General features: G+C 37.2%; 4 protein-coding genes and 1 pseudogene across 5 annotated transcripts; 3 read left to right on the top strand and 2 right to left on the bottom strand.

Moving 5' to 3' along the window:
- Positions 1 to 7,248: 7,248 nt before the first annotated feature.
- On the top strand, positions 7,249 to 8,208 carry LOC110286083 (olfactory receptor 10Q1-like). Its single transcript, XM_021152542.2, has one exon. It carries the CDS (start codon positions 7,249 to 7,251, stop codon positions 8,206 to 8,208), a length of 960 nt encoding a protein of 319 aa, XP_021008201.1.
- A 4,820-nt stretch (positions 8,209 to 13,028) lies between these two features.
- LOC110285976 (olfactory receptor 1S1-like) lies at positions 13,029 to 13,982 on the top strand. The gene has a single exon (XM_021152449.2). The coding sequence runs from the start codon at positions 13,029 to 13,031 to the stop codon at positions 13,980 to 13,982; it is 954 nt and encodes a 317-aa protein (XP_021008108.1).
- A 10,683-nt stretch (positions 13,983 to 24,665) lies between these two features.
- Positions 24,666 to 28,344, top strand: LOC147000163 (COP9 signalosome complex subunit 8 pseudogene; annotated as a pseudogene).
- A 1,109-nt stretch (positions 28,345 to 29,453) lies between these two features.
- Positions 29,454 to 30,398, bottom strand: Or9q2 (olfactory receptor family 9 subfamily Q member 2). Its single transcript, XM_021152400.1, has one exon. It carries the CDS (start codon positions 30,396 to 30,398, stop codon positions 29,454 to 29,456), a length of 945 nt encoding a protein of 314 aa, XP_021008059.1.
- Positions 30,399 to 42,727: 12,329 nt separating this feature from the next.
- On the bottom strand, positions 42,728 to 51,912 carry LOC110285879 (olfactory receptor 9I1-like). Of its 2 annotated transcripts, XM_085833995.1 has the most exons (2): positions 51,019 to 51,912; positions 42,728 to 42,784 (listed from the first exon to the last, which is right to left on the bottom strand). In XM_085833995.1, the coding sequence occupies exons 1-2, from the start codon at positions 51,910 to 51,912 to the stop codon at positions 42,728 to 42,730; spliced, it is 951 nt and encodes a 316-aa protein (XP_085690121.1). The 2 variants fall into 2 exon arrangements, with proteins under 2 accessions (XP_085690121.1, XP_021008005.1); XM_021152346.2 differs by lacking the exon at positions 42,728 to 42,784 and having other exon boundaries at positions 50,968 to 51,912.
- Between the last annotated feature and the right edge of the window lie 12,328 nt (positions 51,913 to 64,240).

Raw genomic sequence — 64,240 nt, 5'->3', positions numbered from 1 at the left:
CTGTTTTGTTCTACTGACAGTGTCCTTTGCCTTACAGAAGCTTTTCAATTTTGTGAGATACCATTTGTCTATAGTTGATATTAGAGTCTGAGCCATTGGTATTCTGTTCAGGAAATTTTTCCCTGTGTTGATGTGTACAAGTTTCTTTCCCACTTTCTCTTCTATTAGATTCAGTGTATCTGATTTTATGTGGAGGTCCTTGATCCAGTTGGACTTGAACTTTGTGCAGGTTGATAAATATGGATCAATTTCCATTCTTCTGCATGAAGAGTGCCAGTTAAACTAGCAGCATTCATTGAAGATGATTTCTTTTTTCCGTTTTATGGTTTTGGCTTTGTTGTCAAAAATCAAATGTCCTTATGTATAGTTTATTTCTGGGTCTTTGATTCTCTTTCATTGATCAAACTGCCTGTGTCTGTATGCAGTTTTTTATCACTCCTATCGGTATTACAATTTGAGATCAGGGATAGTGATTCATCCAGAAGTTATATTATGGTTGAGAATTATTTTGACTATCCTGTTTTGTTTTGTTTTTTAATATGTGAGGCTAAAAATTGCTCTTTCAATGTCTATAAGATCAAAACCTCAAGCTATAGCACATGATGGTGAGAATGTAGAGAAAGGGGAACACTCCTCTATAGCTGGTGGGACTACAAACTTGTACAACCAATTTGCAAATCAATATGGTGCTTCTTCAGAGAATTGGAAATAGTTCTACTTGAAGACTTTGATATACTACTCCTGGGCATATACCTAAAAGAAACTCTATCATATCACAAGAACATGCGCTCCACTATGTACATAGCAGATTTAATTATAGTAGCAAGAAATTAGAGCTTCCAGATGTCCCTTAACTGAGGAATGGATACAGATAATTTGACTCATTTGCTCAATGTAATACTATCCAGATATTAAAAAGAAAGACCATGAATTTTGCAGGCAAATGGATGGAACTAGAAAATATCATCCTGAGTGAGGTAACCAAGACCCAAAAGAATAGGAGCTTAGCATGGCTGTCTTCTGAGAAGTTTACCAGCACTTGACTGAGATAGATGCCTATAATTACAGGAGAGCATAGGACTGAGGTCAGGGACCCCAATGGAAGGCTTAGGGGAAGGATTGAAAGGATTGAATGGGGTGATAACCCCATAGGAAGACCAAGAATAACCAAGTAACCCAGACCTTTGGAAGCTCCCAGAGACTGAGCCACGAACCAAAGTGCATACACAGGCTGATCTGAGGCTCCCAGTGCATATTTAGCAGAGGTCTCTGCCTTGTCTGGTCTCACCTCAGTGAGAGAGGATGCACCTAATCCTCTAGAAACTTGACACCCCAGGTGTCAGAATACCCATTGAGCACCCTGTTGGAAGTGAAGAGGTGAGTTGATGGGAGAAGACCTCTGTGAGGGAGGGGTGGGAGTGAGGCAACATTTGACATGTAAATAAATAAAATAATTAATCACAGTTAATAATAAAAATCTGACTACATTCTCCACCCTTATATTGTGCTTACATCTGTTTTCCCCATTGTATCATTGTAATTCATTGATAGTACATTCTTAAATACATTCAAAAATGCATTTGTAACTGATAAAGTTCTAACATTTAGAAATTTGTTTTTATCTCCAAGAACAATCAAAGTTGGCAAAAAAAAATTGATTTTGTGGAAGACACAGTAGAAAGAACCAATGCTAGTTGTGTTTAAGGCAGTGTTGAATAATAATGAGTAGCTGACATTCAGACCATGTGTCAACTTACACAAAATATGCACTACTATGAGACTCAAAGAAAGAATCATGTAGAATATGGTTCCTGGTTTCCAATGCAAGAGAACCTGGAAATTCAAAAAGGTTTTCATGAAGTATACCTTGGCAAATGGAAAAAAAGAAATTAGAAAGAGTAGAACACATGATAGAAATATAAACAGACAGACAGACAGGCAGACAGACAAACAGTTTCCCCTGGATGAGCTGCTACCAGCTTTGAATCTTCCTGTCACACTAATCATGCATTAAGTAAATAGATCTCTTGAGAAACAGTCTTGTGAAGAATGTCTCACAAAACAATGCATTATATTACATTTTAGAAATATCTTTTCTTGCCTTTCTTTGATATATTCATCTACTTCTCCTTCCTAGTATTTTTCTTTCTAAATAACACACCAAAACTTAACCTTTTGCCCTGGGCTATGATTCCAAAGGTTTTTCTTAAGACTGTAAATTAAGTAACAATTCTGAATTGTCCCTTATGGATGAATTATGAAATAAAGTAAAGTGTTCTATTCCCACTTTATTCCTTTTGTAGCTCAGTCCAGATAGGGAAACAAATAAAGGGATGAGATAGAAATATAGGACAGAGACAGAAAGAAGGCAGGTAGAGGACAGATTATAGATACTAAAGAACAGATGATTGATAGATACCAATATACCATAGCTAAAGATAGAGGGATACAAGTGTTTAGTTCATGAGAGCTGATATGGGACAGATAGATGATTGATGATTGATTAATAGATATTAGATACATAAGTAGATGAGGCAGATGATATAAATAGATAGATAGATGATTGATAAATAGATAGATAGATAAATGATACTAGCAGAATACATTATTATTGTTCAGCAACACATAATTTGTTTTCTATATTAAATGTGAACACATGTGATTTAATATACATAATGTTTGTTGTTAAACTATAGGATTGATACACGTATTGAAAAAAATAGAATGAATTTTCTTGAATTAGGTGAGAAAGAACTCCAAAATTGTTTGAAGGATGTTAGAAGACAGGGCATATTAATGTGCATGTGTATATACAGTTTTCCTAAGTTTTGTCTATTTCAGAGTCTGTTATTCCATATTTACTAGTGATAAAAGAAACAATTCAATATTATTTAGTAATTATTCCTCATTATTATAAGTATAGATAAATTTGGTTTCCATATAGAAGTCCTGTGTAATAAATCATTGGTTTTATAGACTGTTTTCTACTCTGGCAGCTAATGAAAAGTATAGTGGTCAACATCTGTGTTCTTCTACAGGTGGAATCTTTTTCGTTTGGTGCCAGGGAAGTTCATCTCAATATTCTACAAATTTACCACATACTCTAATCAGCATAAGAAGAAAATAGAGAAGTTTAACTCTCTATGTTCCTCCACTTCCCAGGAATGTAACACACACACATACACACACACACACACACACACACACACACACATACACACACACAGCAAATAGTCCACTTTCTTGGAACAGTAATAACAAACTAAGTCACAAGAAAAAGGTCACAGAGTAGGAACAGTGCCGAAGAAAATGCAAAGAAAAGACAGTTACCTCTCTATTCCTTGTTGCCACCCAGACAACAATGTAAACATAACTGTTTCTCTTGAGAAAAGCACCGTGGGGATATTGTCTCTAAGGAGCTGGGAAGAGGAAGATGTCCCATGTGAGCCACTGTGAGTCCATGACTACATTAACTCTGAGTCTAGTTCTAAGCAGCCGAGGATAGATGCTTTCATTTCTACCTCTGCACTGGTAAGTGCAAAAGCTTTAAGGTCTAGACCCCAGTAAGTTCTATGTTTTATAATAAGTCAGAGTTGTGGAATTTTTAAATTTGACACTTGATTTTAACCAGCTAGAGGATCACCTTAAAGACTCAAAACAGGTTACACAACAGTCCTAGTAGCTTTGAGAAGTAGAACAAGAAAACTAGATTTTATATCTTCAATTGAAAGTATACATGTCTGGAAATTTCATGATGTATGTTTTTTAACAGGTGAATAATACCTCATGGTGTAAATGTAGCACATTTTCTTTATCTATTTTTTGTTTGTGGAATTGCCTAGTCTTACAAAACTTGAATTGTAATATTTGGTTGATATTCATGGGAGGTATTCCCTTTTCTGAAGAGAAACAGAGAAGGAGTGGATGGGAAAGGCAGAGGTGGGGAGGAGGTACTGGGAGGAAAAGAGACAGAAGACACTGATCTGGAAGAAAAACCTTTTAAAGAAGAAGAACAAATGAAAGAAAGTAAATACCCACGTTTCTGTTGTGGCTAATCCAAAAAAAAAAAAAAAAAAATCCAGAACTTAAACACCAAAAAAAAAAAAAACCCTGTGAAGGTATTCTATGACTCAGTTATAATCCCTACATACATGTTATCTTTTTTTGTTTTTGTTTTTGTTTTTGTTTTTTCAGAAAGTCTAAGCATTCACCAAATATTCTCTTCTAATCAGCATAAGGAGAAAAAAAAAAGTAACTCTCAACATATTTCCACACTACAGAAATATACTTCCTCCTCAAATCTGAAAGCCAAGCACCTCAGGAGAGACAGGTGAACCACTACTCCAGAATAGCCCTTCCTTCATTTATCTAGTTTCAAATGTACTATCAGTGATTTTTCAAATCCTCCACAGAAACAAAAAACCCTTAAGAGACAGTGATATTCTTAATGCTAAAATAGAGAAAGGGAAAAATAACAAAATCCAAATACTACTTGACTTTCATACTGGTGTTTCTTCAATAAATCTCAATAAAAACCATCCTATTGCATATCCCTCCCTATCTCTAGGTGACAACCTGGAATGAATCAGTATTGTTCTGTCCATCTGTAGTTAGAAAACATCTTTTGTTTTAGTAATTAAGACCCTTCTCCTGTAATAAAATGTGAATCTCAGTAAATGTGAGAAATCCAGTTTCCCAACCAGTTCATTACATGCCTTCCTTGCATGCACTGAGGCTCAGGTCTCCTACATGTACGGTCTCTCCATTGGGAACCATTCAATTATATTCCACTGGGCTTTAGTTCTACATTTTCCATAACATTTTGTCTATCCTTCATCACTGTTATTTTGGTTAGGCATTCTAACCGTTTCATATTTCACAAACATGGAAAAAGTGTAGGAGAGAAGCCAAAGCATTCAGTTCTCTTGTCAGTTGTTATCACTTGGTTCCTTACAAACAGCAGACAAATTTTCTCGTGTGACCATTTTGGAGTTGTTAAGACTCTGCCTGTGAACAATGTGCAATTATATTGTTCCCTGACAAGGATAATAAAGTTTCTCCCTTTGCTCTTAAAAGATTCTTCTTTCATTTGACAGACATCATATTACTATTTTCTGTCAGTTTCATCTACCTTAGCAACCTGTGTTTTTAATTAGTGTCCTATCAATTGTGCCCTGAGCTTAAGTGTTTGTTTTGGCTGAACTATCAGAATCATACTGAATGTTTTTTTTTTTACTTGTACTGTACACTTTCATAATTGTGTTTTAAATTTCCTAAGGTAAATGAGGAGATAATATACTTAAGGGGTGTCCAAGAGCTCAGCTCTAAACTAATCTAGTAACATGTAAATTGTGGTATTAGGCATTCTAATAGCAATCATCCATTTGCAATGAACTTAATCTCTAGATACCTCAGTTGTGGAAGACAGGTAGGATTACATATTTCTTATACTCCTTAGGCATTCAATTTTATGTGTATTTTGGTAAGTGAGCATACATAAGACCTATAGTTAGAGAATTCTGTGGTTTCCTGATTCTCTCATGTTTAGAAGAACATTTTGTTTTTTATATACAGTGTTTCTGGATTGGTACTATCAATCTGCAACAAAGGAGTAGTTATAAAATCAATGACTTTCTCATCATTAATCCATCATGCCAGTTCAAGAGGACATTAATAGTTTAATTGTTATGCTGTCTACTATCTATTGATTGGCTAAATTCATCTCAACAAAGTTCTTTAGTGTTGCATGTTGGATATGATAAGCATATATAAATAGATAGCCATTAGGCAAAGAAAAGCCACAATCTATGTGAGTTTTAAGTGATTATTTTATAATATATGGAAGAAGTCATTGAATATTGTCTGGCTTTGAAGGAAATTTAAAGGTCCTGAAATTTTACAACCTAATTCAGTTTATCTTCAATAAAATCTATTTGAGAGTGCATATGAGAGTCAAAACCTGGACATTCGTGACTGTACATGTACCACTAATATAAATGGTAGTTAAACTACTAAGTCCAGAGCTGAGTATTTCACACATTCTCTTTCAAATGAAGTTAACTGAACACACAGATATCATCATATACAAAGGGTTAATGTGATCTCTGAGAATAGATATGGAGAAAACTATAGAATATTGGAAGTAATAGATGTAGTCTGTGAGTTTGTATGCATTACTAGATAACAAAAAATTGAAAAGTTGAATGTCTTTAACCTAGCAAGCCATGAAGTTTTGGGCCACTTAATGGAATCCAGCCAGGGAGTTTTTAAATAAGTTTTTTCTACCAGACACCACATTCTCCTCCAGTTGAGTACATCTTAAATCCAAGTATAATGTGGCAAGTTACTCCTATAGCATTAAGGTCACTATTGCACTAGTAAGCAGATCATGCCAGGCCACTGGTTATTGTTGTAGCTCATAGGGTCCACAGCGGGGAAGACTTAATTACATTTTGCCCTAACAACAGGCTCCTTCAAGCACTATAATTGATGCAAAGCATATTATTTTTACATTACCACTTCTCTTCTGTGAGTCACACATTCTGATTAGTCATTCAGCAACTCAGAACCTTTGTTTTGGATTTGTTTCAATTCCATTTAGACAGGAACAATAAATTACATGCCTTATAATTACATTCATAAATTGAAACACAGTTAAGCTAATTTGCATTGATAAAGGTCAAGAGTAGTTAGTTACTCATGAAAAATAAAGACTTAGGAAAATATAAAGGATATTTTTAAGTTATTGAAATTGTTTCATTTCTTAATATTGACAATTTTGATACTGGAATATTCATTGTCCATCTCAAAAATTACTTCTTACTTGGATTTTTTAGAAATTCTCCATATATATGTTGTATTCCAATAGTAATGCTTAGCCAAAAAGTTGGCCAGAGTTTTCACTGACTTAATTTTAAAATATCTACAATTATACCTATTTAATTAAATACAATAAAATACAAGCAAAGTATTAGCTCATGTCAATGGAATTTAAATGACCACATGATAGGTTGTATCAAAAGGAAAACTGATTGTCATAGCTTGCAATGAGAATTTCTAGGCCACTGCCCAATTAATGAAGGCATCCAGAGAAAACCATGTGAGGCTTTTATTATGAATGTATTTTCACCATTGTACTTGAAAACAGAATACTAAATAGGCAATCCCTAATCAAAACTCAGAATTGGCCTCTCTACCCTTAATATAAGCCATCAATCATTGGCTTTTTTTTTTTTTTTTTCAGAAGACATGGTGGATAGAAACCCTTTCTTCAACAAATCTGGTCCACCAGAGTTCGTGTTCCGTGTCTTAACCAATGTTCCGGAATTTCAAGCAATCCTCTTCACCTTCTTCTTCCTCCTCTATTTGATGATCCTCTGTGGCAATACCACCATTATTTGGGTGGTGTGCAACCACAGCTCCCTGCACACTCCCATGTACTTTTTCCTGGGCAGTCTGTCATTTGTGGAAATCTGCTACATCACAGATGTGGTGCCCATGATTCTTTCCAACATATTTGGAGACCAGAAACCCATATCACTGGCTGGTTGTGGAACACAAATGTTCTTTTTCTCTGTCTTTGGCTGTACAGATTGTTTTCTCTTGACAGTCATGGCTTATGACAGATATGTGGCCATCTGCCACCCACTACACTACAACCTCATCATGACCCAGAAACTGTGTGTTCAGATGGTAATAGGCTCTTTGAGCTTGGCACTTCTTCTCTCCTTGGAGCTTACTGCCTTTACCTTCACATTGCCGTTCTGTAGACACCGCCTTGAAATCAACCACTTCCTCTGCGATGTGGCTCCTATTATGCGCCTGGCCTGTGCTGACATCCATGTGAACCAGGCAGTCCTCTATGTAGTTAGTATCCTAGTTCTGACAGTCCCATTCTTGCTAATTTTCATCTCTTATGTGTTCATTGCTTCTACCATTCTACGAATGCATTCTGCAGAGGGACGCCAGAGGGCATTCTCCACCTGTTCCTCCCATCTCACTGTGGTTTTGCTACAATATGGCTGTTGTAGTCTAGTGTACCTGAGACCCCGCTCCAGCACCTCAGAGGATGAGGATCGCCAAATTGCCCTGGTTTATATCTTCGGTACTCCATTACTAAACCCTCTGATTTACACCCTTAGGAATAAAGATATCAAAGATGCTCTGAGGAACTCTTTCTTCCATGTACCAGCTTCTGACACTAGTTGATATCTTGGGTGTGGAGTAGAGTATCTATGACAATCAGCTCTAAATGAAAAACAATTAAGAAAACTTATTTTCCTTTTAAGTTGGGCTCTTGATTATTTTTTTCTATGTTTACCATGTGTTCATCTGCCCTAATTTTTCAAAGTGCTGTGAATATAATTTAAGTTTAAATTTTCTTTTTTTTTTAAAGTTTTATTTATTTATTTATTATATGTAAGTACACTGTAGCTGTCTTCAGACACTCCAGAAGAGGGCGCCAGATCTCGTTACGGATGGTTGTGAGCCACCATGTGGTTGCTGGGATTTGAACTCTGGACCTTCGGAAGAGCAGTCGGGTGCTCTTACCCACTGAGCCATCTCACCAGCCCCAAGTTTAAATTTTCTATGTTCACCTATAGCAATTGCATCAGACACATGTAATACTTTCTTGATGATAGATCAATGTCTTTGTAAATACTGCCTGCTGAGGAGGTATCTTCAGTAAGGAAAATTCATAAAGCTATATATTATTCTATATAAAGAGAATAATATATTATACTCTATATATTATTGTCTCTTAGACACCTTGACATGAAGAAGCATAATTTAGATAATTCATCAATTGTCTTCATTTTTTCATTTCAATAAATGCATTTCTTTCTTTCCATCATTTTTCATTTTCTTTCTTTCTATAATCTTGGTATAGGACATGAATTTCTGCAAGAGTAGCAAGTGCTATTAACCACTAAGCCAACTCTCCAAAAATCAGAAGAAATTAGTTTTAAGTGTACATGCTAAGTAACTATATAAAAGTGAATTAGGACATTAAAATTTTTTATTTCTGTTGTTTCCTCCATTTTGTATATATTTCCTGGTAATGGTTTTATTTATTTATCTATTTATCTCTAATGCAATGCATCCCAATCTCTTTTTTCCTTCTCTCCACTCCTTTCTGACACCACTCTTACCTTCCCCAGATCTAATCTTCCTCCTGTTCACCTCCAACTACATATGGATCAAAGGGTGGCCTTATCTGGTATCAGAGGGAGGGGAGGCCCTTGGTTTTGTGGAGGCTGGATACTGCAGTGTAAGTGCATGCTAGAGTGGTGAGGGAGGAATGGGTTGGGTGGGGTGCCTTATAGAGGCAAAGGGGAAATTTAATTGGAATGAGGATTTTGCAGAGGAGAAACCAGGAAATGGGACATTTGAGATGTAAATAAATAAAATAAACAAATAAACAAATAAATAAATAAATAAATAAATAAGAATTCATGTTGACTCTGTTTTCAAATTATACTTCATGACTCAGTACCATGGCACATGGTTATACCTTAGATTATAAGAGGAGGCTTCATTTTTCTTTCTCAGTTACTTAAAATTAAAGCTTACGTGCTCTCAATAAAGCCTCACATCAACATAGAACATTGTTATAGAAAATACACATTTATATATGCATACAAAAATTAATGAGAGAGATCATGAATTTTAAAGAAAGCAAGGACAAAAATATGGGAGGGTTTAGGGGGAGGGAAAAAGACAGGAAAGTGGTGTAATTTTATTATCATCTCAAAAATAAAATGTCATAAAAATTAAAGAATATTGTAATCATATGCTTTATTTCTTTTCTTTATAATTAAGAGTTTAGCTGTCTGAATTACTTTTTTCAAACTCTATTCCAACGCCAATATTCTTTCAATGCTACAGGGATCATGAACTTTCAATAAAGATGTAATCTCAATAAAATCGTAACCACTGGAAAAAGAATGTAAGACAATTCTCAGGATATTGACTATGTTCTTATTTAGCAAGGAGCATGAAGGAATTAAGAAGAGAATCTCAACATATTCCTATGCTAATGGAAACAAAACCAAACAGCAACCAACAATTCATTTACTCTAAATAGTAGTAAGTGATTCAGTTAAGGAAGAACTTCTCAGCATAAAAAGAGGACTTAAAGACAAACAAACCAAAGAGCAGTTGTGTGTTTATTACCCCATTCACCTATGCAAACTATTATGTCAAAATTAGTTTGCCTTGAGGAAAACACTTGAAGAGATGCTTTCCCTGAGGATTTTGGAGGAGCTAAATGTCCCATGTGAGTTCAGCATCATGAAAACATTATCAGAGAAGCCCACTAGGACTGATTGCAGTCTTCACCTCTGTAGTCAAAGATACAACAACAACAACACAAAACATTTGAGTTTGGATTTTTTAAACTATCATTGAGAGGTGAGAATTTTAGAATTTAACTTGTGTCTTAACCATCTTGTCAGCTACCTCAGAGATTCAGAAAAACTTAGAAAGATTGTTGATAGTTTGAGGAGGTAAGTTGGAAAGCTAAGGTTAAAGTGAGATATTCAAAATCATAAAATTTCCCTTTCTTGGTCAAGATCTACAACGGCAACATCTTCAGCATTGTCTATATGTTAGGTTCAGATCCCTGCCAGCACTTTAGCCCATTTGAGTTTTCTTACTAATTCTCCATTTTGCATGTTTCCCCCCTCTAGTTTACAAGCTGAGCTTCTAAGTAATCCTCATAAATTCTCCTTTCTCCCTACCATTCAGGTTTCCAGAATCTCAGTGGTAATGAGTGACTGTCCTCTCCCCTTCAAAAGAACCATTTGAGAGACAATGACTTGAAGAAGGACAAGAAAGGGAGAGAGGGAAGAGACAAAGGGAGAAAGGGCAGTGGTAGTCCTCAAGTTCTAGTAGGAGAGAAAAAAAGACAAAGACAAACATCTCAAGAAAAATCACCTAGTCTAATTTTCCCTGTTTCTAAGTGACAACTTTTTAGATGAAAATAGATTTATGACCATCTGTAGTCCAAAATTTTTAGTGCTAAAGACCTATTTCCAGATTTTTAATGTCCCATCTTAAGATTTCACTTTTAATTTAGTTCAAAATACATGTTTTCTTTCTTGATCTCAGGTCCTACATGTACTAGGGGAAAATGGTTAGTGATCACGCAGCGAGTAGTCAGGGTTTGCATTAGGGTATGGTTAGGGTATGTATGATGGGTAGTTAATGGATTTGCCACAAGTAGTCAGAAGCTGTGCATTGTGTGGTCATGGAGTGTGCAGTGAGTGTTCAGGGTTTAGGAAATGTGTAGACAGAGGTTTCACCTTGTGTTAGTTAGTCAAGACTCTGAAGGAGGTATTAGGGGTTAAGTGGGCAGTGGGACTTTGCTCTCATTCTTTAACCTCATCTCCCTGAAAACAAATTGTATTGTTGTTATTTTAATTGTTGTTTATTACTCAGTCTTCATTACTGTTTTATAGAGGTAAAGACATGTAACAAAATAGAAGATAAAAAAATACTGAACACAGTTGCCAGAAAGAACTAGCAGTTGGTTCTTTTTGTTGAACAGTCCTGAGATTTCAGGGATTCTTTCAAAACCCAACTCTAGACACTGACCAGCAATAACATTTTTGACAAGTAAAATACCCTTTCCCAGTGTGCCTTTCACTAGACAACTAACCCATTATGTTATAACATTAGCATCCTTCATAACACTAGTATGCCTCTTGATTGAAGACATAAGGAGGTGATCTGAATACAGCCACATCCTGAAGTCCTCCTTAACCAACACAAAGTTCACATTATATCTGTCCTGCAATGAGCAGAAATAAAAGCTTTTTCCTCTACTATTCACCTTTCCTGAACCCTTCAATAGTGGAGTAATTATCTTTCAACCTTCAGAAGTGAGAGACAAACCCATGACTTTAGCTTCATATGTGTACTTAAGTTTCTTGGATCACCAAAGAGTGCTGAATTTCTCCTCTTTCAGTCAATCTTCAGTTAAAAAATTTTGAAGTCTTCCTCCTCTAACTTTTGTAGAATGGAGCACCCATACAATAGTACTTTCTAATAAGGATCCCTAAATTTTAATTAGCTATGCCTCTGTAGACACTTCACTTCAAAGACTTCAAATATCCATCTTGTCAGGTTTAAAGGAGGAAAATGAAAGTCTTGGGACCATTTTCTATCCTTTGTATTTTTGTTAATATGAGAAGGGTACGTATCTGTGTGCAGATGCATGTGTGTCAAATCGGTTTGTGTGGAAGTTTGATGTCTACTTTGGCATCATTCTTCAGGAGATATCCAGAGTTTCTTACAGTGATCTGGAGTTTACTGATTCTGCAAGACTAGTTAATCAGTAAGTCACAAGATCTTCCTATATTAACACATGCATGAGCTCACACAGAGAGAGAGAGAAAGAGAGCTAGACAGAAAGACACAAGAGAGAGAGAGAAAGAGAGAGAGAGAGAAGGAGCAGGATGACAAAGAAAAGGAGAATGTAGAGAGTTGGTAAGTGAAGAAAAGGGAAATGAAGAGACATAAAAAAAGAGATAAGCAAGAAAGAGGGGGGAATGAAACACGCATTACCACTATGGCTGGGTTTTTTTTAAACTCACATCCACTAGTTTTTCACAGAAAAACACTTTAACAACTGATCTACCTCCATAGCTTTTCCTTGTGTATTTTAGGTAAATAATTTTATGGTATATTGCATCTTTACAATATGGGTCACATATCTGTGTTCTTAGTTTAGAGATTTAAATTTTAGAGCCATCTATAAAACTTATGGTCAGAATATGCTCACTGAGAAGAAGTAATTATCTCTTTATTGTTAAGGAATTTTCTTAGCCACTGCACTGCTAAGATAATTCTTTAGTAAGTAGTCCTTCTACCTAAACATAGAAGGAATTTCTCCTTCAGCATCAAAGAAGTGTCACCCAAAATCTTGCTGCAGAAAAAATAATACTATTCAGGGGTTGTTTTGTTTTCTTTTGTTTTGGAGAGTTTGAAGAGCTTGTGTTTTGTTTTGTTTTCTGCAGATTACAATGAATATGGATCAAGGAAACCAAACCACCATCTCTGAATTCATCCTCCTGGGTCTCTCCAACCAGGTTGAGAAGCAAAAACTCATCTTTGTGATTTTCTTGAGTATGTACCTGGTCACTGTGGTTGGAAACAGTCTCATAATTCTGGCCATTGGTTTGGATATACATCTTCATACCCCGATGTATCTTTTCCTTGCCAACCTATCTTTTGCTGATATTTCCTCCTCTTCGACCTCAGTCCCGAAAATGCTGATGAATATTCAGACCAATAGTCAATCCATTTCCTATGAGGGCTGCATTACACAGATGTACTTTTCTATTGTGTTTGTTGTGATTGACAATTTTCTTTTGGGGGTAATGGCTTATGATCGATATGTGGCTATCTGCCACCCTCTGAATTATACAAACATCATGCACCCCAGGTTCTGTCTTTTACTCTCTTTCTGTCCGTGGGCTCTAAGCAATATTGTTGCCCTGACACATACTCTTCTGGCCAATCAATTGATTTTTTGCAACCATAACACTATCCAACACTTCTTCTGTGACTTGGCCCCTCTGATCAAACTTTCCTGCTCAGATGCAATGATCAATGAACTTGTAAAATTTATTGTGGGGTTATCAGTCATCACCTTTCCCTTTGCCCTCATTCTCTTCTCCTATGTCTGCATCATCAGGGATGTACTCAGAATTTCATCCACGGAAGGAAAGTGGAAAGCCTTCTCTACCTGTGGCTCTCACCTGACAATTGTATTCCTTTTCTATGGTACCATTGTAGGAGTTTACTTTTTCCCTTCTTCCACTCACCCTGAGGACACAGACAAGATTGGTGCAGTACTCTTCACAGTGGTGACACCCATGTTGAACCCTTTCATCTATAGCCTGAGAAATAAGGACATGAAAGGTGCCCTTAGGAAGCTCATCAATAAAAGTCATTTGCTCCCTTTGATGTCATGATTGTCTGAGTTTGATCCACATAACTAGATGATTTAGTTCAGCATGTGTAGAATAGTTTTGAGAATCTAACCTTTAATGAACTACTTTGTATATGGCAATTCTCTCCTACTTCCACCTCTGAGTGATAAGTGCTTTTACACTTTGTTCTGATATTGGAAATAAGATGCACTATTTCCTTCCATGGTAAGTAACAAAAAACAAAATTAATTGCATTGTATACTACTGTAAGCCTTGCTTCAAACTGTTTACGATTCCATTTGTTGATTTACATTGCAAGTTTCATACCTACATGTTTATCTTTTTTAATAGCTTACAGTTCCAGAGCTCTGGTACACATGACTAGGAGAGGATATTGAATAGAGTTGGTTGAATAGAGACGGTAGAAAATCTGGGAAGAGTTGGGAATGGGGAAGAAATATCATTAAACTATATAGAATGAAAATTTAAAACTAAAAATAAGTAAATAAATTTAAAAGAAGGAGAGTGTGTGTTAAAACCAGATCAAAACAAAGACATTATGGGTCAGGTTTTTTGTATTTCCTGGCCCCTGCTAGTCACATACCTACTTTAGACTATTTATTTTTTTATTATATATATTCTCAGAAAAAGTATGTTTCTCATCAGCTATGTTTGTCATCAATTGAAACTAATTAGAATAGGTCATTGATCAAAATATTAAACATTTAGTACGCTGGAAAAGATTTCAAACAAGATTTTATCATTATCTTCCAAACCTCACCTGGATCAACAATTCAACCTCTCTAAAATAGAGGTACATGTATTTGAAAATATTCTTGATTTTCTAGGAAATATGACTTAAGTTGGTTTACATCTATGTGGGCCTTGCCTACTATTCTATATGCTTTGGTTTAGAGATTCTGTATAATTTTAAATACTATACCTCATTTTCAGTGAGTCCCAAGAAGACCTGTAATAGAGTTGTGATAAGTTTCAAGTTTCGCTGTGAATGTACAATTGATAGAAATAGTGTTATAAATTCCCATAATTACCTTCATAAACTCTCATGATAAAAAGGCACAGATTTGTATCTAATTGTTTATACTTTCCTGACTCATTCTTCAGCTTGTCATTTTCAACAAACATCCATTAACAATTTTCTATTTACCAGTCTCTAGATGTCCTCCAAAAGACTAAATGAATGAATAACATACAGTCTCATTATGTTTCCAAACCAAACAGAAAATGTACATAAATTTTGCATATTTTTTAAATCAGTAAGCAAAGGCAATATTGGGTAATATTGGTCCATTACTAAAGTCATTAATTATGGAATATAAGTAAAGAGTCTGTGAAGTTTACACTTGATCCTATTCCTAGTTGATTGTTCTAGGCAATATATATATATATATATATATATATATATATATATATATGTGTGTGTGTGTGTGTGTGTGTGTGTATTTTATATATATCAAACATATCACTAGTAGCCTTTGTTATCTAACTATAATTAATACAAATGTAAAATAAGTTACCCACCAAAATATTACAGAACAATCTCACCATGGTGAGAAATGATCCCTAAAACTGAATGTGTTAAAAGACAGCAATACTTATTTTCACTAAAAAAAACAAAAAACAAAACATTTTCCGTACCTTAATGAGAATCAACAAAAGAATGAAATGTTGGGTTCTTGGCTCTTATGTCACAATACATGAAACAAATCATAAACATGTAAATTAATCAATTAAATAAATTATGAGCATAAAATAAGGTAATACAGCTTGTACTTAAATGAAACGTAGGAGGAGTGACTAGATAATAGATATGATGGCATTTTAGATAATGTGCTTCAGGAGAGAAGAAATTGCCTATCTGAGTTTTTGGAACAGTAAAATGAATAAAACCAGGAAGTGAACCAGGAGAAAGCATGGGAAAAGAATTCAAAGAAAGAAAAGAGTGATTTGAAGGTGGTTGCATAAGAATAGGTTTATGATACCCAAAGAACAGGATGTAGATGGGCAAGAACAGAATGGGTGAGGAGAGGTGAAGCAGATACAGCAAAGGAGAGATGAAAGAAATGATCCATGTTCAGTCTTATTTTGACTACAGCAAAGAATTTGTTATATTCAAGCATCTTAATTATTCAGGCCATGAGAGTAAGTGTAATTACTCACAGGATAACTATAGAGAAAGAACGTGACACAGGTCCAAAGACCCTAACATTTATAAACAGAATAAAGAGTATTGAAAAGCTGAGTGAAGCAGGCTGAGTTTAAGACCTCTTTGAGCTTCCCAGTAAAACAGTCTCAAAAAGTTAAAAAAAAAAAAAAAAAAAAAGTAATGTTGTACAAAGAAAGACAAGGGAAACATATTGTTTGTGGTTAGGTAAAAAATAGTTTCAAAGTCCACAAAAGTCAAACAAGATTTTTGAAATCAACCTTTAGCTGACTGTAAAAATTCCCACACTTTCCCATGTTAGCTTACATGGAGACATAAAAAAATTTACAGGCTGCTGAGGGAGAAAATAAGCTGATGGAATTTTCCAGGACTACATGCTAAAATACTAACATGCCAGCAAGACTTGCCTACTGAGGCAATAGTGACATAAACATTATGTAGGTAACCAACTGCTTTCTGGTGAAATATGAGGCCTGATCCACAGGAGAGATTTTATATGTAACAGCATAAACCTGAAGAAAAAAATCCCATTATGGGAAAGATCATAGGTGCTGTAGTGAATGGAATTATTGTTTTGTTTAATTTTCATGTTGTCAAACTACCTTCCCAATATTTATTTTATATACTGTGGTGTTCTCTGAGCCTTGGTCTGAGAAGTATATTTTGGCAGTTGCTATTGGTAACACAGTGTTTCATTCTTGATCAAAGTGCTGAGAACAAATAACTCATTCTCAGCTTACCATGAGTCCATCTATCTAACTGTGCCTCCCACTACCCAAGGTTTAGTATGATGAGGAGAAGAGCTGTGAAGTTCTGACTTCTACATGTGACATGCATGACTATTATACATGTGAATTTACTGCATCTATGATTACCTACACAAGTCCTTCACAAAATCAAGCCAATCAAAATTCCAGCATGTATCAAGCAGTAGCTTTCAAGGGACTATTCTTGAAAATAGAGAAATTGATACTTTATAGCTGTAGAAGGAAAGTGAGTCTCTCTCATTTGGTGATGTGGCCATCAGTAGTTTGTTCATTGTCTAGTTCATGGCAACACACCAATGGGTATATGGATAGCACAAATTTGATTCAGTGGGTTATTATTAGCAAATAAATAAAATGAAGACATGAGCTGGAAGAGAGATCAAAGTTAGTAGCATATAATCAATGGGTATGGTCAAAATACATTATATAAATGTACACAACTTACAAATAATAAAAAAATTTAAATAGAAGTGAACCTTTTGATTTGCTAGTTTTTCAGCTTTCTGCCAAGGAGTTCTCTATTTTAATATTGAAATCAAGTAAAAATTACTCCAGAATAGACTTAGAGAAGATGTAAACATCTCACCTATTTTTCCCCCGCTTACCTCCTTCCATTTGCTTATGTCTCTGTATTTCAATTCATAGATGCACACAATATGCCATAGTCAATTCCCTCTATTATCTAATTCGAACACTCCCCCCTCCAACACATCTTCATCCAAATTGTATGCACTTTTTAATAGTCCTTGAATACTACTAGTGATGCTCATCTGGACATGAGTGTTGGGTGATCTAAGGGAGCATGGGTAGGATACCAGTGGGCACTGCTGAAACAAAGGGGACACTTTATCCCTTAGAAGCCGTTAATTGCAAATATATCCTAATTTTCTAATAAGGTTGCCTTAAGCTTCCTCTTTCTGTGAAGGACATTTTAACCAATTTGACCTTGTGTGGAACTAGTATAGGTATCCGAATTTGCTGTGAGTTTGTTTATGTGACAGCAATGTCATGTCCAGAAGACAGCATTTTATGGCATTATTCCTCATTCTCTAGATTCTCTAGCTCCTAAATTCTTTTCGAATCTTCTTCAAAGATAGCCATGACCCCTGAGGAAGAAGCTGATATCAGAGTATAAAACTACCTAAATACACATAGGAAGATAAGGAGAGAGAGAGAGACAATTTGGTTTCTGATATCCTAGTCAGCCCTGTTTTATATACAACACGAATAAAATGAATATGTGAAGTGAAATAAGGAAGTCACAGAAAGAAAAATGTGCTAATATAAATATAAAAACGCATAGAAGCACAGAATAGAATTGTTGTTGCTAGGTGATGAGACACAGGTAAAATAAAGAATTGATGTGTACATTGTTTTAAGTACACAAGTTCAACAAATTCTACTTAACCATTGGACATCTCGCTAATGGTTAACAATAGCACAACATAGTTTTAAAGATGAAGTAAGAGGAGTATACCATTGTGTTCTCATCATTATTTAAAAAGCAAAATCTAGCTATGCCATGTGTTGATAAAATATGGGATAAAATGGAATACTCATGAACTGCTAGCAAAAGCTATCTTATAAGCCAGCCATTTAACCCTTGGTGTTGGTCTAACAGAACATAAAATATATAATTTTCAAGGTTCCACACAGATGTATGTCACAGCTTTATTTATAAAAGTAGAAACTATGAAGATTTTTTCCAATCTATAAGTTGTCAACTTGCCTGTGTCCTTTTCTTGCAGAAGCTTTCCAGTTTCCTGAGGTCCTATTTATCAATTCTTGATCTTAGAGCATGAGCTAGTGGAGTCCTGTTTAAGAAATTCCAGTACAGGGGAACACCAGGGCCAAGAAGTGGGAGTGAGTGGGTAGGGGAGTGGGCAGGGGGGGAGGGTATGGGGGACTTTTGGGATAGCATTTGAAATGTAAATAAAGAAAATATCTAATAAAAAATTGGAAAATAAAAATAAAAAAATAAAAACAACTTGGTAACCTCTAAAAAAAAAAAAAAAAAAGAAATCCCCCCGCCCCTCCACCCCGTGCCAATGAGTTCAAGGCTCTTTCCCTCTTTCTCTTCTATTAGATTCAGTGTATCTGGTTTTAGATTGAGGTCCTTGATCCACTTGGACTTGAGCTTTGTACAAAGTGACAAATGTGGCTCTATTTTCATTCTTCTACATACAGACAACCAGTTAGACCAGCACAATTTATTGAACATGCTTTCTTTTGTCCATTGTATATTGTTGGCATCTTTGTCAAAGATCAAGTGACCGTATGTGTGGTTTTATTTCTGGGTTGTGAGGAGCCGCCCTCACATTCGCCATTATAAGATGGCGCTGACACCCGTATTCTAAGTAGTAAACAAGCAAGCTGCGCATGTGCCGGGGTAGTTTTCTACTCCATGTGCTCTGCCTTCCCCGTGACGACAACTCTGGTCAATGGGCTGCAGCCAATCAGGGAGCGACACGTTTGAGGCGGAGGACAATCCTCCATAAAAGGGATGGGGCTCCTCCATTTTCCTCTCTCTTCTCCACTGACTCCTGAAGAAGTGAGCAATAAAGCTTTTGCCACAGAAGATTCCGGTTGTCCTGAGTGTGTTCTTGCCGGTGGGGACAAAAGCACAGGATAAGTGGCGCCGAGAAACCCGGGAACTACCATCACACTGGTGCAAGGAAGATCCCTCGTTCACAGGGCGGAACCAGAACTGTGGGGACGGGACGCGCGTTACAGCTTTACAAGGTATGTCTGGTCTTGAACTTTCTCTAGTGTTAAAAGCCCTTTTGTTCCTTTTCACATGTCAACAAGTAGTTAAGGCAGGGTGGAGAATTCTGGACAAAATTCAAGACAGTCTATCAGAAGTAAAGCGGGGAGAGAGAACAGGAGCAAAGAGGAAACATGGTGCACCAAATAAGTATACAGGCCTTTCCACGGGTCTTGAACCCCAGGAAAAGTTAATGTCAGGGAAGAATACCTGGGGAGAGATTGGAAGGAAAGAGGAGAAAAAAGATGAGTTTAAGGAGCCAGCTCTTAGTAGCTGTGAATCAGATGAAGAAATTAGCACCTCTGAGGAAACAGACTTGGAGGAGGAAGCAGCTCATTATGAGAGAGAAAAGTACCAGCCAGATAAAATGCGAGCTTATAAGTCAAGAAAAAAGCCAAAAGCGGCTGGCAAAGGCCAGCTTGCGGCTCAGCCTCCAGGCAGTCAGCTTCAAGGTCATAGTGCACCTCTGCCCTATGCGGAGCCCCCGCCCTGCGTAGTGCGTCAGCCCTGCACAGAGAGGCAGTGCGCAGAGGGGCAGTGCGCAGACTCGTTCATTCCAAGAGAGAAACAAAAAAAGATGCAACAGGCATTTCCAGTCTTTGAAGGAGCCGAGGGTGGGCGTGTTCATGCTCTGGTAGAGTACAGGCTTGCTGGCATGGCACTAACTCCTGCCAACTGGCAAATGATTGCAAAAGCCACTCTCCCCAATATGGGCAAATATATGGAATGGAGAGCTCTATGGCAAGAGGCTGCACAAACGCAGGCCCGATCAAACGCTGCTGCTTTGACTCCAGAGCAGAGAGATTGGACTTTTGAGAGGTTCAAACCTTGGCAGCCACATCTAATGATTGGACAGTTTTAGTTACCTCCTTTTCAGGACAAATAGATAACCATTATCCAAAACATCCAATTTTACAGTTTGCCCAAAATCAATCTGTTGTGTTTCCACAAATAACAGTAAGAAACCCACTTAAAAATGGGATTGTGGTATATACTGATGGATCAAAAACTGGCATAGGTGCCTATGTGGCTAATGGTAAAGTAGTATCCAAACAATATAATGAAAATTCACCTCAAGTGGTAGAATGTTTAGTGGTTTTAAAAGTTTTAAAAACCTTTTTAGAACCCCTTAATTTTTTAGAAGTGGCTGGAGTGATTAAGCCTCCCAGTAAAATTGCCAATATTTTTCAGCAGATACAATTAGTTTTGTTATCTAGAAGATTTCCTGTTTATATTACTCATGTTAGAGTCCATTCAGGCCTACCTGGCCCCATGGCTCTGGGAAATAATTTTGCAGATAAGGCCACTAAAGTGGTGGCTGCTGCCCTATCATCCCCGGTAGAGACTGCAAGAAATTTTCATAACAATTTTCATGTGATGGCTAAAACATTATGCCGTCATTTCTTCTTGATGAGAAAAGAAGCCCGTGACATTGTTACTCAATGTCAAAGCTGCTGTGAGTTCTTGCCAGTTCCTCATGTGGGAATTAACCCACTCGGTATTCGACCTCTACAGGTCTGGCAAATGGATGTTACACGTTTCTTCCTTTGGAAAACTTCAATATCTCCATGTGTCCATTGACACATGCTCTGGCATCATGTTTACCTCTCCTTTAACCGAAGAAAAGGCCTCACATGTGATTCAACATTGCCTTGAGGCATGGAGTGCTTGGGGGAAACCCAAACTCCTTAAGACTGATAATGGACCAGCTTATACATCTCAAAAATTCCAACAGTTTTGCCGTCAGATGGACGTGACCCACCTGACTGGACTCCAATACAACCCCCAAGGACAGGGTATTGTTGAGCGGGAGCACCGCACCTTCAAATCCTATCTAAAAAAACAGAAAGGGGAAGTCGAGGAGGCTCTACCCCGAGTACCAAGAGTGTCTGTGTCTATGGCACTCTTTACACTCAATTTTTTAAATCTTGATGCTCATGGCCATACAGCAGCTGAACGTCATTGTTCAGAGCCAGTTAGGCCCAATGAGATGGTTAAATGGAAAGATGTTTTAAGTAACAAATGGAAAGGACCGGATCCTATTTTGATAAGATCCAGGGGAGCTGTTTGTGTTTTTCCACAGAATGAAGACAACCCATTTTGGATACCAGAAAGACTCACCCGAAAAATCCAGACTGACCAAGGGAATACTGATGTCCCTCGTCTTGGTGATGTCCAGGGCGACAACAACAAAGGGAGAGCAGCGTTGGGAGATACAGAATTGGACGGCTAAATTTGAACAGACCCTTCGAAAATTGAGACTTGCCCCACGCACTTGGACCTGTCCCTGACCAAAGGATTATCTCCCCAACATTTTCCTTCTTTAAAGAATGGGTGGGGGTGAGATTATTTGGAGCTGTTCTTTGCTGTGGATTAGTGTTGCTTCTCTGGTTGGTCTGTAAGCTTAAGGCCCAAAGTAGGAGAGACAAGGTAGTTATTGCCCAGGTGCTTGCAGCACTAGAACATGGCGCTTCCCCAATATATGGTTATCTATGCTTAAGCAATAGGTCGCTGGCCACTCAGCTCTTGCACCCCACGAGGCTAGTCTCACTGCACGGGATAGAATGAGTGTGCTTCAGCAGCCCGAGAGAGTTGCACGGCTAAGCACTGCAGTAGAAGGGCTCTGCGGCATATATGAGCCTATTCTAGGGAGACATGTCATCTTTCAAGAAGGTTGAGTGTCCAAGTGTTCTTCTCCCAGGAAAAACGACACGGGGCCAGACCAGGACCCCTCCGGGTGATGAGCCTGGGAGGAGGTTTTGTTTACGGCTCCTTTACCTGCACACTGGGGATTTGACCTCTATCTCCACTCTCATTAGAATGGGTGGCCTATTGCTCTTAAATAAAAGAAAAGGGGGAGATGTGAGGAGCCGCCCTCACATTCACCATTATAAGATGGCGCTGACACCCGTATTCTAAGTAGTAAACAAGCAAGCTGCGCATGTGCCGGGGTAGTTTTCCACTCCATGTGCTCTGCCTTCCCCGTGACGACAACTCCAGTCGATGGCCTGCAGCCAATCAGGGAGCGACACGTCCGAGGCGGAGGACGATCCTCCATAAAAGGGATGGGGCTCCGCCATTTTCCTCTCTCTTCTCCACTGGCTCCTGAAGAAGTGAGCAATAAAGCTTTTGCCACAGAAGATTCCGGTTGTCCTGAGCATGTTCTTGCCGGTGGGGACAAAAGCTCAGGATACTGGGTGTTCAATTCTATTCCATTAATCAATCTGTCTGTCCCTGTACCAATACCATGCCATGCAGTTTTATCAATATTGCTCCCACATCTGATAGAGGGCTAATATCCAAAATATATAAAAAACTCAAGAAGTTAATCACACACACACACAGAAAAAAAAAACAATCAAAAAAGGGGTGTAGAACTAAACTGAGATTCACAACTGAGAAATCTCGAATGGCTGAGAAGCACCTAAAGAAATGCTCAAAGTCCTTAGTGATCAGATAAATGCAAATCAAAAGAACCCTGAGATTCTACCTTAAACCAATCAGAAAGACTAAGATCAAATACTCGGGTGACAACACATGTTGGAGAGGATGTAAATAAAGAAGAACACTGCTCCATTGCTGGTGGGATTGCAAACTGGTACAACCACTCTGGAAATCAATCTGGAGGTTCCTCAGAAAACTGGAAATAGATCTACCTGAAGACTCAGTTATAACACTCTTGGGAATATATCCAAGAGATTCCCAACAATGCCACAGGGGCACGTGTTCCACTATGTTCATAGCAGCCTTATTTGTCATAGCCAGAAGCTTGAAACAATCCAGATGTCCCACAATATAAGAATGGACACAGAAAATTTGGTTCATTTACACATGGAATAATACTTAGCTATTAAGAAGGAGGACATCCTGAGTTTTGCAGGCAAATGGATGGAACTACAAAATATCATCCTGAGTGATGTAACTCAGATCTAAAAAGACATGCATGGTATGTACAAACTAATAAGTGTATATTAGCCAAAAAAAAATACAGAATACCCAAGATACAGTCCACAGAACTCAAAAAAGGTCAACAAGCTGAAGTGTTCAAGTGAGGATTCCTCAGTCCCACTTGGGAGAGAGAAGAAAGCTATCCCAAGTGAGGAGGGAGGGAGCGATCTGGGAGGAAAAGTGACTGGGTGGGGGCAGTTAGGGGGAGAGGGGAACCTGATCTGGTATTGGGAGAGGGAAAAGCTCTGAAGCCCTGAGGGCTAGCAGAAAGAATGGAAACAGGAAACCCGAGGAGATAGTAGGTTGGGGGGGACCCTCCAGAATGTACCAGAGACCTGGGAGGTGAGAGAATCTCATGACTCAAAGGGAGGGGCCTTAGATGAAATGCCCGATGTTAGGGAGAGGGAACTTATAGAGCCTACCTCCACCAGGAAGACGGGACATCTAGTGATGCATGGAGTTGCCATCCTACAGTCAAAACTCTGACCCATAATTCTTCCTGTCTGAAAGAATTACAGGTATGAAAATGGAGAGAATTCCGAGGAAAAGAAGGTCCAGGGACAGGCCCAAAGTGGGATCCAGCTCAAGAGGAGGCCTCAAGGACTGACACTATTACTGAGGCTATGGTGCATCACAAAAAGGGACCTATCATGGTTGCCCTCAGAGAGACCCAAGAAGCAGCTGAAAGAATCAGATGAAGATATTTGCACCCAATCAATGGACAGAAGCAGTTGACCCCTGTTGTTAGATTAGGGAAGGCTGAAAGAATCTGAAGAGAAGAGCGATCCTGTAGGAGGACCAGCAGTCTCACTTAATCTGGACTCCCGAGATATCTCAGATACTGGAACTCCAACCAGGCAGCGTATACCAGCTGATGAGGCCCCCAACACACATACAGTTGAGGACTACTGGGTCTCTGTTCATTCAGAGATGATGCACCTAACCTGAAAGAAACTGGAGACTCCAGAAATTTTAGAGGTCAGGTAGGGTGGGGGTGGGGACATCTGTCCTGTCCAGCAGGAATCAGTTATTCGTGGGTACGAGGGGAACCACAAACCAGCATGAGAAATAAGCGGGGGCAAAAAGAGCGAGACCAAGGGGGATTCCTGTCAAAGTCTGTTTATTAGGCTGAAAAAGCCAGGTTATAAGCAAACTGAGAGGGGAAATAGGGAGGGGCTGAGGGGGAACTAACAAAGAACAAAGAAGTAGGCATGGGGACATGGAGGCTAAATTCTGACTACAGGCTGGAGACGCCCTGAGTCTTATCTCAGGAATGTAGATTCCTCCTTAACAGCCTGGGGTGTCAAGCTGGGCTCAGCACATAACTCAGGTCCTTAGAAGTCTTGGGAGTCAGGAAGAGATAAGGAAGAGGGGACTATAATTCAATCTTTTAGGGTCTTAGGTGCCAGGAAGGGATAGGGAGGAGGAGGTAACCGGCTCCTAGCACAAAGCCATTTGGCTTATTAGGGTGGGAAACTGTGAAAGGCTTACTTTCTCGTGATATGGTCTCCATCAGATATCCACATGGAGACAGGAGATTGGGAAGAGGTATGGGATGTGGAATAGTCAGAGGGTGGACAGGGGAATGGCGAATAAAATATGGAGTGTAAAAATAAATTAATTGATTAAAAAAAGAAATATACAAAATAAAAAAGTAGAAATTAGAAACTATGCCAATATCCACAAACACATATGTAAACAAACACAGTATGCTGTATCCATGGCATATAGCAATGTCCAACCATAAGACGTGGCCTAGTCATATAATGCCAAAAGCTTAATTACTCTTAAAATACTTGTAAAACAAACAATGCATCATTTCATGACTTAATGTGTAAATTTATATGAAATTCTACAAAATTTACTAAAAAAGCATGACAAAAAGCTGAACAGTGGTTCTTTTAGATGGGGTGAGGAAGTGGTAAGAAAGGGGATATAAGAGAAAGTATAAAGAGTATAAGGACACTTTGAGGAGAGAAATTACATATACATATAAATTATGCACATACATAAGTACAATAGTTTCCTGAGTTAAATTTGTGGCTATTTTGGCATATGAAATAAACTTCAGTAAAGCAAAAATCAGAATACAATTATGATAGTACAAAAATAACTCTAAAAATATGCATAATTCAACATTTTAAAATTTTGTTAACTAGTGAGAAATAACAATAATTAGTATTTACAGGAAAATACTGAATGCTTTATGTGGTTATTTAAAATATTAGAGTAAAAACACCTAGAATTAAAACAAGCTCTATACATCTGGGACCTCAAAATTGGGACAGATGAATGGGACATATAACAGGAAGTCCCACAGTAGAAAGCCTACAGCAGGAGCATATGTGTTCTCTGGGTCATTGTAAAGAAGTTCAGATGTGACCATCCAGATACAGTGTTATTATACTCAATGTAATGTCAAACATGGAAAGTGACATGATGGGTTTGTCTCTCTCTTTTTTTTTTTTTTTTTTTGTACTGAAATAAACACTTCTATAATTATGTATAAACGTGTACAAACTTTTTACATTTTCCTGATTTAAAACCACTGTACTTCATGGTGAAAATAGTAACTGAATGCACTTAATTCTCCAGTTCTCAAACAAAATCAAAACAAAACAAAGCAAGATATAAAGATCAGACTAGGTGGGTGACTGCCTAGTAGCACAATGTTTCTTAGCTGTTTATGGAGGAAGCTTTAATCAAGGAAGTAGTTGGAAAGAAATTTGTAAGATAGTAGCTCATCAGAGGCAACACTGCTATCTCAAAGAAGTCAAACATTCCCTTAGATCTTGCATATGGATATATAAGAGAGCATATAAATTCAGTAACTTAATACTTTGTCATATTTACGAGGCACCTTAAAGTACCTCAACAAACTTCTCTCATGCACTAAAATTGAGAGTACAATTAAAATCCAGATGCCACTAAAGAAAACCACAAATCTGTGAGGCACTGAAGGAAAAAAAAAAAAGTAGGGCATTAAGGTTCAAAATAAATGAAGAGAGACTCTGAATACTGAAGACCAGAACCTGTCTCCTCTGCCACGTTCTTGCTACTCAACTTTTAGAAGTCACACCACCTTTCTGGGCTTTAGTTTCTTCTTTGCTTTGAGACCCCTCCTTTCCTTTGCTAAGTGGAATAAATACAATTAATTTTAATTATGAGTTTTCAGCATGGTAAAATGAATGACTCATATAAAGCATTTACATAATGCCCTATATATGGTAAAGACATGTTATCTCAAGAATTGTTAAATAATTATTATTAAGCTTCCCACTTCTGTTGGAAGTGTCCTCATCCACGGTGAATCTGAGCTGGGGATAATCTACTCCAAATATTTCCAAAACAAAGAGACACACTTATCTCTCCACATGTGACTATTGATTATGATTAAGAACATGGATAATCACTATAGTAACTTTTGATAGAGGCTAAACTTACTTAGAACTTTCCCACTCCTCTTGGGTTCCAAATTATTTCATGACTAAGACACATACATGCATACATGCATACATGCATACATGCATACATACGTACATGCATACATACATACATACATACATACAATCATACCTAACTCAGGTAAATGCTCAAAGCACCTACTACAGAAGATAATGTAGACAGGGAATATTTACATATGATACACCATGTGAGGTCACTGTACCTGTATCCACAGTGCCATCTGTGCACAGACAGGAGCAGAAGCAGATGCATGTACTCTGATATCTTTCATCAGTGCAATTTCCCCCTCATTCTCTCTGAGGATGTATATCCACCAAGCACTCTCCTAATCTACTTGATATATGTCCTTACTGGAAAAGTTCATAGTACTTGGAAGCTGCTGTTTCTTTATTTTACACATATAACTTTCTCACCTTTTCATGCACACACACACACACACAAATACACACACTGAAATATGAGCCTTTGGGGGCTATAAAAATAAGTACTCAGTCTGGCAGTGGTGGTGAGAACAGTGGGAAAGATGATTATGGTGGTGATAGTTTTAGAAAGCTGCTGGATTAGTCTGAGAGCCACAAGCTTGAGACTCCAGGAGGAATTGCCACACCATCAGTGTATGATCAGCTTCTAACTTTGTATTTATTCAAGAATGACAAAAATAATACAAGATATCTTTGGAAGAGTATACTACCTGCCATAAAGTTTGCAAATTCTGAACTTGGGTAAATTTGGTCAGCAGGACGGCAAATCTTGCAAATAGCTTTCCCCGGGATCTATGCCACCATCACCCACCAGTGTTGAAGACTGTACAGCCAATTATGGAAGCCCTTAGAGATTTAATGAGGAGACAGTTTTTGCCCTGGATTCTCAAGGTTATAACTCCATAATTATAGATGATATCACAGACTTTTCCAGGCTTAATGTGGAAGAGTCTGTGAAAGCTGAGTTGTAATAAGGATAGCAGGCGGACTCCTCCACAAGAATGGTTCTTTCCAGGAATAAGCCTCAGGAGCCCTGGATGTTTCTTTGAACAGGTTTATTCTCTTATCAGAGTCGCCTCCCATTCTTCCAATCCCCAGTGATGAGGTACATTGTACAGGTTTCTCTTCAGAGACTGTGTTGATTTTCCTTGGAGCTGTTTTCACTTGTATTCATCACTTTGGTTGGAATCATCAGTATTATCAGCTAGTTTCTGTCAATGCCTGGACTCCTAACACAAGTAGCAAAGAAGGTGCTGTGGCAAACATCATACTAATGTGCACCACTGGCCTGTAGCTGGAGTGAGGTGCTTGGGATTTAAGGAGAACTGCCAAATCCACAATGCCACATGCTCTCTGTAAAATGTGCTCTTTCTTCCCACCTGAAGACAAGGAATCAGTGATGCAGGAAAAGCTGACGGGTGGTGAAATATTTCCTGGTGGGAAGTTTGCCAATGCAACATTTTTCCATATGTGCAATATCCACTGTATGAGGACAGAATGAATTGAGAAAGCATCTTACATGTTTATATGGAACTCTTTTAAATTCTGATGTCTCGTTTCAGAAGACGGGAAGGGGCATGGCGTGCAATGTAAACTCAAGGAAGCTCAATATAATGTAATTTCTGTAAATTTATAATGTTTAGAAAATCAGTTACCACTACTACTACTGCTGCTGCTGCTGCTGCTGCTGCTGCTGCTGCTGCTGCTGCTGCTGCTGCTGCTACTACTACTACTTTAATTTCACTATGATCATTCAAATACTACAAAACAAGGAAGCAGCGATATTCAAAGTTCTTAATGATAAACCTTGGAGAATTCTTCTGAAACAGAGTGCCTATAAGTCTAGATAGTTTTGTGATTGTTCTCCAAATATTTTTGCCGAGTCATCGTGTACTTATTGTGTCAAGAAATCTACTGCATTCAGTAAATACTAGTGAAAGACATAGCCATAGTGTGGACATACTCATATGTTGGAACCTCAAAAATATAATTCTATCAAATGAATTAATCTACTCAGTTGTTAGGAGAGTTAAGTGCTGATGAAGTTGGAAGACAATGGTCATCTTTGAATCCTGAGAATGATTCATTTATATAATAAATTTGCACTGAATAGTTTTTATTTTTGATGATTTATTTGTTATGTACAGGTAATAATAAAATATTATGTTCTCATGTCATCTATTGTCCAATTGTGACTATAGATAAATAACACACACATAAATCATTCTTATAATTCAAATGATGACAAGAAGCACATTTAAAAAAAATAGGTCAGAAGTAAAGATGGGGTGTTTCAGTACAATTTTGAGTTCAAGAAAGCCTGCCAAAATGAGTGATATTTCAGAAAAAAATAAAACAAAAGGTGAAATAAAGGAAAGTAGAAATAAAGGAAAGGAAGAGTAACTAGGGTGCCCTGGAAATCTTTGATCTTCTCAGAGATTTCATAATTGCCTCTTTTACCTCTTTATTCCTCAGGCTATAGATGAGTGGATTCAGTAATGGGGTCACCACTGTATAGAACACAGACACAACTCTGTCCCTCTCCGAGAACTGGTCTGTATTATCTCTCAAGTACATGAAGATAAGAGTACCAAAGAAGAGAGCTACAGCAGTGAGGTGGGAGGTGCAGGTAGAGAAAGTTTTGGTTCGGCCTCCAGCTGAGCGGATTTGCATGATGGCCACAATGATAAACAGATAGGACACAGAGATCACCACAATGCAAGCAGGCATGACAAAAATGGCAAAAACAATTATCACCACCTCTTGAATGTAGCTGTCCCCACATACCAGTTTTAACAGTGGGGGGAGGTCACAGAATATGAAATTGATCTCATTGTTTCCACAGAATGAGAGAGTGAAGGCTGTGACAGTCCGAATAAAGCCACTGGAAAAACCAGCCACATATGCCCCAGTTACCAAACCTACACGGGCCTTCTCAGTCATGATGGTGACATAAAGCAATGGTTGGCACACAGCCACATAGCGGTCATAGGCCATGATTGCCAAGAGGTAGCAGTCAATAGAAGCAAAGAAGGTAAAGAGGAAGAATTGAACTGCACAGCGACCTTGAGAAATGGTTGAACCATGTTCCCACAGCACAGCCAGCATCTGAGGGATGATGACAGAGGAGTAGCAGATGTCCACAAAGGAAAGGTGGCTGAGGAAGAAGTACATTGGTGTTTGAAGTCGGCGGTTCTTCTGGATTAGAATGATCATTCCTGTATTCCCCAGCAGGGTGGCGAGGTAGAAACTCAAAAATAAAAGGAAGAGAGGGAGCCCCCACTCAGGATGTTCAGTGAATGCAGTCAGAAAGAACTCAGTCACGAAGGTGTAATTCCTCCCAGCCATCCATCTAGGAGTTTACCTGGGAGGGCTAAGACAATATGAAAAGAGGACCTCACAATAAAATAAGCCATTTCAAATAATAGAGTGTAAATTAAGTCTCTGATATGTAGTCTTTTACTACAGCAAAGTTTTCAGACTAAGGGAAAATTAAAGAAATGCAGATCTCACTGTTAGATAAAATGTAATGGACACTTCTAGTATTGGAAGCATGGTGAGTAACTGGCCCGTGGACGTATCTGGTACAATTGCTCTCCAATTAGCTACATGATGTTATATGAAACACTTAATCTGTCTGAACCTTAATTTTTCCCGTCAGGAGAGGCAAATCTACCCATATGCTTATGAAATGATCCACTAATTAATTGTTCCTGTCTGAAAGAGCTGCAGGGTCAAAAACGGAGAATAGCCAGAGGAAAAGAAGGTCCATTGACAGGCCCAAATTGGGATCCAGTTCAAGGAGAGACCCTGGGCCTGATACTATCACAAAAAAGAGCTTAGCATGGCTACCCTCCAAAAGGCCCAACAAGCAGCTGAAAAAGTCAGATGCAGATATTTACACTCAACCAATAGACAGAAACTGGTGACCCCTGTGGTTAAATTAGGGGAAATCTGGAATAAGCTGAGGAGGAGGGTGACCCTATATGTAGACCAGCAGTCTCGTCTAACCTGGACCCCCAAGATTGATCAGACACTGAGTCACCAACCAGGCAGCATACACCAGCTGATATGAGGCCCCCAATACACATACAGCAGAAGACTGCTGGGTCTTGACTCAGTGAGAGGAGATGCACCTAATCCTCAAGAGACTTGAAGACCCAGGGAGTGGGGAGGTCTGTGGGGTAGAGAGGGTGGGGACATCCTCTTGGAGACCCAGGGCAGGGTGGGAGTTATGGGATATGGAACAGTCAAAGGGTGGCCTGGGTGGGGAATAAAAACTGGACTGTATAAAAATGATTAAAGATAAATAAATAAATAAATAAATAAATAAATAAATAAATAAATAAATAAATACCAGATGTAGGACAATGGAAAGCTAAAATCCCCACATAGGCTTAGAGTCTTGTTTAAATTTTTAAATGAGCTTCTTTTGTTAGCTTTCTTTCAGTTCATTTTAATTTTCAATAATTGGTGTGACTCTATGCAACATATTTTCATAATAATATTCCATTACTAATTGAATTCATCTTTCAAGTGAAAGTAAAATGTGAAGTAATCAGAAATGTGATCCATATATATTATCTCACAAAGAAAAAGAGAGGCTTTAGGATTCCTAGACACTACCATCCCAAGAGTTTTAAGTGTCTATAAACCTACATTTCTGTAGCATATACCACCAAAAAACCCTAGAGAAGGTCTGCTCTCAACAGGATATTGAGAATTTCAGATTCATTTATTTTCACAAAAGACATAAGTTAATACATACCTACCAAATACTCACAAATGTATACTTATGTATAATTTTGTATCTAATTCTGCAGAACTTTTGTGTGCCCAACATTTTTGTATAAATGACATAATGAGATCTTATCAAATTGATAATTTTATATGTTCTATCTGATCACCAGCAGTATAAGACTATACACCACATTATTTCTTCTTAAGGGTATGTGGTATCTTTAATTCATTGAAAAGTATTTTATACTTACGGTATACACTTTAATAAAATTACATTTAGTAACTAGAGAATTTCTTTCACCATGCTTATCCAAATGAGCATTTTATAGTCTACAAACAAAACAGTATAATCCAAAAGAAAAAAATTATTATTAATCATGAAGGGTCTGTGCATGTAGAAACATTTTGGTTTTCAGTTCATCAGTATGAATTTGTAACAAACAGTTGTTGGACTAATTCAAGCTGGCTGGAAATAAAGACTGTATAGAAAAATGCATGCATACACACACTGGCATTAACCTTGCAACCAAGAGAGCAAACACAGCTTCTTCAGATTTCTAACAAAACCCCATGAGGATTGACTATTCTCAAAGCCCCTACTAAAGGTAGTTTAATATTGAATATATATATTTGGAAGGGAAAAATTACAATGTAGTATGGATGAAAACTAATGGGGAAATCTGAATGAATAGATTTGGGAGTTCTTGAAAAAGTTCTACAACAATGCTGTAAAGAATGACTTTGGTGATTAGAACAACAAATGCTACTAAAGCCAGGGCAGTGTTAAGCTGAGCTGATCCCCAACCATTGGAAATAAAGGAAAACAAAATAGTTGTACAAATGGTGAACTGTTTTTACCTGATTCTGCTAGTACCTTTCTTCTTGGTGTGACTTTCTACCTGTGGCCTACCATTTTAGGTAATTCTGGCATCCAGTTCAGAAGGTAGGACCTTGAGCAGGTCATGGTTTCTTTCTACCCTTAATTCCCATGCCTTTCTTTCGCTTTTCTAAAGGTGCAGCATTTTCTAATAGTCATTGTATCATGGATGATATGAGATACAGTCTGTTCTTTTATGTCTTAATCTCACTGCAAGGAACATGTCTCTTTCCTTTCAGCATGATCAAAACACATATCCCTGACCCTAGTTTCCTGCAATTACCTCAGACTTCTGCCTCAATAGCAAGAATTAGGAGACCATCATGTGTCCCTAAGCTTCTTATTTGGACCATTGTGAATATAAGATGTTTGATATGTATCTTATAGTCAGTATCAAAATGCTACACTCTAATTAGCTCCTGGGGTGACTCTCCAGGGAAGATTATTTGAAGACTTCCTAACGAGGTATCTAATCTCTTCAAAATTTGCTCTCTAATTTCAAACTCTCAAATCCCCACAAGTCACACTATCTCTCAACAGAGTATACTGGGGCTGGTTAATAGATTTGTCTTCTAATTACTTTGTACAAATATGAATCAATTTTGAAGGTCTGCTATATTTCATTTTGATGTTACCCTAGCCAGCTATGACTTGTTCACAAAATGATGATGTTTCTTCAGCATGAGATCTTGCTTGCCTTGACCAAAACATACTAGAATATGTGACTTTTAAAGTTCACCACTTAGTGAATATGATCAAAGAACAGTATATACATGTATAAAAATGGCAGGCATGTGTGGTGTTGACACCTATAATTCGAGAACTAATAGGGTAGAGGTAGGAAGACTTCTGGAAATTCAAGGCCAGACAAGAATATAAAAATTACCTTGAGACCTTGGTTCAAGAGAAACAGAGAAGAGAGGTGAGGGTGGAATGTCCTATGAAGCTCATTAATTTGTTAAACTCATATATTTTTATTTGGCAAAAGCAGAGAACAAAGCATAAGCAGTAAGGTAACCCAATCACAAAAGAACACAAATGGTATACACTCACTGGCAAGTGGATATTAGCCCAGAAGCTCATAACACCCAAGATACAATTCACAGATCACATGAAACTCAAGAAGAAGGAAGACCACTGTGTGGATACTTCAGTCCTTTTTAGAAGGGGGAAAAATATCCATGGGAAGAGATACAAAGTTTGGAGCAGAAACTGAAGGAAAGGTCATCCAGTGACTGTCCCACCTGATGATCCAAACCATATACAGTTACCAAACCCAGACACTATTGTGGATGCCAAGAAGTGCTTGCTGACAGGAGCCTGATACAGCTGTCTCTTGAGAGGCTCTGCCAGTGCCTGAAAAATACAGAGATGGATACTCAAAGTCAATTCTTGGACTGAGCACAGGGTCCCTAATAGAGGAGTTAGAGAAAGGACCAGAAGAGATGAAGTGGTTTGCAGCCCCATAGGAGGGACAACAATATGAGCCAACCAGTACCCCCAGAACTCCCAGTGACTAAACCACCAACCAAAGAGTACACATGGAGGGACCTATGGCTCCAGCTGCATATGTAGCAGAGGATAGCCTTGTTGAACATCAATGGGAGGAGAGTCCCTTGATCCTGTGAAGGCTTGATGCTCCAGTTTAGGGGAATGCCAGTACAGGGAAACCGAATTGGGTGGGTTGTTGAGCAGGGTGACAGGACATAGGATAGAGGGTTTTCAGAGGGGAAGCCAGGAAAGGGTATAACATTTGAAATATAAGTAAATTATATATATATATATATATATATATATATATATATATATATATATATATATAAAAGACCTGGAAATGGAAATGGAAGCAATAAAGAAAACACAAATGGAGGCAAACCTGGAAATAGACCTAGAAAAGAGGACAGGAACTAAAAACACAAGCATCACCAACAGAACACAAAGGATGAAAGAGAGAATCTGAGGTATAGAAGATATGATAGAAGAAATTGATACATCTGTAAAATAAAATGCTAAAGATAAAAAGTTTCTAACACAAAACATCCAGGAAATTTGGGATATTATGGAAAGACCACACTAGATGATAATAGGAACAGAAGAAAGAAAAGGTTCTTAACTCAAAGGACCAGAAATTTTCTTCAACAAATTCATAGAAGAAATTTTCCTAACTGAAGAAAGAAATGCCTATTAACATACAAGAAGCTTACAAAACACCAAATAGAGTGAATCAGAAATGAAAATATTCCTTCCACATAATAATCAAAACAACAGAGACATGAAAAGCCAGAAGGGCCTGGGAAGATGTTTTCCAGTCTCTAAGAGATCACAGATGCCAGCCCAGACTACTAAATTCAGCAAACTTTTCAATCACCATAGATGGAGAAAACAGGATATTCCATACCAAAATTAAATTTAAACAATATCTTTCCACTAATCCAGCCCTACAGAGGATACTAGAAGAAAAATCCACAAAAAGGAGGGTAACCATAACCAAGAAAACACAAAAAAAATAGATGGTTCCATACTAGAAAATAGGAGAAACACACACACACACAAACATACTACCACTACCAAAATCAAAATAACAGGAAATAAGTCATTGCTCATTAATGTTTCTCAATATCAATCGTCTTATTTCCCTAATAAAAAAGACACAGGCATATGTAAACAGAGCCCTTCATTCTGCTGCATACAAAAAAACACACCTCAGCAACAAAAATAGATATTATCTCAGAATAAAGAGATGAAAAACGTTTTCCAAGCAAATCAACCCAAGAAAGAAGCTGGAGTAACCATGTCTAATATATAATAAAGTAGACTTTTAACCAAAAATAATGAAAAGAGATGCAGAAGTATACTTTATACTCATCAAGGAAAAATTCACCACGATGACATCTCAATTCTGAACATCTATGTACCAAATTCAAGAGCACCAACATTCCTAAAAGAAACTTTACTAAAGCTTAAATCACACCCTAAATCCCACACATTAATAGTGAAAGACTTCAATACCCTATTCTCACCAATTGATAGATCATTGAGATAGAAACTAAACATGGAAATAAACTAATAGAGGTTAAGAAAAAATGGACAGCGGGGCAGTGGTGGTGCATGCGTTTAAGTCCAGCACTTGGGAGGCAGACAGATTTCTGAGTTCGAGGCCAGCCTGTTCTACAGAGTGAGTTCCAGGACAGCCAGGGCTATACAGAGAAACCCTGTCTTGGAAGAAGAAGATGGAGAAGAAGAAGAAGAAGAAGAAGAAGAAGAAGAAGAAGAAGAAGAAGAAGAAGAAGAAGAAGAAGAAGAAGAAGAAGAAGAAGAAGAAGAAGAAGAAGAAGAAAGAGGAGGAGGAAGAGGAGGAGGAAGAGGAGGAGGAGGACTAAACAGATATCTGTAGAACTTTCAACATCAACAGAAAATAATATATCTTCTTCTCAGCACCCCATGGCTCCTCTCCAAAATTAAACATATACTTGATTACAAAGTACCTTATATTCCAAAATATACAAAATTTGAAATAACTTCTTCTGTTGTACCAGACCACCACCTATTAAAGCTGGCATTTAACAGCACCAGAAATAACAGAAGGTCTACAAACTCATGGAAACTGAACAAATATCTACTCAGTGATCACTGGGTCAGGGGAAAAGATAAGGAAAAAAATAAAGATTTTCCTGAAACTCAATGAAAATGAAGGGACAACACACAAGCTTATAAGTCTCAATAAGAACAGTGATAACAGGAAAGTTTATAACACTACATGCTTTCATAAAGAAATTGAAGAGTTCACAAACTAGCAATTTAAAATTAATAATAAAAACTCTAGAAAAAAAGGCAAACACATGCAAGAGTAATACAAGGCAGGAAATAATCAAAACCAAGGTTGAAATTAATCAATTAAAAATGAAGAAAACAATATAAAGAATCTACAAAGCCAAGAGCGAGATCTTTGAAAATAATCAAGAAGTTAGACAACCCCTTAGCCAAACTAAATAAAAGACCTAGAGATAGTACCTAAATTCAAACAATCAGTAATGAAAAGGAGGGCAAAACAATGGACATTGAGGAAATTCAAAGATCCATTACATTTTATGTCAAAAGACTGTACTCCACAATTATATAGAAAGCAATCTACAAATTCAATGCAATTTCCATGAAAATCCCAAAACAATTCTTTATAGACCTTGAAAGAACAATTCTCAATTTCCTATGTAAAACAAGAAATCCAAGAGAGCTAAAATAATACTGTACAATAAAAGAATTTCTGGAGATATCTCCAACCCTGACTTCAAGAATACTTCAAAGTAATAGCAATAAAACTGCATGGTATTGTGTAGAAACAGACATATTGATCAATAGAATAGAATTGAAGATGTAGAAATAAACACACATACCTATGAATAATTGATTTTTGACATAGAAGGCAAAATCATACAATGAAAAATGGAGAACATTTTTAACAAATGGTGCTGGTCTAACTAAATGTTCACATGTAGAAAAATGTACATAGATCCATATTAATCATCCTGCACAAAACTCAAGTCCAGGTGGATCAAAGACCTTATTGTAAAACCAGATACACTAAAACTAATAGAACAGAAAATAGGAAATAGCCTTGAACTCATTGGTACAGGAAACAACTTGTTGAGCCCATGACTCAGTCTCTAATATCAAGAATTAATAAATGGGACCTCCTGAAGGGAGAACAAAATACTCATGGAAGGAGTTACAGAGACAAAGTTTAGAGCAGAGCCTGAAGGAATGACCAGCCAGAAACTGACCCACCTGGGGATCCATCCAATAAACAACCACCAAACCCAGACACTATGGCAGATGCCAATAAGAGCTTGCTGACAGGAGCCTGCTATAGCTGTCTCCTAAGAGGCTCTGTCAGTGCCTGACTAATACAGAAGTGGATGTTCACAGTTATCCATTAGACGGACCACAGAGTCCCCAATAAGGGAGCTAAAGAAAGTACCCAAGGAGCTGAAGTGGTTTACAGCCCCCTAGGAAGAATAACAACATGAACTAACCAGTAACCCCAGAGCTTCCTGGGACTAAACCACCAATCAAAGAAAACACAGGGAGGGACTCCTGGCTCAAGTTGCATATGTAGCAGAGGATAGCTTTGTTGAACATCAATGGGAGGAGAGGCTCTTGGTTCTATGAAGGTTCTATGCCCCAATATAGGGGAATGCCTGGGCTGGGAAGCAAGAGTGAGTGGGTTGGGGAGCAGGGGGAGAGGATAGGGGATTTTCAGAGGGGAAACTAGGAATGGGGATAACATTTGAAATGTAAATAAAGAAAATACCTAATAATAATAAACAAGGAAATGAGACCTTATGAAATTGAAGTACTTCTATAAGGCAAAGGACACTGTCAATAGGGCAAAATTACAACCTACAAAATGGAAAAACAACTTTACCAATTCTAAATCTAACAGATGACTAATATCAAAAAATATATTAAGGACTCAAGAAGTACTTTTCCCTCACCAAACAAGAGATAAGATTGCCCATTTTTCCCCACTCCTCCTTATGCACTTTCCCTCCCAGGTCCCTCCCTCCAGAAGTTAGACACCAACAACCCAAATAGTGATTAAAACATGGGGTAGATAACTAAACCAAGAATTCTCAACAGAGGAATCTCTAATAGCCAAAACACACTTGAAATGTTCATTATCTTTAATCATAAGGAAAATACAAATCAAAACAACTCTGAGATTACACTTTAAACCCAACATAATGGCCAAGTGTAAAAACTCAAAGGACAGCACATGCTGGCAAGGATGTGAAGCATCCTATTGCTGTTGGCAAGATAAACTTTTATAACTAATCTAGAAATCAATTCCATGGTTTCTCAGAAAACTGAGAATAGTTCTATACTATACTTTGAGATATACTTCAAGAACCAGCTATACAACTCCTGGGCATATACTCAAAAGATAATCCACCATCCTAAAGAGACACTTGCTCAACTATGTTCATAGCAGCTTTATTGTATAGCTGGAAACAACCTAGATGTCTCTCAACTGAAAAGTAGATAAAGAAAATTTGGTTAATTTACACATTAGAATAATACTCAGCTATTAAAAACAAGGACAACATGAATATTTTTAGACAACTATATAGAACTAGAAAATATTTAAATGAGGTAACTGAAACCCCAAAGGACATATATGGTATGTTCTCACTTATAAGTGGCCATTGGCCATAAAGTACAGTTTACCTATGCTACAATCCACAGAACCAAAGAAGCCAAATAACAGGGAGGGCCCAATGGAGGATTCTTTAATCTTTACTATATGGGAAATAAAATAGATATCAGAGGTGGATGGAAAAAGGAAAACTAGATGGGAGAGAGGATGTGGAGCTGCAGGGTGTGGAGGGACCAGGTGTAGGGAGAGCAGGGAATACAGAAGGAAATTGGCATTTGGCTGGTTAGAGACCATCTTTAGGATGTTCCAGAAACCTGGAACAGGGAAGGTACAAAGGAATCTATGGGAGTGACTCTAGCTGGCCAGGCAGGACTCCCAGTAGAAGGAAAATGTCAGCCACTATGCACAAAAACTTTGACCCAAAAATGTGCCCTGTGTGGGGACAAATATGGAGCAGAAATGAGGGGAATGGTCAACCAATGACTGGCCCAAATTGAGACCCATCCCATGAGCAAAAACCAATCCCTGACACTATTAATAGTGCTCTGTTATGATTGCAGACAGAAGCCTAGCATAACTTTAGTCTGAGAGACTCCACCCAGCAGCTGACTGAAGAAGATGCAGAGAACCACCACCGAACATCAGATGGAGCTCATGGAGTCATGTGGAAGATTTGGGGACAGGATTGAGGGGCCAGAAAAGGATAAGAACTCCATAGGAAGACAGAGTCAACTAATTTGGACCCTGGAGGACTCCCCAAGAGTGAACCTCTACCAAAAAGCATACATAGGATTGACCTAGACAACCCACATGAAGAAGATGTACAGCCTAGTCTTCATGCAGGACCATAGGCTGTCCCTAAACATGTTGCCTGCCTTTTATCCTAACTGGACTGCCTTGTCTTGCCTCAGTAGCAGAGGATAACCCTTGTCCTGCAATGAGTTGATGTGCCAAGGTGCATTGATCACCATGGGTCCTCCTTCTTCTCAGAGGTGTAGAGAAAGGAGGAGGGACTATGAACTGTAGGGGTAGGGGGAAGGACCAGGAAGAAGTGGGCTGATATCAGGATATAAACTTAATATATAAATAAATTAAGAGAAGAAAAAAAGAATCTGCAAGCCAACTGTTAAAATTTCAAGGCCCATAGTTTACTGTGTAACAACCAAATCTGAGTGTCTGAGTGTAGGAGCCAGACACCAGTACATTTTTTTAACTACTCCAATGACTAGATTAGGAAGAAAAACTTCAGAAGCACTGACAGAAATGTCTGGCATGTTCTTAATTATCTCAGATAGATATTTCAGGAAAATGTGTGTACTATTCCAATACATTTAGAGGCAACTTCATTTCACTTATTCTTTCATAGAAAAGCATACACTATTACTGCATTATAAAGTCATATAATTAGAACCCACAGCAACATTAACCCACCATTTGCCAGAACTATTTGATCATAGAACTTCCACTCATTAATAGCTGACAGAACAAGTATTCCTGGGGAGGATACTCCTTAGACAATATTAAAAGAGGCTCAGAAATTATTCAAATGCCAAATAGCAAAACAGTAATTAACATAATAAAAATATAGTGCCTCCTGATTTTACTATTATTTTATATTTGATTATTATAAATTATTATGATTTTCTATATGATTATAATATTATTTGATTCACCTCTGGATTTGGTTCCTTTAGATCTCATTGAGACTTTATCCTCATTAGTAATTGCTGAGAAGTCTTGAGATGTTATCTGTAGAAATCACATCCTTCCAGATGGTTCCCTAAGGAATTATAATATGATACCAACTGTCCCTCAATAAAAGACTGTCCCCATAGCTGAGTCCTTAAGACTCTACTTCATAAGCAGTATTGAGTACACTCATCAATGCCACAATCTCTAGTTAAAATCAGTTGTTGAGGGGATTGAAGTCCTATTCAGAAGAGTTTAATAAATTCAATGAACTTCACCTATCTACTTAGATACACTGAATTCTACAATATATTACATACAAAATTCTACAGAATTCTAAAACATTGCATACAAAATATATCTCATAAATAGACACATTGAGGTCAATAAGATGCTTCTTTGTGTTTGACATGTAATCCTAGTAACCCAGGTCAATTTCCAGAACCCACATATAGGTGGATAAAAAGAAAATTTTTGTACAGGTATTTCCTTACTTCTACATGTATACTGTGGCACATAATTTCTCCCAACAGAGGTGCATTAGTCATAAGAATAGGGGTTGCAGAGATGGTTCTTCTATCAAGGGTACTAGTTGCACCTCTACAGGAAACATATTAAGTTCCCAGTACCCATATAGTGGCTAACAACCATCTATAACTCCAGTTCAAGTGATTTCACTCTCTCTTCTGACCTCAAGAGGTGCCGAACACAAATATAGTACATACACATACTTGCAAACAAAACACCCATGGACATAAAATAATATTTTTAAAAATTATTTTGACTTTTTTGACTTTACAATAAAAAACAAGTCAACATGTAAAAGATCCAATGAACCTAAGTCTAGAGTGGAGGAAAGGTGAATAAGATTGTAACATATAAAAAATTTTTCAAAGAATTAATAAAAATATAGTACCATGGAAACCTCAAAAAGTGTTGATTAAATTAGGATGTACGAAACTAAAAGATATTTAGATAACTTTCTTTAAGAACATTTTCTATGAGATCAAATTTAAAAATAGAAATTGATGGAATTAGATATCACTATGTTAAATTAAATAACCAATTTCAAAAGAGACATTTAAATATTTAAATATTTTAAAATGTTTACATGCATATGTGTCCATGTATACACACATTCAATTTTCTGAGATCGACATCAGTAAGAAGACAACTGGTAGGTAGATTGTTGAATTAAGTGCATTAGCTCATATAATCCATGCAACAATACTGTAAGGTAAATAGCTCACAATCTATTATTTTAAGGAGATAAGAAAAGCTATGCAAAGAGAAGTGTCTCCTTAATAGTCTGTCTCATGGTAGAAACATGTCTGGATTTGAGTTCATAAGTCTGGTCCCAGAACACAAACAGTAGCACAAATGGTAGATGTGCTGTGCTTGTAAATGGCATTGAAGCTTCATGTTGTCTTAGGCCCTTGCCATCTGCCAGTCAAGATATGCTGACCTATTCCTCCCACACTCCCCCTTTAAGTAACTCTTTGACACAGGCATAAAGTATGCTTAAGCTATCCATATCTGTCTTATTTACTTTGCTATGCATGACACAGGTTGCTTAGTGAGAAGTCACTTCAATGTGGACAAAAGTGTGAGGAGGAACAGCAATATACAGTGTCTTTCAAGAACTATACTACACTTAGCCCTTATGGAGGACTAAGAATAGATAAGGTGACTTTGCTCATCTTGAAACTATTAGTATAGCATGACAGAAGGAACAATATAGTGAGTTAATGAACATCAAGGAAATTTGAAATTTTGTCAGTCTTGCCAGAGCAAAATGACTGTCTTAACAAAACAGAGGGTTGGACAGAATCATCATACAGCATGCTAATGGCACTGACATATCTAAAGGGAAGTGAAAACTCATGTATCACAATTCAAAGTAACTGAATGATATAATCATTTATAGAAATAATTTGTAATTTTGATTAAAATTGAAGCAAGAAAGATGGGGAGTCTAATTCAATTCAAGTGAGCCAACTCAAAATCTGATTCTGTAAATGATGATGTAGAGTATCAGTAGTCACCAGTGCCAAGTAACAGATTGGAAATGAGAAAAAAGAAAATGGAATTGTTGAGTACAAATTTCATCACTTTGTGCTTCACACTCTTCAACACTTACTTGTTTCCTCTGTTCAAGGTAACAGCATACTCACTAGTAAATATCAGTAGTTTAAAAAACATGACTTATCCTTTCAATTAATTTTGTAAAGTTTGAGACACCTGGAATCTACCAGTAACCTTTCTGAAGGCAGCCTTCACATCCTTGTTTCTCAGGGTATAGATAAGAGGGTTCAACATGGGAATGATCACAGTGCAGAAGACAGATACTACCTTGTCTTCCTCTAGGGATTTGCCTCAGGTTTAGAATGAACCAAGGCAACATCTATTCCCACAATATCACTTGAATCACACATATATGGTTTATGATGATGGAATCTGTCTGTTCATCCCTTCCACACAGTGATCTAAATTTAACATTTCCTGGCACTTGAATTCAGCCAATGTCTTCTTTTCATGGTATTTTAATGGAAGTTTTAAGATAAGAGAGAGTACACTTCCAGTAGAAAAACAGGGTGTCAAGTGGAGGGATGTGATTGCCATTCCACTGCTAAAAACTCTGACCCAGAATTGTTCCTGTCTGAAAGACCTGCAGAGACAAAAATAGAGAAGAGCCTGAGGGAAAGGAGGTCCAGTGACAGGCCCAAATTGGGATCAAGCTCAAGGGGAGGCCTCACAGTCTGACACTATTACTGATGCTATGGTATGCTTACAAACAGGGGCCCATCATAACTCTGGAAAACCAAACAAGCAGCTGAAAGAGTCAGATGTGGATATTTACACCCAACCAATGGACAGAAGCTGCTGGGCACTGTAACTGAATTAGGAAAAAGCTGGAAGAAGCTGAGAAGAAGGGTGACCCCTATAGGAAAACCAGCAGTCTCAACTAACCAGGACCCCAGAGATCTCTCAGGCACTGTGCCACCAACCAGGCAGTATACACCAGTTAATATGAGGCCCCCCACACATATACAGCAGAGGACTTCTGAGTCTGAACTCAGTCAGAGAAGATGCACCTAAACCTCAAGAGACTTGAGGCTCTAGGAAATGAAGATGTCTGGTAGGGTGGTGGTAGGGTGTGGTGACTTCCCTTTTGCGATGGGGGTGGATGGGAAGAAATATGAATGTGGAACAGTCAGACTGTGGATCTGGAGGGGAATAGAGTCTGGCCTGCAAAAATGATTAAAGACTAAATACAAAAACTAAAATAATAATAATAATAATTGTATACATACATCAACTCAGCAAGTCAGCAGATGAAGCCAATGGGGATACCAGCTGAGTTAAAAGCAACTATGAGGCAATGTCTTACAGTGTCTTCTCATGCATGTGCTAATATCACAAACCCCCAAATCTGTTGAACACCAAAGATCTCATTTATCCCTGCTCTACACTGCATGAAGCCAAGCCAGAGGGAGTACCAAGGAAGGGACTGAGATTTACACTACTCCGCACAGGGTCAGGATGTCTTGAATTCACTCCAAACGTTATTGAAGTTTAAAAGACCGATATTGTTAATTTGCAAGCATGACTTATGCATAGTATACATATCCAGAAGTTGTGATTTCTTTCACAGTTAATAATTTATTCTGGAAGTAATAGCAACCCTCTACAAAGTGTCCTGTGCCCCGGACCAATAATATAACCTGTAAACTATGTACCTCAACTCTGTGACATTCTAGTCCACTCGAATACTGAAATTATTTCACAGAAAGAATACAGCTTCTTTTATAGAGTAAGCAATAAAATAATCTCAGATCTAGAAACCCCAATCCAGTAATATAAGAAAGATTATACTAATTCTTCCAACAATTGTTAATCCCACAATAATGAATTTGAATAGGTAAGAAGTAAATGAAATTCCAAACCAATAATTCAGTGTACACTCAGATATACTAAGAAAGAGAACTAACAAGTCCCAAAATGATGAAAACAGTTAAATAAAATGATGAAGTTGGTGGAAGACCTGAAATAGAAATTCAATAAATATTCAACTGAAATATTTGAAATATAAATCAGATTAAGTCAAAGAATAGGGAATGTGGAAAGACATACCAATAGAATGTGGGGAGAAAATCAGAAAATATGAGCTGAAATACAAAATAAAAGAATGAAAACAATCTGATGGTGACAGTGGGACAATATTAATAAAAATTAAGGGGCAACAAGATGGCTTAAAGGGTTAAGGAGAATGCTACAGAGCATTACCTACCTGAGTTCAATCTCCACAATCCACATCATGGAAGGAAAGAGCCATCTCCTTGCAAGTTGTCACGGACCTCAACAAATATTCCCACTAGATGGCATTGGCTCCTTTGTCAAAGTTCAAGTGACCATAGGTGTGTGGGTTCATTTCTGGGTCTTCAATTCTATTCCACTGATCTACCTTCATGCCTCTGTACAAATACCATACAGCTTTACCATGATTGTTCTATAATACAGCTTGATGGTGATTCACCTAGACTTTCTCTTATTGTTGAGAATAGTTTTCCCTATCCTGGGTTTTTTTGTTGTTCTAAATGATTTTGCTCTTTCTAACTCTATGAAGAGTTGAGTTGGAATTTTGATGGGCATTTCATTGAATCTGTAGATTGATTTCAGCAAGATGGCCATTTTTACTATATTAACCATGCCAATCCATAAGCACAGGTGATCTTTCTATCTTCTAGGATCTTCTTTGATTTATCTCTTCAGAGACTTGAAGTTATTGTCACACAGATGTTTCACTTGCTTGGTTAGAGACACACCAAGGTATTTTATATTCTTTGTGACTATTGTGAAGGGTTTCATTTCCATAATTTCTTTCTCAGCCTGTTTATTCTTTGAGTATAGGAAGGCTACTGATTTGATTAAGTTAATTTTATAGCCAGTCACTTTGCTGAAGTTGTTTATCAGGTTTAGGAGTTCTTTGTTGGGATTTTGGGGTCATTTAAGAGTACTATCATATCATCTGAAAATAGTGATATTTTGTCTTCTTCCTTTTCAATTTATATTCCTTTAACCTCCTTTTGTTGTCTAATTGCTCTGGCTAGAACTTTGAGGAATATATTGAATAGGTAGGGAGAGAGCGTACTGCCTTGTCTAGTCCCTGATTTTATACCATTCCATATATAAACACCATACCCAGACACTATTGCAGATGACAAGAAGTGCTTGCTGACAGGTACCTGTTATAGCTGTCTCCTGAGGGTTTCTACCAGAGCCTAACAAATACAGAGGTGGATGCTCATAGCCAACCATTGGACTGAGCACAGGGTCCCCAATAAAGAGATGTAGAAAGGACTGAAGGAGTAGAAGGGGTTTACAACCACATATAAAGAGCAGTAATATCAACCAACCAGACCACCTAGAGCTTCCAGGGAGCAAACCACCAACCAAAGTGCATACATGGAAGATCCATGGATTCAGCCACATATGTAGCATAAGATGGCTTTGTCAGGCATCGATGGGAGAAGAGGTCCTTGGTCCTATAAAAGCTTGACTACCTAGTGTAGAGGTTGGGTGAGTGGAAAAGCACCCTCATAGAAGCAGGGGGAGCAATAATGGATAGGGGGTTCCAGAGGGGAAACCGGAAATGGGATAATATTTGAAATGTAAATACATAAATTATCCAATAAAAAAGAAAAACTGGAGAATTTCATTCTAATGGCATAGAAAATATTTTAACACATTCCAAAAATGAAGAAAATTTGTACAAAATTAAAGATAATTATACAATCTAAATAAAAGAAGCATTGAGAACATCAAACAAATAAGACCACAAAATAATAGAGATTACCCATCATATAATAATTGAACTACTAAATAGACAGCAAAAGGAAGTATATTTTAAATGGTAAATGAGAAATACCACGTTATATATAAAGGTCTGCTTATAAATTTCTCAAATTTTAAATGCCAAAGATTAGAATGATATATCTCAAGTTCTGAAAGACAACTGCCAATAAAACCTACTACACCTAGCAAAGCAACATTATCATTAAATAAGAAGAAAACAGAAAAAAGTCCATGATAAAAATGAGCTAAATGTGTTCATTACCACTAAGCTAGGTGTTCATGACATTTGAGGGAAACCTCTGAGTTGAAAAGAAGAAATAAAAAACAAAAATCCATGAGGCTATATGAAAGAAGAAACCACACTGGAATAATATCTATAGTGAAGAAATAAGAAAACACAGAACTCTACAGAATCAACAAAATGACAGAAATAATATACGTCTTCCTACAATAACTCTGAACATTAATTTTCTTAATTCCCCAGTCAGAAGATACAAACTACCAGACTGTATCAAAAAGCAGCAACCACCTGTTCATTGCCTTTAGGGTTAAATGATGGAAAAAATGGACTATGGGAATGGATTTAGGCAACAAGCAATAGTTGTGACTTGACTATCTGGCAAAATGACTTCAAACAGAAATTCAGAAGAAATACGAGAAATCACTTCAGACCAATTAAGAGAATAACCCATGAAGAAGACATTTTATGTTTAAATACATGCACACTAAATGTGTGTATACCCCACATAACACAAATACTACTTGCTATAAAGTCATAATAGTAGTAGTTGCCTTCAAAATTCTACCTAAACCAGTTGACATGTCAACACAGAAAAAAAAAAACTATACAGAAATATCTTAATGAAATGATAGAGTATGCTAAATGATCTTAATAGACATTTAATGCCACTTCATTAAGACACTACAGAATTCAGATTCCTCTCAGTGGACCATGGAGTTTGTCTAAGTAGATGACCTATTACATCCTAAAGACTGTCTGAAAAATAGAGGAAAATAGTGAAATATTTACTTGTATTCTGTGTAATAATCACAATGGTGTAATCAAGCTATAAATCAGTAGCATAAAATTTCATAGAGTATAAAGAAGCTTATGAAGATTAAACATCTTACTATTAGATGATGAAAGAGTTGCTGAAGAAGCAAAAATTGAAACTTAGAAAATATCCTAGGATTGACTGAAAATACAACATATCAAAATCTATAGGGTAAAATTAGAGCAGTAGGAAAAAAGAAGTATATAATCTCTAAGTACCTACATTTAGAGAAATGCAGATACCCCAAATGGTTATCTTTTTCTGCTTTATTGCCATCTATGTATTGCTTTCACCATCAAGGTCACTTTATAGTCTGAAATGACATCTTTTTCAAGCCAAAGCATGAACATTCAGAAGTGGAAGAATGAACATGGAAGAAAAATGTTCTGGGTGATGAGTTTCTACAGCAACATTCTATGAAAAAATTTATCCATATCTTAATGTCTTCAACCAAGAGTTTTTTTAAGTGTATATTCGGGCCATCGGTTTAGCTATATTGCTCATTGTGTGGTTTCAGTGTTCATATGTTCAGTTCAGTGTTCAGTGTTCATAGTTCAAACTATTCATATAGTCATTAAACAAAATTATACCCACCAATAGAAACACTTCTGCTAATATAAGGACATAATCCTTTTAATTTTTATGAAGCCAGTCATCAAATTGAAGTTTTAAATGTGAAAGTCCTGATTATTATGTAAATTAACTTTCCTTTTAATTCTACTAGTCATTTATATATTCTATGCTTGGATCAACTGTTTTCCATGTTTGATTCTCCTTGTTTCTGCATTCACAAAACATTGCAATGTTTATTAGCTCTACATGACCCAAGTGCTTAACACAGAATCAATTAACAGAAAGCTTGTTAGTCATCTATTTTAATTCAATGGTTATTTCTAAATGAAGAGAAAAGATCTCATGTCTCTAAGTGACAGTTTGGTATAAGAGTTTTGTATCCACAAAGCAATATGCTCAGCAAAGAAGACATCTTTGGAGATGGAGCGATGGATCTGCATTTAACAGATGTCTGATCCTACAGAGGACTAAGGTTTAGTTTCCAGTACCTGAAGGCAACTCACAACCATCTGTAATCCCAGGCCCTCTTCTGGCCTCCACGTGGTACTGCACATACCCATGCATAGCCAGATGCAGAGAAATAGGCAGTCAAACACATGAAATAAAAACTAAAGCAAAAGAAAATTTAAAGAAGTCTTTCTTCAGTTACCATTGATTATGTGCTGTGTAATAAATATATTTTCCCAAATAAACATGAAAGTTTGTTTCATTTCTTGGTGAGTAGAAATGATTGATTCTTCTCCCTCTGGCCACTGCTTTATACCGTCACTGGGTTGTCAACACTGAACTTGTCAATATCCATAGAATTGTATCAAGAATATAGGGTTGATATTAGAATATTTTTTGTTTTGTTTTGTTTTGTTTTGTTGTTTTTTCTAGACAGGGTTTCTCTGTGTATCCCTGGCTGTCCTAGAACTCACTCTGTAGACCAGGCTTGCCTCGAACTCAGAGATCTGCCTGCCTCTGCCTCCCGAGTGATGGGATTAAAGACATAGGCCACCAGTGCCCGGCGATATTAGAATCATTTTTTAAAATATTTTATTAGGTATTTTCCTCATTTACATTTCCAATGCTATCCCAAAAGTCCCCCATACCCTCCCCACCCCACCCCCCTACTCACCCACTCCCACTTTTTGGCCCTGGCATTCCCCTGTACTGGGGCATATAAAGTTTGCATGACCAATGGACCTCTCTTTCCAGTGATGGCTGACTAGGCCATCTTTTGATACATATGCAGCTAGAGACAAGAGCTCCGGGGTACTGGTTATTTCATATTGTTGTTCCACCTATAGGGTTGCAGTTCCCTTTAGCTCCTTGGGTACTTTCTCTAGCTCCTCCATTGGGGGCCCTGTGATCCATCCAATAGCTGACTGTGAGCATCCACTTCTGTGTTTGTTAAGCCCCGGCATAGTCTCACAAGAGACAGCTATATCAGGAGTACTACTCAGCTATTAAAAGGAATGAATTTATGAAATTCCTAGACAAATTGTTGGACCTGGAGGGCATCATCCTGAGTGAGGTAACCCAATCACAAAAGAACTCAAATGATATGTTCTCACTGATAAGTGGATATTAGCCCAGATACTTAGGATACCCAAGATATAAGATACAATTTGCAAAACACATGGAACTCAAGAAGAACGAAGACCAAAGTGTGGACACTCTGCCCCTTCTTAGAATTGGGAACAAAACACCCATGGAAGGAGTTACAGAGACAAAGTTTGGAGCTGAGACAAAAGGATGGACCATCTAGAGACCGCCATATCCAGGAATCCATCTCATAATTAGCCTCCAAACGCTGACACCATTGCATACACTAGCAAGATATTGCGATATTAGAATCTTAAGTAACACAAAGGAAGGGATAAATCTATGTTAGCACTTGATTTGTGCTAAGAAATTTCTTACAATCATACTCAATTATACTATATTTGAATTGAGAATTGAGAATTGCTGTATTTATTTTGCTCCTGAGAAAATAAAATATTTACCCAAATTCTCACACTGAGTTAGAGGCAAAGTAGGATTTATATTCAAATCACTCCATGAACTATCTGCTACTGCATATTTTGAGTACTTGGAGTCTGAAGGAAATGTATCCTTGATTACTAAGTGGAAATTTCATATGTGGCAACTTCCTTTGAAGTTCTTGAAATGAAAATAGAACTCTATGTTCGACAAAAACAATCATTTTAAATACAATTGTTGAAATGTCATCTGACTTTTGACATGAAAATGAAGAGAACAAAGAATATCCTATGAAATTTTACAGACGTGTGCAGGAGTTGATATATTAACAGGTCTTCAAGTCTACTACAAAGACTGGCTGTGTTTGTACTCTCTCACACTTCTAACCCTAAAAGAGCATACTAGAATGAGAGTTTTCCATGAAGTAAGAGATATGGTAATGAGGAGTGGCAATCCACTGCCTTCTGAAGCCAGAATTGGCCATTGAAGACACATTCTCACAGGTAAGGTGCCCATGTTCATTACAAAGATATCAACATATGAATAAAGAAAACAGAAATCAGTGAGTTATAAAGACAGTTTGGAAAGTCTTTTAATCAGGCCTCAGCATTAAGAAAGACAATACAACAATAAAGGAAGAAGACATTATTTCCTTTATATATGAAAAAAGAAACAAAAGATTCAAATTAACTCAATTCACAGAAGTCCTAAAATGTAATATTTGACACATGAAGTAGAGTAATATATGTAGCAACAAAGACAAGATGGAAATTGTGCCAGAAATTAGAAGATCCCTTAAACCTCCTCTAAGTGATGGTATTAGAGAGCTCTAGAAGCCAAAGACAGAAAAAAAATGTACTTCAGTTGCTGAATACAAAATTTATGATAACTTTTCTTCTTTCCTGGAAGCATTCATTCTGTTCATGGATAACTCATAAATATATTACTGGTATCTATTTGAATATGAATGCAAAACTGATAATAAAGAGGTCATCTCACTCAGTTTTATACACTCTGTGACACCTGTAGCCTGCTAGTGAGCTTTCTGAAGGCTGCTTTCACATCTTTATTTCTCAAGCTGTAGATCAGAGGGTTCAACATAGGGATGATCACAGTATAGAAGACAGATACTACTTTATCTTCCTCTGGCGATTTCCCTGAACCACTTCTTATATACATGAAGGTGAGGGTCCCAAAAAAAAGAGCCACAGCAGTGAGGTGGGAGACACATGTGGAGAAGGTTTTACCTCTGCCACCTGAAGACTTTATCCTCATGACTGTCTTGATGATAAGCAGGTAGGAAGTGAGTATGACTAAAGCATTCACCAAGATGACAAAGTTCCCAAACAAAACAATTATAATCTCAGCATTTGTTGTATCACTGCAGGCCAGCTTCAGGAGGGGTGGAAGGTCACAAAAGAAAAAGTTGATCTTATTATCTTCACAGAAGGAGAGAGAGAAGGTACATGTGGTTCTTTGAATGGACCCAGATAACCCACATACATAGGCCACCAGTACCAAACTCCAGCATTTTTTAGGACTCATGGCCACAGTGTAGAGCAGAGGATTGCTAATAGCAACATAGCGATCATAGGACATCACTGCCAACAGGAAACATTCTGTACTTGCACAGAAGGTGAAAAAGAAGAACTGGGCAGCACAATGATTATAGGAGATGACTGTTTTACCTGTGGCCAGCATGGCCAGGATCTGAGGGGTGATGACACTGGTGTAGCAGGCATCCATTACAGAGAGATGACTCAGGAAGAAATACATTGGGGTCTGAAGCTGGACATCCATCTGGATAAGAATGACCATGCCCAAGTTCCCTAGGATGGTGACCAGATAGAAGCAGAGAAATACCAGGAAAAGAGGAACCTCCCACTCTGGATGGTCAGTAAAGCCCACAAGAATGAATTCTGTTACTGTTGTGAGGTTGTTATTGTCCATATTCAGTGTGGACTATTTAATCATTAGAAGATAAGAATGTATTGTAAAGATTCTAATACTGAAGATCACTCCTTTTTCTCTGTAGTAGGTGTTAAGTTTGTTTGTCTTTCTATTTATATAAAGTATTTTTTCAGGAATTTCTTAATCTGATTGATTTTCTTTAGATATTTTTGACTTGCATGAGGTGGTTTTTCAGTTTCTATTTCTGATTCAAATTAGTTCTCGTTTACATTTGGAAATTTCTGTGAGGACAAGAAAGCTAATCCTCAGGTTTGGGGAAAATGAAGATGCCATTTTTGTGCCAATACCATTGCAGGCAGGAATCTCTTTTGCTGCATAACAATATGTGTTTAGCCATCGTCCATACGTGCTTCCCCATATTTAGTCATGAGCTTCCGCATCAGTAGTAAGTCCCACCTGTTTTTTCTTTCCTTGATGCTGAATCCTGTATCTCTTTCACTTCCGTACACTGACCTTAACTTTTGCCCTTATAATCAAACTAATTTAACCTATTCTTCCCTTTAAAAAAATAGGGAATTGTTCTGCCTGTAATTTTCTGCTGAATAATTACTTATTCCATGCATTCACATATTCTTCTCGCTATTATACCATCTTCAACTATTCATACTAAAAGCAACTTTTTTCAACTTTAGTTTTTTCCATTCCACTTCAAAGACCATAATATTTAAGATACTGTGGGTCAATATTTTTTAGCATATAACACCCAAATTTAAACACTAAACTCATAGTCTTCCTATACTTTAGTTCTGTTCCTTGGCTCATATTATCTATTCCTATTGTGCCTCTATTATTTTGTGTATCCATTTATTTTTATTGTTAATTCTTTTATTATTATTGTGAAAATTTTATACATGTGGATAATTGTTCTTTGATGTTGGATCATCCAATATTCTTCCCTGTCCTGTTCCAGCTCTTACTCTCTTTTCCTCTGATAGTGCTCTCTTTGAATATAGGCCTCAAATACCAGAGAAATCTCTCCTCCATCCAGACAGCATTTTCTTGCCTTCTAATCCTATATGTGTGTGTTTGTGTGTGTATACATATATGTATGTGTGTATGTGTGTGTATACATATATACTATATACATATATAACATATATATAGGATACACTAAACTATGCAATTGTATACAACACATATTATATATTATCACATATATTTGTGTTTATATATAGTATGTATGCTTAAATATATATTTATATGCCATACTTTTATATCCATTTTATGAAAATAAATGTCTATGGCATTGGGGTGTTGTCAATGCTAGATAATTTAATACTGAAAGGAGAATAGATCATTGCTCAGCATAAAGAAAGAGCTAAATAATGTTGACCATTATAATTTTTTCATTGTATTTATCAACTTAAATAGTATCTACTGATTTGTAGCTCTGAAAATAATGAACTCATTTTGCATAAATTTCTACTATATTGCTCATAATATATCTTTAAATAAGACATGTTTTATACATATATATATATACATCTTTATTTCAATATTTAATAAAAATTTGTACTCACTAAATGAGTTAAATATTCTTCTCCAATTGTTTCTTACTTTCTATTCCATTTTAACAACTTTCATTCTTTTACACATTCAGGTAAAAGTACTTGCTAGTTTACAAAAATACTCTAGGTTTTGTCTATGAGTTGGTTATTTTGTCTATAAGTAACTGATCTTTATTATTCTTGCAGATTTGCCATACATTAAAATGATCATCATGTAATTGTGGCCATAAAGGAAGATCTGCTAGCCTTCTGTTACTTCTAGAGAAAATCTTCAAACTTAATGAGTATGAGTGCTTTTTTTTTTACTGTACTGTATGGATAACTTTAAAATTACATTTAATTTTCTGTATATTGAGTCAATATTTGTATTTAATAAACTAGCTTGTTTCCACATAACATAGATCTGATTCATATCACAACATATGTTCATTGCTGACCATTCTATGGATTCTAATAAAAGCACTTTCAAGTTCACCTTCACTGGATCTTTACATAAGATTTCAAAGACATTGCTACTGTTCTAGAACCTTCTGTTTTGAGTATTTTATAGGTAATTAACAACTGCAAGGGTAACATCAGTCTCAGTTATGGACATAATATTGAGTCCAGACATAAAATGTCTTCTGAACTAACTTGAGGCAAAGCGAGAGACACTTGATCCTATTGACCTCTACTGGTCCTCTTCAACTGTTTGCCAAAGTATGCTGACAGGACATTATCAGCCACTTCAGATTGGAATTTGCTAAAACAAAGTCCTTGAATTTATAATCAAATCCATGACTATCAAAATTAGGTCATTTAGACAATCTTTTAAATCCAGAATTTTATTTGATATAACAATATGTAATTTTTGTATCAGTATATTTCCCATATGTTTATATTCACGGTAAGGAAAAATTTCCCTGTACTTAAATAAAAGGTTTTCATTTTCAAACAATGAAAGAACTTGGTTAATTCTCAATATTCCTCTCTCCATCTCATTCTTAAACTTTGTAAGTACATTTTCTGTCTCATGACTGGTTTGTGGAATCATTGTGATAGATTTACTGTTCCAAGCACCTGAGCAGAGACTAAACATCAGTATACTGAGTGGAGATACAGCCACACTAAGACGATTTCTCTCTCTCTCTCTCTCTCTCTCTCTCTCTCTCTCTCTCTCTCTCTCTCTCTCACACACACACACACACACACACACACACACACATACACACACACACACACACACAAGATTAATGAACATTTAAAGAAAGCCTAGAACACAATGGGATGAAAATTTTACTTGTCAGTATGCTTTTATTATAACACAGAGCAGAGAAGACAATGAGGTCTCTGGGATATCCCTAGGAAAAAAGAAATGTCTTAGCCAAGAATAATGCTACAGAGAAGAGTGGTCCCAAATCTTGTACTTTATGTTATAACCTTATCTTAAACTCTTTCTTCTTCTTTCAAAGGATGAGTATCAATAAAGCTCAACAATGCTAAATCCCTCCCTTCTGGAGTTAATGTCTCAAAACTTCCACATATGTATTGTGCTTTTACTTTGCTTCAAGCACGTTCAACTGGATAATAACATTATGAGGTTGCATCAGTCAGTCTTATTTTAGATATGAAAAACTGAGCTTTGAATACTTAATTATTTTTTAGACATAGAACACCTAAAAAGCAAAACTGATTAGATTTTACCTTGGTTCTCAGACTCAAATTGAGCTCACTCAGGCAATATTGCTTTTCCAAACACAGGTGATATTTTGGTAAATACTTTTTCTGGACCAAGTACAGTGTGGCACATTCTGCATTATCTTACATATATGATCCTGTGAAAGAATTGTTTTGTTTTGGAGAAGACTCCGATTCTGGATAGTTAAATAAGTTATCCATGGTTAGTCAGTGAAATGATCTGCAGCCTCACAAATCTACCTTAGTCCAAAAATCAGAGCTCAAATGCATGGGGTTGGTTCCCCCTAGTGGATAAATGCAGCATACAACAATTTACAAGGCAATCTTATATCCAAATTCTGTAGTGTAATACCAATCTCATTTGCATGAATTCAAAGGTTTCAAAAAAAAACAAAAAACAAAAAACAAAAAACGAAAAGGTGACTTATCTTACCTATTAGACTTCTAGGATGAAAAATATTCCACGATGTGACTGTTTCCAATGGTCAAGGCAAAATTTTCACCGAGCTAACCTTTTCTGATTTGTGTACCCCTTATTTTAGAGCCAGTATCTCTCCAGGATTTCAAGGCCAATAGTTATGTGATAATTACTTGGTAGAATAATCTGGTTGGTTTACAGATTCTGAATTCAGAATGAATAAATGTTATTAAAGCACTTTATACAAAGCATCTAAGATCACTGACATAGCTCAGTGGAAGTCATGGATTTTTATGTTTTCAGACAAAGCAAATGGATGGTATGAAAAATGCTTTGGGAGTTGGCTGTGTGAGAGTAACAAGGTAGAAAGAATTCATGTGGTTACAGATCAGCTCCAGAGACAGCTTTTGGGGCTGCTGGGGAAAACTAATCCCTGGAGAGAGAATGCACCTGGGAAATCACTACTGTCTCATGCTCTCTACTCAGCTTAGAATATAAAAACAAACCTTTTGGGATTACAGGGAACCCCCTAAGCACTCTTCATCATATAGCTCAATAGCAACATATTCGGGAAATGAACTTTTTGCTGTGACTTATGTTCTGCTCAAGTTGTTATTGAAGTGCGGTGTTGTTTCTGGAGCTTGGAGCTGAGGAATTTTCATGTCTCTGCACAGAATTCATCCTCAGTCTTGCTGTAAAATCACACTTCTGGGCCTCATCTGCTGCACATTTGCTGAGGAGATGTGACTACTGAACTTGGAGAGACTGAGTGTGGAATAGTCTAAACATACTTCATGTGGTTCTCTGAGTAACCTGTTTGCTCCTTGGCTTAAAGAGGATACATTTCCAGGGTGTCTGTAGACACATTTCTCAGTTCCATTTCCTGTCTTTTCATTATCTCGGAAACCCAAAAACTTAGAACCAGTCAATTTACCCTGGGTGTCAAAGAACAGAGGCAGCCAAATAAATATTGTAACTCCTGACAGTGAACATGGGTAATTATACCTGTAAATGGATTTTTTTTTACATTACTTGCTGTCATTTTCTGAATCTAAGCATTGAAATGACTCTATAGTGAGAGTTTGTCCATTTCTTAGAAGTATACAAAGTACAGTGTGAATTTGGGACTGAGTAGAGGAAAATAGGAGGGAGAACACATGGTAATTAGGCTATTACATTCACTTCCACTGGGTAGGGAGAGATGATTGCAGAAGTAATTAGATAGTATCTTTTACCTTCCCCCTTCTTTTTGAAAGATTGGGATAGTTGTAGCATTTTGGTATATAATTTAATTATGGTTCTTGTTATTAAAATTAAATATTATGCTAGAAATTCTGTTTGGAGTTTAAGGAAGAGCAATTACATTTTACATTAGCTTCCTTTTAAAAATACTTGGAATAGCCAGTTGCAGTTCAAAACCCTCACCCCCTGGTATTCAGACACATCCAGCTTCACTAAGACCTTAAACCCTGCCCCGAGTCCCAGCTTACTGGGGAAGCAGATACCCTGTCCAGCCTGATACCAGGATAGATACCAGGGCACCTTCCAGCTCCCACCTGTGTAGACTTGGAGCAGAGACCCCGTGCTGAACCTGATTTCTCACAGCACATACCTCAGTTGCAGCTCAAACCCACAGGTATTTAGACATGTCTAGATTCACAGGTGAGATCATAAAGCCCACCCAGAAATCTGCCATACTGGGACCACTTCGACCTAGGGAAGCAGATTCCTTCCCAGCCTGAGACCCTGGCGCCTTCTGACTCCCACCTGTGCCACCTAGGAGCACAGACCTGATTCTACACAACACAGACATCAGTGGGAACTTGAACCCCCCCAACTCAACTCCCCAGGGTCACAGGAAGGACAAGCTCCTGTCAGAGATAGGGAGGCCAGATAATACCAGAGATAGCCAGATGGCAAGAGAAAAGCATAAGTACATAAGCAACAGAAACCAATTTGACTTGGCAACATCAGAACCCAATTCTCTCACCACAGCAAGTCCTATATACCGAAACACACCCTTAAAACAAGATTCAGATCTAAACTCACATTTCATGGAGATGATAGAAGACTTGAAGAAGAACATACATAATTCCCTTAAAGAAATGTGGAAGAACACAAGTAAACAAGTAGAAGCACTTAAAGAGGAAACACATCAAGAAATACAGAAGAACACAATCAAACAGGTGAAGGAATTGAACAAGACTGTCCAGGATCTAAAAAATGGAAATAGAATTATTAAAGAAAACTCAAAGGGAGACAGTTCTGGAGATGGAAAACCTAGGAAAGAGAAGAGTAGTCACAGATGCAAGAATCACCAACAGAATATATGAGATGGAAGAGAGAATTTCAGTGGCAGAAGTTACCATAGAATACATCAACACAACAGTCAAGGAAGATACAAAAAGCAAAAAGCTCCTATCTCAAAACATTCAAGAAATCCAAGACACAATACGAAGAGGAAGGGGAAGGGGAAGGGGAAGGGGAGGGGGAGGGGGAGGGGGAGGGGATGGGGAGAGGAGGGGAGGGGATGGGAAGGGTGAGAAGGAGAGGGAGAGGGGAAGGGGAGGAGAAAGGGAGGGGGAGGGGGAGAGGAAGAGGGAGAGGGGAGGGGGAGAGTGAGAGGGAGAGGGGAAGAGGAGGGGAGGGGACGAGGAGAGGGAGGGAGAGGGGAGGGGGAGAGGGGAAGGGAAGGGGGAGGGGGAAAGGGGAAGGGGAGGGGAGGGGGAGAGGATGGGGAGGGGTGGGGGAGGGGAGGGGGAGAAGAAGAAGAAGAAGAAGAAGAAGAAGAAGAAGAAGAAGAAGAAGAAGAAGAAGAAGAAGAAGAAGAAGAAGAAGAAGAAGAAGAAGAAGAAGAAGAGTCGGTGGCAAACACACCCAAGAGGAGTAGATAGCAGGAAATAATCAAACATGGGGCTGAAATCAACCAATTAGAAACAAAGAGAGCTATACAAAGGATTGACAAAACTAAGAACTGGTTCTTTGAGAAAATAAACAAAATGATAAACCCTTAGCAAAATTAATTGAAGGGCATAGAGAGAGTATCCAAATTAACAAATCAGAAATGAAAAGGAGGACCTAACAACAGAAACTTGGAAATTCAAAAAATCATTAGATCCTACTACAAAGGCCTAAAATCAACAAAATTGGAAAATCTAGATGAAATGGATATTTTTTTCTAGACAAATACAAGGTACCAAAGTTAAATCAGGACCAGATAAATTATCTAAACATTTCCATAACCCCTACGGAAATAGAAGCATTCAATAAAATAAAAAAATAATAATAAAATTTTTTTAAAACGGGCCAGATTTGTTTTAGCACTGAAATTTATCAAACCTTCAAAACAGATCTAATATCAATACTTCTCAAACTCCCCAAAATAGAAATATAAAGAATATTACCTAATTTATTCTAGCAAGCCACAGATACATTGATTCCTAAACCACACAAAGACCCAACAAAGAAAGAGAACTTAAGAACAATTGTGCTTATAAATATTAAGGCAAAATACTCAATAAAATTCTAGTAAATTGAGTCCAAGAATACATCAAAAACCATCATTCAACACAATCAAGTAGGCTTCATCCCAGGGATGCAAGGATAGATCAATATACAGAAATCCATCAACATAATCCATTATAAACAAACTCAAAGAAAAAATTGACATTATCATCTCATTAGATACTGAAAAGTGTTTGACAAATACAGCACCCCTTCATGTTAAAATTCTTGGAAAGATCAGGAATTCAGGGTACATTCCTAAACATAATAAAAGCAATATACAAACAAAACAAACAAGCAAACAAACAAACAAAAAAACAAGAGCCAACATCAAATTAAATGGAGTGAAACTTGAAACAATCCCACAAAAATTATGGACAAGGCAAAGCTGGCCACTCTCTCAGTGTTTATTCAAGAGAGTACTCAGAGTTCTAGCTAGAGCAATTAGACAACAAAAGGAGATCAAAGGCATACAAATTGGAAAAGAAGCAGTCAAGGTATCACTATTTGCAAATGAAATGATAGTATACATAAGCTACACCAAATATCTACAAGAGAAATCCTACATCTAAAAAGAAAAAAAAACTTCAGCAAGCTGTCTAGATATAAAATTAACTCAAACAAATCCATAACCCTCCTTTACACAAAAGTTAAATGCACTGAGAAAGGAATTAGAGAAACAATACCCATCACAATAGTAACAAATAATATAAAATACCTTGTATAACTCTATGAAAGCAAGTAAAAGATCACTATAACAAGAACAACAAGCCTCTGAAGAAAGAAATCAAAAAGACTGCAGAAGATGTTAAGATCTCCCATGCTCATGGATCAGGATTAATATAGTAAAAAGAATCATCTTACCAAAAGCAATCTACAGATTCAATGCAATCCCTATCAAAATTCCAACTCAATTCTTCACAGAGATAGAAAGAGAATGTATATAGATGGTGTGGTACATTTACACAAAGAAATACTACTCAGCTATTAAAAACAATTACTTCATGAATTTTATAGGCAATTGAATGAAACTAGAAAATATCATTCTGAGTGAGATAATCCAGACCCCAAAGGACATAAATGATATGTACTCACTGACAAGTGGATATTATTAGCCCAAAAGCTTAGAATACCCATGATACAACCCACAGATCATGAGAAGCTTAACAGGAAGGCCAAAGTGCAGATGCTTCTATCCTATTTAGAAGAGGGAACAAAATAATTATGGGAGACAAAGGGAGAGAGGGAGAAAGATGGGGTGGAGAAAGTGGGAGAGATAAAAAATTGAAGGGCAGGACCAAGTATGGGAAGAGACAGGAGAGAAGTCCAGAGAGCCAGAAGAACAAATAGAAATATTTAACAGTAGGGGAAAAGGGAATGGAAGGGAGGAACCACTAGAAAGTTCCAGAAGCCAGGGATGTAAGAGGCTCCCAGGACCTATGGGGATGACACTATCTGAAATACACAACAGATGGGATATAGAACCTGGATACCACCTCCAGTAGATAGATATGGTCCCCAGTTGAGTGATGTGGCTACCCAACCATCTCAAATTTTTAACCCTGAATTGTCCCTGTCTAAAGGAAATGCAAGGACAAACCAAGGGAGCAGAAACTGAAGGAAATTCACAGATTGCCCCACCATGTGATCCATTCTATCCACAGACACCAAACCGTGACCAAGAAGTGCTTGCAGATAGGACCCTGGTATAGCTGTCCTCTGTGGGGCTCTGCCAGCACCTAAGACAGATGGAAATACTCACTGCAAACCATAGGGAGAGTTAGGGGAAGGACTGAAGAAGCTGAAGGGAATTGCAACTCAATAGGAAGAACAAAAATATCAACTAACTGGACACCTCAGAGTGCCCATGAACTAAACCACCAACAGAAGAGTATACATGAGTGGGTCCATGGCTCCCACTACATATGTAGCAGAGGATGGCCTCATCTGCCATCAATGGTAAGAGAGGCACTGTGCAGTCTTGTCCCAACGATGGGGAATGCTAGATGTGTGAAGCAGGAATGGGTAGATGGGTGGGAGAGCATCTTTGTAGAGGCAAAGGGAGGGGGAAGGGTGGGGAGGTTGTGGAAGGGAGACTGGGAAGGGGGACATTTGAAATGTAAATAAAATGATTAATAAAAATACATGTAAAATAATAAAAGTCATGCATAAAAGTCTACATAATGTGTTTAAGTTTTCATGTATCACAAATGATATGCTAAATTATACAAGGTAAAAGAAATAATGAAAAATTATTGTATAGTTGATATTCTGGTGTAAGGAATTACTCTTTTCTAAAGAAAAATGAAGAGTCAGAGACGTGGATCTGGGTGAGAGCGGATGTATTGGGGAACAGAAAAGAGTGGAGGGAGGGGAAACTGTAGTCAGAATGCCTTTTATGAAAGAAGAATAAATTTTTAAAAACTATTTTTCATAAATATCAGAAGCATGTCCTAGACAATCTCTCAAAGTCCTCATCCATTTTTTAACATCTCCCAAAAGACTATATGTTTTAGATGAGTTATATCAAGCTATACCACTGAAATAAATCATATAAAATCTGAATGGCTTAAAGCAACAAGGATTTATCTCTTGTCCTTATAACCAAAGGTATTCTGCAGATATAATACAATCTCCTCAAAATTTTCAAGGAACAAGAAAAATACTCCTAAAGTTCAGATGGAAACATGAAAGATCACAGATAGTAGGAAGGCACTTGTGGACTGGGTGGAGAAGATTGGAGAAGAATCAGCAAAAATATAATAGATGCCAAACAACATTACTGGGCAGGCTAATTCAAACTAGTTTTTATTAATATTAGAAACAAAAATAGACATATTACACAATCCAACTATAGTACTTTTGTGTATTTTTTCAAAAAGTACATATAATAGTACAACAGAAATATATATAATCTCTTGTTCATTGTATCATTATTCATAATTTCTAAGTTATGGACCAAGCTGATAGCAGTAGTAATATATGAGGAATGTGTGCTATTTGTGGTATATATGCATATTGGAATATTTTCCAGACATTAAAAGGGAATTATATCATATCACTTTCTGGAAAATGGTTGAAAATGGAGATCATCATGTAACATGAAACAATTCAGCTTTAGAAATGAAAGTAGTGGCTATTTCTCTCTCCTATGCAGGAATAATTTTTGAAAGAAATACATGAAATACAGATTGGTTGAGATAGGAAAAGAAACAGGAGGTTAAATGAAAGGAGAATAAAAGGTCAAGATACAGATAATACATCCAAACACATTGTATAATAAAGGAATTCATTATATTTAACAGTCAATGTGTACAAATGTAAAACAAGAAAAATCACATGGTAGGCCAAGTTCCCACAGCTTCATCTTTTAGCTTTTATTCTTGAATTGACACCTTAATTTCCTATTTAGCATTTAGCCAAAGACCAGAAAATATGAACTTGTTTCATTAAGCCTGAATATCAATTCCCTTTGTTCTTTCTGTCCACCTACATACTCTTTGCTTTCCAAAAAATTCTTAGAGCAAGTAACTTTATAGCATACTGATTTTATTTGTAAGAACTAAATACTGTCAATTTCTACCCACAGAATTTTTATGTAAAATAAATTAATATTTTTAATCATTCTTTAATGCTTTTCCCATATATAATACACCTACATGTGAACTACAAATTAATCACCCATTTTTGTTCTCCATTTGATATTCAACAAAACACTTCTGAAAGGAATGTAATGATTTTATAGTACTTATAAGTATTAGAATGTATACTTTTAAATTTGTATATTCTAGAAACTTTTGAGAATTTGGATGTGTGGTCTGAAGTTAAGTAACCTTGTACACCACATCCCCACCCTTCCCCATGTACAAAACTACTTCATCCACTCAGAGATCCCGAGGTCCTTATGTACATATTATTTTAGGCAGGCTGCATTTAAATTACTCATCTCTCCTTGAATCTTATACTATACAACACTTGTATAAGCACAGTATTGTTTACTTTATTCCATGGACTAAAAGTTTTGGAGTTATAATCAAAACAAAGGTAAACAAAGATGACTCAGTGTGATCTGTTCTCTTTCAATTATTTGGGCTTAACTGAGTCAAGAAATCTTGACTCAGATTAAGAAGATTAATTAAGGAAGATCCAGAGTCGGTAGGCTTTATGTGGTACTGAGTACAGGCTGCCGTATTGCAAGGCTCTGAGCCTCAGGACTAACTAGGATCAGCCTACCTTCATACAAGACAGAAATTGAAAGAATAGGATCTGAGTCTGTGGTATAGATACAAGGAACATCATCAGGGGCAATGGAGACATACAGTTCCATCAAAGGATTCCAAAACATAAAACAGAACAGAACAGGAGGGTCTACAGTAGATGGATTGAAAAAGGATCAGGACCTATTTTGAGTGACACAGTGTGCTCACCAAGAATGCTATTGCAGATTTTATTTAGAGATTTTAGTAAGGCACCATCATAGCAAACAAACAAACAAACAAAACCAAACACAATAGCAAGAATAAAAACAAAACAAAACAAAACCAAAAGCCTACCAGGATCTGAAAAATAGTTTGAATAGTTCAGCTTCATTAATTAGTCTATTAAACTATCATAATTTAGTAACTAAAAATAATTAAATAATTAAAAATAAATTGTGATGACGGAGAGATGGTTCAGTGTTGAGGATTCTTTTTGGCACAATCATAAAAATCATTTGGCATTATCACCCATATAGCAAGCCTGGAGTTCCATAAGTGCTGCAGTCCCACCTTCAAGGATAAAAGAAAAGAAAGTCACTGGGGTTTTCTGGCTTCCAGTCTAACCCAGAAACAGCAAACTTGGGTTCAATGAAAGATTCCATCTCAAACAAATAGGCAGAGAATGATAGAGGAGGTCACCTGATAGCCCCTTTTGACTTACTTACACACACACACACACACACACACACACACACACACATATGCACGCACATGCACACACACACACATACACACATATGCAGGCACATGAACACCTATGTGTATGCACACACATAGATATCAATACATAATAAATAGATAAGTAAAATATTTTTAAAATGTCATGTAAGGCTAGGAAACAACTCATTTGGTTAGGATATTGTCTTCCTAGAAAGTGCTAAGTCCTATCAGGTTTGATACTGAAAATTGCATAAACCTAGCAAGTAGCAGGAAACTTTAAT

The sequence above is a fragment of the Mus caroli genome, unplaced genomic scaffold, assembly GCF_978045245.1.
Source record: "Mus caroli unplaced genomic scaffold, Mus_caroli_1 scaffold_20, whole genome shotgun sequence".
Classification (NCBI taxonomy): Eukaryota; Metazoa; Chordata; class Mammalia; order Rodentia; family Muridae; genus Mus; species Mus caroli.
The sequence above is the reverse complement of the archived record's forward strand: the minus strand, read 5'-3'. Positions and strand labels throughout refer to the sequence as shown.

Coding starts and splice junctions, on each gene's coding strand:
- LOC110285879 (XM_085833995.1), bottom strand. CDS start 51,912: ATGGACAATAACAACCTCACAACAGTAACAGAATTCATTCTTGTGGGC. Junction 42,785..51,018: donor TGAGAAATAAAGATGTGAAA/GCAGCCTTCAGA, acceptor AAGGATGTGAAG/GCTGCCTTCAGAAAGGTTAC.
- Or9q2 (XM_021152400.1), bottom strand. CDS start 30,398: ATGGCTGGGAGGAATTACACCTTCGTGACTGAGTTCTTTCTGACTGCA.
- LOC110285976 (XM_021152449.2), top strand. CDS start 13,029: ATGAATATGGATCAAGGAAACCAAACCACCATCTCTGAATTCATCCTC.
- LOC110286083 (XM_021152542.2), top strand. CDS start 7,249: ATGGTGGATAGAAACCCTTTCTTCAACAAATCTGGTCCACCAGAGTTC.